The sequence below is a fragment of the Columba livia genome, chromosome 7 (assembly GCF_036013475.1).
Source record: "Columba livia isolate bColLiv1 breed racing homer chromosome 7, bColLiv1.pat.W.v2, whole genome shotgun sequence".
Taxonomy (NCBI): Eukaryota; Metazoa; Chordata; class Aves; order Columbiformes; family Columbidae; genus Columba; species Columba livia.
In genome coordinates this window covers 41,197,387-41,265,945 of record NC_088608.1, presented here as the reverse complement: position 1 = coordinate 41,265,945, position 68,559 = coordinate 41,197,387, and the positions used below count along the sequence as shown (strand labels likewise).

At 55.2% G+C, this 68,559-nt stretch overlaps 4 protein-coding genes across 4 annotated transcripts; 2 read left to right on the top strand and 2 right to left on the bottom strand.

Moving 5' to 3' along the window:
• Nucleotides 1-11,519: 11,519 nt before the first annotated feature.
• Nucleotides 11,520-13,013, bottom strand: LOC135579986 (olfactory receptor 14A16-like). Its single transcript, XM_065070037.1, has one exon. The coding sequence runs from the start codon at nt 12,814-12,816 to the stop codon at nt 11,881-11,883; it is 936 nt and encodes a 311-aa protein (XP_064926109.1). The 5' UTR covers nt 12,817-13,013; the 3' UTR covers nt 11,520-11,880.
• A 15,499-nt stretch (nt 13,014-28,512) lies between these two features.
• Nucleotides 28,513-32,985, top strand: LOC135579961 (ubiquitin carboxyl-terminal hydrolase 36-like). Its single transcript, XM_065070015.1, has 11 exons — nt 28,513-28,762; nt 28,836-29,057; nt 29,341-29,451; nt 29,746-29,848; nt 30,180-30,247; nt 30,618-30,688; nt 30,872-30,954; nt 31,280-31,391; nt 31,681-31,821; nt 32,093-32,193; nt 32,484-32,985. Exons 1-11 carry the CDS (start codon nt 28,513-28,515, stop codon nt 32,983-32,985), a joined length of 1,764 nt encoding a protein of 587 aa, XP_064926087.1.
• An 8,838-nt stretch (nt 32,986-41,823) lies between these two features.
• LOC135579960 (ubiquitin carboxyl-terminal hydrolase 36-like) lies at nt 41,824-47,052 on the top strand. Its single transcript, XM_065070014.1, has 11 exons — nt 41,824-42,338; nt 42,412-42,629; nt 43,376-43,486; nt 43,781-43,883; nt 44,215-44,282; nt 44,653-44,723; nt 44,908-44,990; nt 45,316-45,427; nt 45,717-45,857; nt 46,160-46,260; nt 46,551-47,052. The coding sequence occupies exons 1-11, from the start codon at nt 41,824-41,826 to the stop codon at nt 47,050-47,052; spliced, it is 2,025 nt and encodes a 674-aa protein (XP_064926086.1).
• A 7,094-nt stretch (nt 47,053-54,146) lies between these two features.
• On the bottom strand, nt 54,147-56,296 carry LOC135579985 (olfactory receptor 14I1-like). Its single transcript, XM_065070035.1, has one exon. The coding sequence runs from the start codon at nt 55,274-55,276 to the stop codon at nt 54,341-54,343; it is 936 nt and encodes a 311-aa protein (XP_064926107.1). The 5' UTR covers nt 55,277-56,296; the 3' UTR covers nt 54,147-54,340.
• Between the last annotated feature and the right edge of the window lie 12,263 nt (nt 56,297-68,559).

Sequence of the window (68,559 nt, the reverse complement as noted above, 5' to 3'; positions counted from 1 at the left end):
AGCAAGCCTTAGCACCGCACTGACACACGCAGGGCAGGCGAGGCAGAAGAAGATGCGCTGTCTGGGTTACCGGCTCAGGCCACTGAACAGCGGCACCGACTGTGATAGAGAAAGCAGCGACCGAGGGGAGCTGGAAGGGGCCTTGGCTGCAGGTAACCGTGCCCTGGGCTGAGAGTGGCTGGCGCTGGGTCTAATGAACGTGACTGAGTGTTGGGACATGGCTAATAGAGAAGGGGCATGGCTCTATTGATCCGTTGTATCAGGAGAATTCTGTTCTAAGTTAGCATGAGTAGGCCTCAGTTAGCATGAGTTTGGTGTAGCATAGTGGAAAAGTACTGAGCGGTTGCTCTCTGGTTCAGCTGAGCGTTTAGATAAACAAGCTGGGGAATTATCTCTAGCAGGGTGAGAAGGTTGCATTCCAGAGAAACCACAAGAAGGTTGAGCTCATTATGTATACTATCCAATCAATAGAAGACGAGTAGGCATAATTATTGTATACTATCCAATTAATAGAAGACGAGTAGGCATAATTACTGTATACTATCCAATTAATAGGTGACGAGTATGCATAATTATTGTAAGTCTTATATAAATCAGCTTAGTGCATCAATAAAGTTGAGGTATGCTTATCACTCATATTGGGTCGACCGCATTCCTTCCTCCGTCCGCTCGGGTCTGGAACTCTGATGGAATTTTTCTCTCGGCAATTGGCGCCCGAACCGGCGATCCGAAGCGGCGGATAGAAGCAAAAGGCACCGGGAGAGCAGCGACCGGCGGGCAAGATCGACCGAACACTTTGCTGCGGTGTGTCGTCTCCGAAGCCTGAACCGACTGAAGTTCGCCAGTGCTGGGCTACAGGAAACAAGGGCTGCAAGAGGTCTCTTAATTTAGCAAGAGGTACCGTACTATAATGATGAATAACGGGGAAATAGATTAAAAATGATGAATAACGGAGAGATAGATAACAGAGAAACGGATTAAAAGAGATAGATAACAGAGAAACGGGTTAAAAGCGATAAATAACAGAGAAACGGGTTAAAAGTGATAAATAACAGAGAAACGGATTAAAAGTGATGAATAACGGAGAAACGGGTTAAAATGATGAATAACAGAGAAATGGATTTAGAAGTAGCCCTAGATTTATTACAAAGCTTTTTAGAAAAGCGAGGTGTTGATCATAGTTACGTTAAACAGCTAGCTGGTCTAGTAACATTGGGAAAAACTAAAGGCTGTTTTCAGGATCCTGATTTATTATTTGATGAAGGAGAATGGAGGAAATTGGGGGATGTGTTGTGGGATATGATCATAGACGAGGATAAAACAGCTAAGAAACTGATGAAACCGTGGAGGGAAGTAATTAATAATATTAAGCGTCATAAACTGGAGAAGAATTTAGCCGCGGTAGCTTCACAAAAACTCGGCAAAATGGAGCCTTCCGCTCCGCCGATGGAAACAGGCATATCTGCGTTTTCAGGGGGGCCAACGCTGCCACCCTCAGGACAAGACGATTTGTTATTTAGTACATGTAAGGCTCCTGTTTCTCCGTGCTGGCAATCGGTGTGTGTAAAAAAGAAAGCAGAGTTGAGTTCTAGTTGGAATGTAGATCAAGTACAGCAGTCGCAGCAGCAGAAACAAAGTTGTGAGGAGTATAACGATCGGAAAGCTATAAGTGAGTCAGAGATGGAGAAAGTTGTAAAGGATACATCTAAGAGACCAGTCAGGTGTCCAGCACTAGTTAATTGGAAAAAGGTAATGGAGGATGCTGCAGACAATGGAGATTTTGGGCCAGATTCACCTTTTGCGTTCCCCGCACTATTTGAGCGAGATAGATATGGAGATATGCACGGGCACTATAATCCGATTAGTTGGAAATTATTGTCGCAGTTGAGAGCTACAGTTTCGGAATCAGGGTTGCATGGAGAGCCGACTAAACAGCTTTTAAATTATTTGTTTGGGAGTACGTTATTGTGTCCAGAAGATATTAAGGTAATAATGAGAATGATAATGACACAGTCACAGTTGTTATTGTGGCAAGCACATTGGCAGAGATTTTGTGAGGCTTCTGTACAGCAAGCGAGAAATCCTAATGATCCTTTAAGTGATGTAACGGTAGAACAGTTAATGGGGTTAGGACCATTCCTTCAAGTTCGAGCTCAATTAGAAATGGGCCCCGAAAAATGTGCTGAGGCTATGAGAACAGCTCGAGAAGCCATTGAGCATGTTAAAACATCACAGCCATCTCCGTCGTACATGAGTATTAAGCAAGAAAGGGATGAATCATTTGCACAATTTATAGACAGGATTACTTCAGCAATAGAACAATCAGATGTACCAGGCTGGATGAGGGCAGCTTTGTTAAGACAGTGTGCATTGCAGAATGCAAATTCAGTAACTAGAGGTATCTTAGTGACGTTACCTGCAGACGCTACCATAGAAGCTATGTTAGACAGAATGAGCAGAGTTCCGGTAGGGCCACAAGCCATGATGGTAGAGGCTATGGAGAAGCTAGGGAGAGACCTCCTGCAAGCCCAGCAACAGGCATTTGCTGCATTAGCCCCGCTACGTGCTACTCCTGTGGAAGTAGAAAGACGACCACGCCCGAATGAGGGAAGACAGAGTAATAAATGCTTCAGATGTGGAAAAGAAGGTCACTTTCGCCGTGACTGCCGGGTGCCTCGAGTTTGGTGTGAGAACTGTAAATCTAGCGGTCATAATACTGAAGCATGTTTCTCGGGAAACGGGAGAATGAGCGCGCCGAGCCGCCGCGCTCCGACAAAAGTGGCAGCTCCAGCAATCGAAACACCAGAGGATCTACAGAGAGAGCACCACATGACAGTGACAGCTGCTCCACTGGTACGCTCCAACCTGCAACAGCCGGGAGCCTCGGATTGGACTTGGCAACCTCAGTAGATATCAGTTTGATCGATCAGCGGCCACAAAAGATACCATCCACCTTTAAAGGACCTTTAATAATTAATGGACAATCACAAGGGGCATTGTTAATTGGTCGTTCGTCGAGTGGTATGAAAGGCCTTACGATTATCCCGGGACTTATTGATGCCGATTACAAAGGGATTGTACAAATTATGGTTCAGACACTGTTTCCTCCGATTTTCATTCCGAAGGGTAGTCAAATAGCACAATTGATACCACTTCCGCAATTAACAAAGGACATGACGCCAGCATTATCTTCAGAAAGAGGAGGTGGTGGATTTGGATCGACAGGACCTGCTGTGATGCTAACTATGTCAATGAGCCGGCGACCAACTGCGTCAGTTCGAATGGAATCTAGAGGACAATCTATTTTACTTACAATGTTACTGGACACTGGGGCTGATTTGACCATCGTAGATGAGGGCGCCTGGCCTCAGGATTGGCCAACAAAACCTATGGACGGGGGCGTTGAAGGAGTAGGAGGTCATTCATCAGTACGTCAAAGTATTGAACGTATTCTGTTCATCATAGACGGGAGAAAAGCCAATACATTTGTTACAGTAATGACTCTTCCTGCAGGTGTAAATGGACTAATAGGTCGAGATATACTGGATCAGCTAGGAGTCATTTTGACAACTGAAAGGGCTTTTCGCTAACGGTCACTGCAAAATGGGCTTTCCCGATCCCTCTTAAATGGACTTCAGATGACCCTGTATGGATCGAGCAGTGGCCGTTAAAGATGGAAAGTCTTGCAGCAGCACATCAGTTGGTACAAGAACAGTTTGATCAAGGACATTTGCAACTGTCAACAAGCCCATGGAATACGCCTATATTTGTGATTAAGAAAAAATCAGGAAAGTTCCGACTGCTTCATGATTTGAGAGCTGTAAATGCACAAATGCAACCGATGGGAGCATTACAACCTGGTCTTCCGAATCCGGCAATGCTTCCTGAACACTGGAAGTTGTTAATTGTGGATTTGAAGGATTGCTTTTTTACTATTTCTTTGCACCACCTTGACACACAGCGATTTGCCTTCACTTTGCCAGCGATTAATAGGGAAGCTCCTGCTCAGCGGTTTGAATGGACTGTGTTACCGCAAGGAATGAAAAATAGTCCGACATTGTGTCAATTGTTTGTGGACAATGCGTTGCGTCCTATTCGTGATGCCTGGCCTACAGCGATGGTGTATCACTACATGGATGATATTCTTATTGCACAAGAACAAGACTTTACTGAGCAACAATTGCAATTTTTACATTGTCAGTTGTATAAGGAGGGTTTAGTAATTGCTAAGCAAAAAATTCAGCGACAAGAACCGTGGTTGTACTTAGGGTGGAAAATTACTGACTCCCAAATTCGACCGCAAAAACCGCATATTACCACAGATATTAGGACACTTCATGATGTTCAGAAACTCATGGGGGATTTACAATGGTTAAGGCCTGTCGTGGGTATTACCAATACGCAGTTAGAGGTGTTACGACCATTGCTGCGTGGAACCGATCCCTCCACTCCGGTGGATCTCTCTATGGAGCAAAAACAAATGATCCAGAATTTAGCTCACTTAATCACATTGGGTTTTACAAGGAGACGTGACCCTGCAATACCTGTAGATTTTTCTGTTTTTCAAACAGATGGTCATTTAATTGGGGCTCTTACACAACATAAAGAGAAAAAGGGGGAGCGGGAGGAATTTGGGATACTTGAATGGGTATTTCCAAAGCTACAGCCAAGAAAGTCAATACAGCAAAAGGTCGAAACCTTAGCAGATTTAATAAGGAAGGGTAGGAAGCATGTAATTCAGATCACAGGGCAAGAGTTGCAGACAATATATGTTCCGATGAAAAAAGAAGCAATAGAGTGGTACCTTCAGAATAGCGAGGAGTTGTGTGAGTGTTTATTCTCATCAGCTACAACTATATCCTTGTCTCCTGTAAAGGCGGCAATAGTGCAGTTTATTGGTCACAATGAATGGATGCAGAAACCTCTCCGCAGTAAATCACCCCTAGAAGATGCCCAGACAGTGTTTACGGATGCAGGAAAAAGGTCCAGAAGAGCTGCAGTTACCTGGATCGCTTGTGGTGAGTGGCACCACCACTTGCTGGAAGCTGTTCCGGGAGATTCCTTGCAGACATTGGAGCTTGCTGCTGTTGTATGGGCCATGGGGAAGTGGAGAGAGGAAACAATTAATATTGTGACCGATTCGCTGTATGTCGCGGGTGTGTTACACAGGATAGAAGATTCTCAGATTAAGGATGTTAAGCAACTGCGTTTGGGAGAACTGTTTAGACAGTTGCGTACATTAATTCAAGGAAGAACAAAACCATATGCAGTGATTCACATCCGTAGTCATATGTGGGATTGTGGCCTTGGGGAAGGGAATGCTAGAGCAGATAGGTTGGTAGCATGTTCTGCCCCTGTTAGTGATTTTGCCAAGGCTAGAGAATCACATAGTGTGTTCCATCAGAACGCGAAAGGATTACATTCACAGTTTAAGATCACTGTAGAGGAAGCTAAGGGAATTGTACGGACTTGCCCTCAGTGTAGTCATCATGGTTCTGGTCTAGGCGTAGGGGTTAATCCTAGGGGGTTGGGTCCTAATGAGATCTGGCAAATGGACGTGACGCATGTGCCCTCAATGGGTAGGCTCAAATATGTACATATTACAGTTGATACATATAGTCATTTTGTATGGGCAACGCCACAGGCAGGGGAAAAAGCTAGTCATGTAATTCGTCACTTGACGGCGTGTTTTGCTGTAATGGGGGTACCAGCACAGATTAAAACGGATAATGGGCCAGCTTATTGTAGTGAGAAGATGCGTAAATTCTGTCAGTTATGGGGAGTACAACATGTTACAGGGATTCCACATTCCCCAACGGGACAAGCAATTGTAGAGAGAATGAATCAAACGCTGAAGCAATATTTGCAGAAATTTCAAAGTATCACGGACAGTCAAGAAAGGGTTATGAAAACATTGTTTGTTTTAAATTACCTCTGTATATTTGGATCAGATGAGGAGCCACCAGTAAAAGTGCATTCAGGTCTCTCAAAGAAAGTAACTGTTCAAATGAAGGTGTTTTATCGAGACCCAGAAACTGGACAGTGGAAAGGGCCTGCAGAAGTTCAATACATTGGCAGAGGGTACATGTGTGTACTTACTCCTACAGGGCCAAGATAGGTACCTGCAAAATGGACTCGGCCAGCATTAAAGGACTGATGGTGTTTATTTTGACTGCCATTGGTACAACCGCTGTCCCGCATTTGTTGATGAAGCAACAGAACATTTGGTTAACTTGGGCCAATAAGACGCACAATCCTAATTTCTGTCTGAGTCTCGCTTCAGCTCAAGAGCCATTCAAGATGTGTCTAATTGGAATACCTTTATCAGTCAATGAATCTATTGAGATGCTTACAGGACTGTATAATGTGTCTGTTTGGAACAACTGTAATTGTACGGGGGAACCTGATGCTTGTTTAGCTCATTTACCCTTTAATAATGCATCTTGTCGATTAGCTTTCCAATAGCTAGGTGGTGGGCCTCGCTAGGTTTTCCTTCATGGCTGTTGTCATTCTTTAAACCAGTATTGGTAGGAATTGCTTTTATTTTGCTTGTATTGCTTATTGGTATGTGTTGTCTTTCATGTATTAGGCAATTATGTTTAAAGATAATTGATGCTACTTTTAGCAAGGAAGTGTTATTAGCCCAAAGAGAAAAAGGGGGAATTGTTGAGACATGGCTAATAGAGAAGGGGCATGGCTCTATTGATCCGTTGTATCAGGAGAATTCTGTTCTAAGTTAGCATGAGTAGGCCTCAGTTAGCATGAGTTTGGTGTAGCATAGTGGAAAAGTACTGAGCGGTTGCTCTCTGGTTCAGCTGAGCGTTTAGATAAACAAGCTGGGGAATTATCTCTAGCAGGGTGAGAAGGTTGCATTCCAGAGAAACCACAAGAAGGTTGAGCTCATTATGTATACTATCCAATCAATAGAAGACGAGTAGGCATAATTATTGTATACTATCCAATTAATAGAAGACGAGTAGGCATAATTACTGTATACTATCCAATTAATAGGTGACGAGTATGCATAATTATTGTAAGTCTTATATAAATCAGCTTAGTGCATCAATAAAGTTGAGGTATGCTTATCACTCATATTGGGTCGACCGCATTCCTTCCTCCGTCCGCTCGGGTCTGGAACTCTGATGGAATTTTTCTCTCGGCAACTGAGCATCTTCCTTGTCTGTGTGCTGATCTTTTTCAATTGTGGTGTTTCACAAGGGAGAGAGAAAGAGAAAGGACATGAAAAGTAAATGTCGTGCTATTGGCATTTCAAAACTGCCTTTCTGTTGTTTTCAAACAGGCTCGGAATATCTCCTTTCGGAACCTGTGTCTTTGGAGATGTTGGAGGAGACAAAGGAGAAGGACACCCAGGAGGAAGACACGCGAGGAAGATGTGGAGTCTCTGCACAGCCTTCAGGAGAGTCTGAGGAACCAACCAAGGAAGACGAGGAGACTACACAGAGCATTCAAGAGGCAAGTCACTGGCGTACGGACCATTCTGTGTGACTAGGGGACATTTTAGAGACGGAGGGGAAAAACAAACAGCTCATAAAGAACCCAAACCCCAGCCTCCCCAAACCAGGATTTTGTTGCAGTGTCCTCAAAAGAAATCCTTTCTAATTTAGCTATTGCTGTGCTTAAGGCTGTGGTAGTTAAAAGCCCTGAAATTTTAATTGTTCAAGCGGTGTGTTCAAGTGCGGATTGGACTAGATGATCTTCTGAGGTCCCTTCCAATCCCAAACATACTGTGTGATACTGTGTGTGATGACCAAACATTAGGCAGTTGCAGGGGACCAGTATATGTATTTCTAAAGTTAATTGTTACCTCATTGTCTACTATTCTCTTTTTCTTTGCTCCTCCCTGCAAATCCAAACAGCGCTGAAAAGAAAGCTGTGGAGGAGAAGTCTGGTTTAATGGTGCCCACTTGGTGCTGTAGCTGGGCTGTGAGAGGGTCTTAAAATCCTTGTAGGATTTGGTGAAATCAGGTAGAATGAAGGTAGCATGAAAGAAAAACAAGAGACCCATAGATAAGCTGAATTCTTGCAACAATGCAATTATTTCCCTTTTAACCCTATGAAGAGAAGAAAAAAGAAGATAACATATTTTAGTCAGATTATTAAAGCCTGTATCTGCCTCAGCATACTCTAGATCACTTCAGTATTACACAGAAAACCTAAATGCACAGCCCAGCAGATCAGATCAGTTCACCCGTGGCAACACAGCTCAGTCTTGGTTTTGTAGCTCAAAGCGATGTTCTTGCTTTCATGTGCTCCCTCCTGTTCACAGCTGCAAGTTCCAACAGTCTCTGCACCAGCAGAGCTCCTGAGAGAACTGGTACTAACCCTTGTGGATCAAAATGTTCCTGCAGCGGCTGTTAGTGCTGGGTTCAGGAGATCTGGACACTCTGGTTCAGTTCTTACCTCTTTCATTGGTGTGCACAGTAACTTGTGCACTCAGGTCCTCTCTGCTTTCGTTTGAAGTCCAAAAAAACCCCAGGTAAGTCAAGGCAGCTAAAAGAGCCCGGGAGGGCTCTGCTCCCTGAACACAATATTCCAGGTGTGGTCTCCCCAGGGCAGAGTAGAGGGGCAGGAGAACCTCTCTGACCTACTGACCACCCCCTTCTAACCCACGCCAGGTACCATTGACCACCACTCTCTGGCTTCTTCCCTTCAGCCAGTTCACTGTTGAGTGCACCAGGTTGGGAGTGCCTTGGTGATATCCTTGATCTGGGCTGCAGGTAGACTACAAACTTCCCTTTGATGAGGGTCAACTCTGCATGTTGGGCGCTCTGTCCCTCTCAGAAGGGAATTACCTACTACAATTACCCTTCTTTCTTTCTTATCAGAGTCAGTCTTGAGGTGTGGGGTCAACTGCCTCTTTCTATGTGGCCTTGTAGGTGGGCCTTGCACCACATCCTCACCTACCTCTTCTTCAAGTTCCAGGGCCTCAAACTTATTACGGAGGGGCACCTGAGGAAGCAAAGCAGGTAAGGAGTGGGGGTTGCCCGTGACGCTGAACTGGAACTTGCTTCCAACCCTCATCATCTTTGTGGTCCCCTACCTCAGCCCAACAGCAACAGGGCAGGGGCTGTCTCGGGTCTTCCCCCTCTGCCTGACAGGGCAGGGGGTCCATCACCTTTTGGAGGGTATCCCCCTGGGACCTTTCTGACTGGTACATCAGGGAGTTACTCCACCAGTTAATCTCCTTTTCACACTCCCTGATGGACCTCGGTGTCTGGACCTTCTCCCTAAGATTTGCGATCATGCTGAGCAGATCTTGCACCAGCTCACACCTCACACATGTGGGATGCTGGCCATCCTCCCCAAGCAGCAGCAGGCTCTGGCAATCCCTGCAGCCAGAAACCTGAACAGCCACGGTTCGGGGCAAGGCCTCTGTCTGAGTTGCGACAGTCTTTTTGTGACAAGCTCTCTTTCTGGAGACCGTGGTCAGCAGCGCTCTGGGACACTGGCAATAGGTGAGAGGGTCTACCAAGCAAGGAGTGACACCCTCTGCACCCTACTACACGAGCTAACACACCTGCTGCTGCAGCAAAGTGTGGGTGGTACTCACCCACTTGACAAGCTGGTTGCTCCCCTCCCAGTGCCTGCTGAGCAGTGACAGTCGCTACCCTCTCGGAGGCTTTTTCAAGGCCAGGGGTCGGGGTGTGATCGCCGACACTGTGGTAACACCACGCCACGTCAGCCACTCTTGCAAGGGCTGCCGGGGGCTTCCAGGTCGAAAAATTGGGATCCGGGGAACCGCAAAACCCCGTGTACCTCAGGATCCGCTGAAACGACTCCAGCTGAGCTGGCGCCAATCAGCTGACCCCGGGGACTGAGATTTAGATTGCATATTAGAAAAATATTCTTCTCAGAAAGGGTTGTCAGGCGTTGGAACAGGCTGCCCAGCGCAGTGGTAGAATCACCATCCATGGAGGGGTTTAAAAGGCATTTAGACAAGGTTATTAGGGACATGGTTTAGTACCAGAGTTAGATTAGGTTATGGTTGCACTTGGTGATCCTGAGGGCCCCTTCGAACTGAAACGATCCTATAATTCTATGATTGTATGATTTATATCTGGTCTTCAGAACTTGTACACTTAATCAGATCAGTTTCAAAAGTGTGGCTGAAGAGGAAGGGATGTAAAGAGAAGAAGTGATAGAGGAATTCTCCAATTGATATTGATACAGAGTTCCTCCTAAAGAGGTGTGTATGGGAAGGAGAAGCCATCTCCTTGGGGTCCATCATTGCATGGACAGTGTTGTTCCTCACCTCCCCAGCCCAACTGTGTCTATTTGTATGTTTGGCTGTGTCAGTGGAAAATATACATCCATATGACACACATAAGGTTTAGAACCCTCCAAGAGCAGGTCTTAGATTTGGAATCTATTCAGAAGTTGACCTTGGGTCACCTCATCTCCCCAGTACCCCAGAGACAGACAAACAGACACACACACAGACAAACTCACTCACACACACACACAAATCAGTCAGGGAAGGACTAATCTGGAGTTTGAAAATCATAGAATAACTTGAGTTGAAAAGGACCCATAAGGATCATTGAATCCAAGTCTCTGCTCCTCACAGGACTACCTAAACTAAACCATAAAACTAAGAGCATCTGCCAGATGCTCCTTGAACTCTGACAGATGTGGTGTCATGACCACTTCCCTGAGGAGCCGGTTCCAGTGACTGACCACCCTCTCAGTGAAGAACCTTTTCCTAATGTCCAATCTGAACTTCCCCCGATGCAGTTTCACTCCATTTACATGTCCTATCACAGGTCATCAGGAAGAAGAGATCAGCGCATCCCCCTCCACTGCCCACCATGAGGAAGGTGCAGACTGCAATGACGTCCCATCCAGCCCCAGCCGTGTCCCATGCAGGGGCTGCTACAGCCCTGCTCTGGCTCTGCCAACCTCTGGGCAAGAAGGGAGGCCGGGCAGGGCTGGCTGTTCCCTGACACAGGCACCGAGTCCCACAGCAGGAAGAAGATGGACAGAGAGCAAACCTCACACGTGAACTTGGGGGAGTGGTCAGTGCTGTAAATGGCAGCGGGAGAGACAAATGTCCTGGGAACCTTCCCAGTCTGGCTGGAGCTGGACATGGCACGAGGACATGGAGACCAGTGCAAACCCAGGACTGCTGGTGTCAGCTCCAGGAGATCCCCAGCACAGACGGCCTGTGCCCCTCAGTGCCAGCCCCTCTCCCCAGCCCAGAACAGGAGTGCTGCTCCAGCAGCAGAGCAGCCGGCCCCAAATGAGTGTCTGCAGAAGGGGGTTTCTCTTCCTCCTGGATTCCTCCCTGCAGGCACAGCAATGCTCCCTTGCTCTTCTCCAGAGACGTCCCTTTCCCTGGGTGACTGTGTCCAGGCTGGGCTGGCCAGGCAGCCTTGGTTCCCACTCTGGGCTCTCCTCAGGGCCCTGAGCTGGCCCCGCTGCTCTGAAAAGACCATGAACTGCTCTTGTCCATGACCATGGCTCCAGGGAGCCCAATGCAAAAGTGGCAGAAAGGATCTGTCCAGTGAGGCGGTGAGGAGCAGCCCTGAGGTCCACAAGTGCCTGATCCTCCTCATGGCAGCTGGGCTCTTGGCTCCTTGACCCCTCCTGCGTGCCAGGACTGAACCCCCAGCTCCAGAGGACATGTACAAGATGAGACACAGACAAATAATTTCCTGCTGGTTTCTTTACTGTGTTTACCTGCACTGGGAGCAATGCTCCATTTGTATATGAGGACTTTACACCACAAAACACTGGTAGAGGGCAATAAATAATATTCTTTCAGTGGGAATATGATTTGAAGTATATTAAACAAAAAGAAAACCAAGACATATATGTTAAAAAAAGCCTCCAAGCTTTCTCCTGAGGATGATAGACTGCTTATTGATACTGCAGTATTCCTTGGTCAAATAATTTCCTCAGGGAATCCTTGATCTCTTTGTTCCTCATACTGTAAATGAGGGGGTTCACTGCTGGAGGCACCACCGAGTACAGAACGGACACCACCCGATCTAGGTTTGGGGAGAAGATGGAAGGGGGCTTCAGGTGAGCAAAAATACCAGTGCTGACAAACAGGGAGACCACGGCCAGGTGAGGGAGGCACGTGGAAAAGGCTTTGTGCCGTCCCTGCTCAGAGGGGATCCTCAGCACGGCCCTGAAGATCTGCACATAGGACACCACAATGAACACAAAACACCCAAAGACTAAACAGGAGCTAACAACAAGAAGCCACACTTCCCTGAGGTAGGAGTGTGAGCAGGAGAGCTTGAGGATATGAGGAATTTCGCAGAAGAACTGGTCCACAGCATTGCCCTTGCAGAGTGGCAGTGAAAATGTGTTGACCGTGTGTAGAAAAGTGTTGAGAAAGCCACTGGCCCAGGCAGCTGCTGCCATGTGGACACAAGCTCTGCTGCCCAGGAGGGTCCCGTAGTGCAGGGGTTTGCAGATGGCAACGTAGCGGTCATAGGCCATGATGGTGAGAAGGGAATACTCAACAGAGATCAAGGAGAGAAAAAAAAAGAGCTGTGTAGCACATCCTCGATAGGAGATAGTCCTGGTGTCCCAAAGGGAATTGGCCATGGATTTGGGGACAATGGTGGAGATGGAGCCCAAGTCAAGCATGGAGAGGTTGAGGAGGAAGAAGTACATGGGGGTGTGGAGGTGCTGGTCACAGGCTATGGTGGTGATGATGAGGCCGTTGCCCAGGAGGGCAGCCAGGTAGATGCCCAGGAAGAGCCAGAAGTGTAAGAGCTGCAGCTCCCGTGTGTCTGTGAATGCCAGGAGGAGGACCTGGGTGATGGAGCTGCTGTTGGACATTGGCTGTTTCTCTGTTCAAAAAAGGAAACAACAACTTAATATTAGGACAGACTCCACGGAGCAAAACTACTCTCTTTTTCATTAACATCACCCCAACTGAAATGCGTTTCCTTTCTCTGGTCTGTGCTGGCTGAGTGTGCTGTGAGCAGCAGAACCTCTGCCCGTGTGCTGCCAAGCAGCCAGCTCTGCTCTGCTGCACTGGGGACACGGGAGCTGGGTTGTGGCAGCTCCAACGTTCACAAGCGGTGTCCGATTTTATGCATTGTTAATGGAAATCGTCAGTATCTGCACTCTTGACGCTGAAAAGCACGGGAAGCAGAGCCGTGTTTTAACATGTCTTTGTAATGATTTTGTCTGTGTTTTTAGTTTTTCACCATCACATCCCGTGACTGGGTTTTTGTAGGGGTCAAAATCTTCATCTTTATGAGGTAAAATGTGAAGAGTCTTGAGAGAGGACAGGCGAAAGGGCTCATCTTTCTGTGGCTCAGTGCAGAGTCAGGACAGCAGAAGAGTCCATCAGTCTTCTTGCCATCGCTCCTGTGCCTTTGCTTGTGCTACTTTGAAGATGACTTCACACACAAATTACTCCTTAAAAAACCCCAAATATTTGGACTCATATGGGAGCGGGGGAGCATTGTTTGAAAGGGCAGATCTGCAAACTGTTCTCTGTTCCAGCCCACTGGCGGAGATGTGATGGAGAGAGCAGGACCCGACCTCTCACCGAGTGAAGCAAAGGACTCTGAGAGGACAGTGCGGACCCCAAGGAAAGGCTCAGCACTGCTGGGATCCTACAGCAGACCTGAGCCTTTCTGGGGGCAGCTCGTGAGCCCAGCAGGACAGGCAGAGCAGGGTCAGGCTCCTGAAAGCGACATGTCCTAAAGGGACAGTCAGATCATTGCCCAGCACACAACACCCAGCATCATCTGCAGACAAGGACCGAAAGAGCTCCTGAACACCCCCTGCTCTGCTGCCTGGAGCTGTCCCTGCCTGCAGCTGTGTCTGTGTCCCCAGGTCTCCTGCTGTCAGTGCCACAGATCCCATCCCACTCGCTGTGTGCTCAGCTCTGCCCTGCAGACCCCTCCCAGCAGCCGGCACTGCCCAGGGACAGCTCTGTGTGACTCCAGGAGCTACAGCTGAATTACCCTGCACCCAGAGACTTACCATGTCAAGGGCTGCAGAGATGTCTCCTCCAGTGAACTCTCGGTCACGCTCCCAGTCCTGAGCCACTTCCTCACTCCTCCCTCCTCAGCAGCTCCAGGCAGAGCCCTCATCCCTGCTGCGTGTGCAGAGGAGCTGCTCCTGGGCAGAGCTGTCTCTCTGCAGCGCTGCCGCTGCCATGAGCTCCCTCTGTGCCAGGAGCCCAGCCCAGCTCAGCAGCACAGGAGCAGCACAAGGGGGCACTTTAATGACCCCTCTGGTGGGTTTGCTGCTGAGTCCATGAACCTCAGGCCCTGAGAGGAAGTTGAAGAAACATCTCAAGAAGCCAATGTCAGATTCAAACTCCAAACTTCCTTGTAGTGCTAATGGGTCCCACCGAGGAACACTACTGAGAAACCAGGTGCAGGGTCTGGGTAGAGAAGAAAACTGGAAGCAGAGATGACATATCAGGAAAAGCAAAGTAAAGGTGGCTCTGATGGGCAGTGAACATGGATGTGCTGCATGAACGCTGCAGGCCGGGGAAGAGCGGCTGGAAAGTGCCTGGAGGAAAAGGCCCTAAGGGTGTTGGTGACAGCGTCTGAACATGAGCCAGTGTGTGCCCAGGTGGCCAAAAAGGCCACCAGCATCCTGGCTTGTATCAGGAATAGTGTGGCCAGCAGGACCAGGGAAGTGAGCGTTCCCTGTCAGTAGATGAAACACTCCCACCCAATTTGTTGTCATCTGCAAATTTACTAAGGGTGCACTCAATCCCTTCATCCAGATCATTGATAAAGAGGTTAAACAGAACTGCCCTTGACGCATCCAGCAGCAGGTACAGCGAGTGATGGCACCACCAGCTGAGGTGCCATCACAGGTGGAGGAACCATGGCACATGAAGCTATTGACACAAATACAGCTGAAGAGAAGGTTACAGAGAGCAGCACAGATGCCAATACAGGTGCTGTTACACCTACAGGTCCACCCCGCAGTGGACACCCTGCCCCTCCCAGCCTGGGTGATGCGTCACAGTGAGGCCCTTTGTGACCCGCTGTGTGACACCACACGGTGCCATATACAGGTGGCGTGACCGCAGCCCTGCACTGTCTGTCAAGACAGCGACGGGACAGGACAGGAGAGCGGAGCTGGCGAGGAGACCCCGAGCACAGCCCACGACTTTCATTGCCAGTCCCGGCACTTCAGAGCACAGAGGCCTTTGCCTGAAGTTCCCCCTTCCCCAATAGTACAGAGGACTTTCCCTTAAGTTCCCGTCCTTTCCCCCCGCTTCCCGGCATTTCACAGGATGGCAAAGAGACCGCCCCCCAGCACCCCAAGGGCGGCCTGGGAAGAGGTGGAGGCTTCCCAGGAGAGCAGTTCTCTGCTGGACGCCTGCAAGGTCCCCACGGTCCAGCTGATGCAGACCGGTGAGTGCAGGGCTGCCTCAGGGCTGGGCAAGGGTCCGGGCCAGTAAACAAATGGGCCAGTGAGAGCGACCAGCTCGATGCCAGGATCACGTTTCCTTGGCACAGCGGCAGTGCAGTCCTGCAGGTGGGGGACATGGCGGTGCTTGACCACCAGGGCTGCCCAGGAGCAGCTGGAAGCCGGCCCCAGCACAGCCGCCCTCCTCAGCCGTGCTGAGCTTCAAGCTCTTTTCATGGTTGCGGAAGCTTGTTGGCAAAGATGCTGTGTCCAACTGACTCCTCTGTGTTTCCCCTCCACGTAGGCGAGACACTGCCAGAGGAGAACCCAAAGCATCCAGAGCTCCAACCTGCATGGGATTCTGTGAGCATCTGGACAATTGCTTCACTCCACCACGGTATCAACATGGCCAAGGTAACGAGCTCCCACCTTGTGTCAGGAGACACCTGTGAGCAAAGCGACCCAGAATCAGCAGAGTTGGCATGGCCTCACTGTCCCTGGTGAGAGGGTTCCTGCTCTCCCCACGTAGGGACTGTCCGAGGGTGGTACAGCCGTCCTGGACACCAGGGAGCCCTGGTTCCCAGCAGGGCAAACACATAATGCCCATGCTCCCAACCCTCCTCCCTCCACCTGGGGAGCCTCTGCTCTAATCCTCCCCCCTGCAGTGACGGCAGACCCTGTTTCCAGCTTCCCTGCAGGCACTGCTGACAGCGCTGCCGGGCATCTCTGGCCAGAGCTGCTCATGGTGCTCAGCCAAGCAGCACCAGCAGGGTGGTCAGCACGACATGTCTTCCCCATCTTCCTTCCTCCTGTAGGAGTTTGGAGAAAACCGCCAGCCTGCCCAGATGACGGACATTCTCATGGTGGCCATTGAGGCCTTGACAGCAGAGGATATCTGTGACAGGCAGATGGGCAGCAGGGTCCTGGACACGGCCATGGGAGACCCGGCCTCCTGGATGACAGATGTAAGTGCCCTGTGGCTGGATTGTCCTGCCTGTGAGCCCTGTCAGGCCTTGTCCTTCCCTCCTTCCCTAAAGCAGCTCTCTCAGGCACCTGAAGCCATTTCAAGAGAGCGGAGAAGGACGGGGAGGGCAGCAGTTTCAGTGGCAGCTTGGGGAATGGCTGCAGCAGCACCAGGGGCTGCAGCATCCTCACCCGTCTCACATCCAGGTGCCAAAGCTCATGAGATACATCTACAAAAACATCGAGGGCGTCTCCACGGAGCCAGCCCGGCACAGCCTGCACTCACTCCTCCTCCTGCTGACAGAGCGGTGCTCCAGGGAAGTGGTGAGGAGCCTGTTGGAGATCTCTCCAACATGTGACAGGTATTGGCCCTGACAGCCCTGGGGGCTTGTTCCCTGTGGGGAGGAGGGCACAGGGATTCTCTGGCTGCCAGACCCACATCCCCAAGGAGAAGGGCTTCCATCCCACCACGTGTCCCAGCCCCACTGGGTCAGCCAGGCCCGCAGCAGCCCAAACTGGCCAATCTGGAGCCCAGCGCCACCACGCTCCTCCCTGCCCAAAGGGCAACACCACCTCAGGCCCGTCCAACCTGCCCGGGCAGGGCCCCCGGGCACCCCAAGCAAAAATGGTGGGCAGGGCCAGGGCTGCAGCACCGCCCGGCTCTGGAGGACCTGGCTTGGACATGCTGCCCTGGCCGAGGCAGCCCCGCTGACGGGCGCTCTGGCTCTGCAGCGCTGCCCTGGCCATGTGGGAGGTGATGATCTCCATGCCTGGGACTTTGTGGAGCGTCCTGACCGAGCTGCGCAGCGTGCTCCAGGACCTGCAACTGCACAAGGTGTTCAGCTGTGCCATGGAGGACGCCTGCATCAGTCTCTTGGCTGTGAGTGTCCACGCTCATCTTCAGGGCTGTGCCTGCCCCTGCGGGGAACCAGGCACAGCCCCCTCCCTGTCTGTCAGCTCCGAATGGCCAGCTCCCCCAGGACATACAGACACGGCCTCTCAGGGTCAGCATGGACCTGACCAGTACCACCAGACCCTGTGCCAGACGCCTGGGGCTGCCCCGTGCGGTTTCGGCCCTGGTGAAAACACACCACGTCTGCCCCTGCCCAGGCAGCACTGTGCTCACCCCCGCCTGCATTGCCCTGCCCGGCTCTGCCCCCTGGAAAGCTGGGGCAGGGACAGAGAAAGGGGCAGAAGCCAGAGACAGCCCAGTTGCTGGCCCTGGGGCAGAGGAACGGTCTCTGCACGGGCTGAGGGCCTTCAGCTCTGGGGAGAGGAGACACTTGCCACCGGCCTTGTCATGCCTCCTTCGTGCCAACACACTGGAGGGAGCCCCACCGGCTCTGCTGTTCTCTCACTGCTGCCTTCACTTTAGCTGCTGCTGCGCACTGACTTTGGATCAGAGAAGTTTGCTGTCCTCTACAAACCCGAGAGTTTCCTGAGGAATCCGAGTTGGATGATGCTCTCGGTGGTGCTCGAGAGCCTCATCACGCTTTCAAAGGCACATATGATGGTGAGTGAGGCACAGTCAGCTGGAGCCATGTTGGCAGCTGGGGGCTGCAGCAGTGGGTAATGCGTTGGCTTGGCCTTGGTGGGAGTCTGAATGTGGAGTGATGGCTCCAGTCCCCCTCTCTGCTATGGAGGGGGCTGGTGGGCGCCTGGGGAGCCCTCCAGGCACAGAGGGTTTCCCATCCTTCCGCCCCTTCAGGCTTCTCAGAAAAGGGGGTGGCTGAGCAGGGGACACTGCTCTCCTGCCCCCCCTTCCCTGCTCCATGCTCTCCCCACATCCCCATCAGTGGCCGCTGCCTGTCAGGAGGCTGCTGCCGCGACTCCTGTGCCACCTGCTGGGAAGATGAACGGGAGGCTGGTCCTCAGTGGCCAGAGCATTTTTGCCAGGGTGATCTTTCAGCGCTTCACAATAAGGAAACTGTGTTTCTTACAGGCAAGAAAAATACTGGTCCTGCTGCCAGACATCATGGAGACCATGCAGGACACCAACAGTGATGTCAAGAGGAAGGCCCTGCTACTCTTCAGGAACACGATGGGTCACCTGGACCGGGAGGAGGCGAGCCCCATCGCTCTGCAGCTGGCGGAGAAGCTCCTGCCCCTCTTTGATGATGTAAGGCTGCCCTGGGAGCCCCAGCCCGAGCCCTACAGATGGGCACTCGGCAAAGACAGCTGCCCCTCAGCCCAGCCCCGTGGGCAGCCCTCGGGCAGGGCTCCCCTCATGCTCCTCTTGCATGGCCTTTCAGGGCTCTGGGGCCATCCAGCCTCAGCTGTAGATCTGCCCCACGGCTCCTGTGCTCAGGATCCGACCCCTCACATCAGCCACGCTGACGCCCTTTGCTCACCGTGGGCTGGGAGTGCCTGTTGCTGAAGTTCCCCATCCTCCACCCTACCAGGAGTCCAGCCTGGTGCGGGAGTTCTCCATCAGCCTCTTCAGAGACGTGATGGACACTGTGGTGGGGAGAAACAAGAAGATGCTGAGGAAGACAGTGAAGAGGGTCCTGGTCCCACTGTTCCTCCGTATGAATGACCAGAGCAAGAGCGTGGCCAAGGTGCAGTGACCAGAGTTGTTGGGAAGGCTGTGCTGCAGCAGCAGCCCAAGGCCACCCCACACAAGTCCCTACAGGCTTCCCAACTGTTCCTGCACGTGTGGGAGGCCAGGGCTGTGAGTCCCCATCACTGCCCCCAGGTCTTTGAGCCCCCAGCTCTGTCCCCCAGGGCTGTGCCCAAGAGACCCCCAGGTGTTTGGGCCGGAGACAACCCCAGCCCCTGAGGGCAGGATGGCCTCAGGACAAAGTCCTGCTCACCCAGTTCCCCCTGCCTTGGGCCAGCTAACTCGGGCTGTGCAGGGGGCTGCAGCACTTACAAGGGCTGCAGAGCCAGCTTGTTCAGGTGTCCTGCTGGGGGACGCCCGTGGGAGCTGCTGCTGGCTCCGTCCTGCCCCGGGGTCTCTGGGACTCCAGCCCTCACTGCCTGCAGCCGTGGGCCCTCAGCTCCTCTGCCCCTCAGGCTGCCCCCAGCCCCGGTGGAAGCTCAGCAGCTCTTGAGGATCTCTGTTCTGCTGGCCAGCAGCAGGCTACACCTGAGGTGGCAGCTGCCCCGTGTCCCTGCCCTGGGCACTGAACCCACTTCAGACTCCATTCCCTGATGCCTCTTCCCACAAGGGGCTGGGAACAGCTCATGCTGGGCCAAGAGGAGGGAAGGTGCCAGGTGTCTTCCCCCGGGGTGCGGTGCCATCTCCCAACCTCTGCTTCTCTGCAGGCCTCTAGGGACGCCCTGCTGGACTGTGCAGGGTTCCTGGGATGGAGGAACCTCAGCACCCTGGTCCAGACACATCAGATACACCGCATCGGAGAGTGTTTGGTAAGAATTGGACGAGGGCTGCCCCAGGTGCCCCGTGGGGAGGGCTGTGCAGCTGAGCCTCACCTGCCCTGTTCCAGCCCGGAGCCCACAGCCTGGAGCCACATCCTCCTTCCCTGCCTTCAAGCACAGACCCCCCAAGGGCTCTTCTCCAGGCCCCTCTCCCCTCCCTGCCCCCAGGTGCTAAATAAGACCCTGGCACATGTTGGCCCTGGCCGTGGGACAGAGGGCTCTCAGCACTGCCAGGCCCCCTCTGCCCTCTGCTCTCTCTGAACCTCAGCCCCACAGGGCTCCTGTCTGGGAGGGAAGAGGCCACTGGTAGGAGGGACTGGTCCGGGTGGCTGGGCAATGTCTGTACCAGACCCATGCCCTTGTGTTCTCACCAGCTCCAGCAGGACAAGAGCAGGCTGGAAGAACAGCTGTGTCAGAGCCTGCTGTATGTGAAGGACGCTCAGGCCACCGTGCGACTGGAGGCCGTCAGGTTCACCGGTGAGCCACAGCCCCCGGGGACCCTCTGCTGGCAGCCTGGCCCCCGTCCCCACCGCTGCACGGGCAGCGGCCTTGGGTCCTGTCCTGCCCGGGGCCAGCCCTGCCCAGGGGTGCAGGGTGTGCAGCCGAGCCGGCCGGGCCGGGGCCGTGCTGCCGGGAGCGTGCTGGGGAGCAGAGGCCTGACAGGAGCTCTGTGCACAGGGCTTGGCGCGCGGTACCTGAAGAACCGCAGCAATAAGGTGGAGAAGCTGAATGAAATCACCAAAGGTGAGTGGGGGCCGTGCTGTGCTGGTGGGCAGGGGACAGGGCCTGGGCAGGGCGCTGCCATGCCTGGTCCTCCTCCAGGAAAGCGCTTCAGGGGCAGAGGATGTGGCAGGGGCACCTGGCACGTCCCGGAGCAGCAGCTTCCAGCTGGCCTGTTGCTCTCATCTGCTCCTCCCGGCCAGGGGAAGAGACGAGTGGGGCTGGCACAGTTCGGAGGGGACTCCTGGGGGTCTCTGCAGGCAGTGGGGGCTCATCTCTGCTCTGCGTCCCTCTCTTGCAGTCCTCCTGCCCTTGATGGAAGACCCTGATACCTGCGTCAAGCACTTGGCATTTCAGACACTCTACAACCTACTGATAGAGTTCCCAAGACCAAAACAGAGATGGTGGTTGCTGAGCTGCTGGATCTGTGGGAGCCAAAGAGAATAAATTCTCTCTCAAAAATGGCCATATTTGAATATCTTTTTTTCACTAAAGCTGGAAGACAAAGCCCAGTCCCATGGTGTCCTTCCCATGGGGACCACCCTGAGCGTTCCAAGCAGTGTCACTCCTGGCCTCTGCCGCTGCCCGCGGGACAACACAGCTGGACCCAGGGTGTCCTGGCAACAAAGCCCCAGTGACCCGTTGGTCCACATACTTCTGTATAACCTGTCCAAGGCCCTTTAGCTGGAGCCACACGTCCTGCCTTTCCCACATCGCAGAGCTCCAGCCTTGGGGATACATGAAGGTACTGAAAGAAAAGAGACAGGCAGTGTGTGTGGGGAGCAGGGCAGGGGATTGGAGAGGCTAGAGAATGGGAAAAGCTTTGCCTGGAGCAGTCCTAACTCATAAGTGTGCTTCCCTCCCATGGCAGTGCCTCATAAACAAAGGGTCGGATGTCCAACACAGCTTCATCACCCAGTTCCTCCTCCTGGCATTCACAGACACACGGGAGCTGCAGCTCTTGCACTTCTGGCTCTTCCTGGGCATCTACCTGGCTGCCCTCCCGGGCAACGGCTTCATCATCACCACCATAGCCTGTGACCAGCACCTCCACACCCCCATGTACTTCTTCCTCCTCAACCTCTCCCTCCTAGATGTTGGCTTCATCTCCATCAGTGTTCCCAATGCAATGGCCAATTCCCTCACGGACACCAGGGCCACCTCCTACTTGCGTTGCTATGCAAAGTTATTTCTGCTTCATTCTTGATCGTAACAGAGTATTTTCTCCTCGCCATCATGTCCTACGACCGCTATGTTGCCATCTGCAAACCCCTGCACTACGGGACCCTCCTGGGTAGCAGAGCTTGTGTGCACATGGCAGCAGCTGCCTGGGCCAGTGGGTTTCTCGTTGCTCTGCTGCACACGGCCAATACATTTTCACTGCCACTGTGCACGGGCAATGACCTGGAACAGCTGTTCTGTGAAATCCCCCAGATCCTCAAGCTCTCCTGCTTAAACTCCTACCTCAGGGAAGTCTGGCTTCCCTTGGTCAGTGCCTGTTTACAGTTTGGGTGTTTTGTGTTCATTGTGGTGTCCTATGTGCAGATCTTCAGGGCCGTGCTGAGGATCCCCTCTGAGCAGGGACGGCACAAAGCCTTTTCCACGTGCCTCCCTCACCTGGCCGTGGTCTCCCTGTTTGTTAGCACCCCTTTTTTTGCCTACCTGAGTCCCCCTTCCATGTCCTCTCAGTCCCTGGACCTGGTGGTGTCATTTCTGTACCTGGTGGTACCTCCAGCAGTGAACCCCCTCATCTACAGCATGAGGAACAGAGAGATCAAGGATTCCCTGAGGAAAGGATTTGAACACATACTATTTCAGCATCATTAAGGTACCCATACAACTTAGAAGACTTCCAGGGTATCTCAGGAAAAATCAGGACTATTTTTGGTTTTTTCTTTATTTTATATATTTGCCTTTATACCTATGATAACAAGAAGTGCCATGAAATAGTATTACTCATCCCACCTCTTGACACTGGTGAAACCCCAGTAGGCGGCTCAGCGTCACACAGCTCACTCCTCCAAAGTAGGATGGGGGAGAGAATTGGAACTCTAAAAGTGAGACAACTCAGGAGTTGAGACGAAGGCAATTTGATAGATAAATCTAAAGTTGTGTGCATAAACAAAGCAAAACAAGAACTGCATTTGCTCCTCCCTGTCAGCAGGTGGGTGCCCAGCCACCTCTAGCTAAGCTGGGCTCCAGCACACCTAGCAGTTACTTGGGAAGATAAGCACCATCACTCCAAGTGTCCTGCCCTCCCTTCTTCTGCTCCCGACTTTTACTGCTGAACATGACATCATATGGTGTGGAAGGTCCCTTTGGTCAGCTGTCCCAGCTGTGTCCCCTCCCAGCTCCTTGTGGACCCCCAGCCCACTTGCTGCTGTGGTGTGTGAGAAAAAGAAACGGCCTTGGCGCTGGGTAAGCTCTGCTCAACAGTGACTAAAACATGCGTGTGTTACTAACACTGTTCTCATCCCAAGGGCAATACATAGCGTCATACAAGCATGAAGAAATTGAACTCTATCCCAGATGAAACCAGCACATGTACATACAGAACCAGTCTTCTTGCATAAATAAAGAACCCTGAAGAAAACAATTTGTCTGAGCTCCCATCTCTTCCAATCTTCTCTGGAGCTGGGGATACAGAAAGGGTTAAGGACCCAAAATCCCAGCTGACACGTGGAGGAGCTGCCCATGGGACCCAGAGGCTGCATCCTGCTGACTCAGCAGGCGCTGCCCCTCTGCCGCCTGATTGTCATCACAGCTGCTGCTTCCCTGGAGCCACGGACATGGAGGATGTGGCCTCTTCAATGCTGGCCTCTCCTCACTTCCACTGTCCTCTTGTGCTCTTGCATTTGTGCTGCCGCTAAGGTCTTGTGTACCTTGTGACAGTCCTGGTGTATCTACAGTGGCATCCCTGTGGCTGTGGACAGGAGCAGGCCATGGGAACCACTGTGTGAGATCTGGCCTCACTGCTGGCACCACCAAGAGCACAGGGGCTCCTCAGGGCGGGGTACCCTTCCAAAGCTGGTGTCAGGAATATGCCCGACAAACTGCTCCCTCAAAGGGACTTTTGCTACCTTGGGATGCCTAATGGAGTCACAGCAACAAGCTCAGAGTGCCAGGATGATGTGTGAGGAACCAAAGGATGGGAAAAAAACTTCTCTTTGTGGTGACAAATGTCCATGCAGATAGCACCTGCCTTGGGTCCTATGGCAAATGCTATCCTGGAGAAGAACCACAAGCTGCCAAGTGATGTCAGGAGATTTCCAGGAACAGCATATGAGTCCCAACAGGCAGTGACTGGCACCTCCTAAAATAAGTGACCATCCAAGAAGGAGCCTCCCAGACAAAAAGGTGAAATCAGGAGATCATGGGCTAATGAGAGGAGAGGCTGTGAGGAGCCAGCAGGCAAAGTAACATAAGACTGGAGAGTGTTTCAGGACACCCTCTGGTGAAGGCCCTGGCTGGATCTAGTGCAGCCCTGTCCTGCCCTTTGTGCCATTAGAGACACCCCACGGTCCTGCCCTTGGCTACTGAGCCAGCTGGGAAGATGGAAAGGGCTCAGCAGTGGCGATGCTCATCCAGCTGGGTCTGCTTCCCACCCCGAACAGCGTGGCCAGTGCAAAGACACCCCACGGCCCCAGGGCAACACAGCCCCTGGCTCTGCAGAGCAGCATCGCCAGATCAGGGCCATGCGGGGAGCACGGAGAGGAAACCAGAGCCAGCCAGAGCAGCCTGGACACCTGGAGAAAGGGATGTCCCTGGAGAAGAGCAGGGGAGCATTTCTGTGCCTACAGGGGGGAATCCAGGAGGAAGAGAAACCCCTTTTTGAAGACGCTCATTTGGGGCCGGCTGCTCTGCTGCTGGAGCAGCACTCCTGTTCTGGCCTGGGGAGAGGGGCTGGCACTGAGGGGCACAGGCCGTCTGTGCTGGGGGTCTACTGGAGCTGACACCAGCAGTCCTGGGTTTGCACTGGTCTCCATGCCCTCGTGCCATGTCCAGCTCCAGCCCTGGGGCTGTGGGTGGGGCTGAGACCCGTCTGTGCCCCCAGCAGCTGCTGAGCCCTTCAGAGGGGCTGGGGCTGTGGGCTGAGTGCCCAGAGCTCTGCAGCCCCTGTGCCGGGCACGGCCGTGGGCCAGCCCAGCCTGGGCTGCTCTGCTGGGCTGGGCTGGAGAGAAAGCCGGGGCTGTGGGGAGAGCTGGGCAGGGGCTGGGCTGAGCTGGAAAGTGCTGGCAGAGGACACCCCGGTGCTGGCTGAGCTGTGTGGCCATGCAGGGGGAGGACTCACTCAGCGGGGTGAGCTGCAGAGCCAGGACACGCAGGGGCAGGAGAGAGGAGGCCGCTCTGTGCCCTCGGTGCAGGGACAGGATGGGAAGGTGCCCAGGACATTGGTCTCTCCCGTCGCCATTTCCAGCACTGCGCCACAGTTGCTGGGTCAGGTTTGCTCTCTGTCCATCTCCTTCCTCAGGCGCTGGTGCTCCCTGGCACTGCTGCCATTCCGGGACTGTTTTCCCCTCTACCCACACACAGGAACTGTCCCTGCAGCTCCAAAAAGGCCTTTGAGAAAGGATCTCAGGGAAAAAAATAGTCTCTGAAAGTCCTTTATTTCAGGTAAAGACCCAGAGAGCAGGGCTCCTCGTTTACCCAGCAATTAGGTATGAAAAGAAAAACAGACAGTGAATCAGTAAAGGATGAAAACATTCACACAATTTTAAAATCCCAGCATCACAACAAAATAAAGAAGACATGTCGAGCCTGCAGTGAGTTAAATTAAGACTGCCATGCAGCAGATAAGGGGCAGTTATTGCTTCAGAAAAACATCCAGTCATCAGTTTCCACATGGCGTCCTTGAGATAGGGGGAAATATGGAATTGGTGAAGCTGTGGGGGATAACTGTGTTGTGTTGCTTCAGAAAATATTTGACATGCATATCATAATAATAGTAATAACAACAATAACAACAATAATGAAACAAGCAGGCAAACAAATAAACCCAACAACAACAAAACAAAACAAGCGAAGGTGAATAACCATGAAAGAAAGAGGAAGACTGCCCCGTCCATGGAGCTCTGCAGAAGGAGCGTGGAGCCGTACATCGTATGAGGCGATATAGTTGGCATCAGCACGTAGAGAAGACTTTTGTAGGGAAGACTTTGAAGGGAGCGGCCTGACTCCATGCAGCTGAAAACCTGAGAGCTGGCAGTGTGCTGAAGGGATGGGGAGAAGTGTCCTGGGCTGAACAGAAACCTGTGGATGACACAAGGTTGGAGAGATGTGCTTTGCAGAGACTGGCAGGAGTCCTTCCCAGGGATGAGCGGGATGAGCTTTGGACACACGGAAAAATAAATTGGCTCTCAAGCGTGGTTTGGAATTAGTGCCACTGTCACTAGTAGCAGAAAGAGGACCGTGCCGTAAGGGAACTCCTTGTTCTTCAGGAGAAAAACTGAAGCTTTTTCACGTCCTTCCTTGTCAAAGAAGGTGTAATTTTTCAGTAGTTAGCCTCTGGCACCACAGAATCCCAGAATGTCGGGGTTGGAAGGGACCTGGAAAGCTCATCCAGTGCAATCCCCCCATGGAGCAGGAACACCCAGATGAGGTTACACAGGAAGGTGTCCAGGCGGGTTGGAATGTCTGCAGAGAAGGAGACTCCACAACCTCCCAAGACTCTACACTTGCCCTTGTTATATTTATTAAATTTTTCCCCGCCCAACTCTCCAGCCTGTCCAGGTCTCTGGATGGCAGCACAGCCTCTGGCGTGTCAGCCACTGCTCCCAGCTCGGTGTCATCAGCAAACTTGCTGACAGTCACTCTATTCCCTCGTCCAAATTGTTGATGAATATATTAAATAATACAGGCCCCAGCACTGACCCCTGAGGCACTGCACTAGATACAGGCCTCAACTGGACTCCGCCCCGTTGACCACGATTCTCTTGCTTCTTCCCTTCAGCCAGTTCACAGTCACCTCACTACCTGGTCATCTAGACCGCACTCCCTCAGTTTAGCTGTGAGGATGCTGTGTGAAATGCTTTATTTAAATCACGGTAGACCACATCCACCACTCTGCCATCATCCATCCATCTTGTTATGTCCTCATAAAAGTCAATGAGGTTGGTCAAGCATGACTTACCTTTGGTAAAGCCATGTTGACTGCCCCTAATGACCCTCTTATCCCTGATATGACTTGAGATGGTACCAAGCATGAGTCGTTCCAGCAGTTTCCAGGGGATGGAGGTGAGGCTGACCGGCCTACAGTTGCCCGGGTCCTCCTTCTTGCCCTTTTTGAAGACTACAGTGACATTTGCTTTCCTCCAGTCCTGAGGCACCTTTCCTGTTTCTCAAGACTTGACAAAGATGATGGAGAGCAGTCCAGCAATGACCTCAGCCAGCTCCCTCAGCACCTGCGGGCGCATCCCATCCGGACCCATGGATTTATGGATCTCCAGATTGCCTAACTGCTCCCTAACCCAGTCCTCATCAACCCAGGCAAACTCCTCCATTGTCCTGCCTTCCTCTGGGGCCTCAGCAGTACGGGGCTCCCCAGGACAGCCTCCGGCAGAGCAGACAGAGACAAAGAAGCATTCAGTAACTCTGCCTTCTCTGTATCTTCTGTCACCAGGGCACCCGTCTCATTCATCAGTGGGCCTACATTGCCTCTGCTGTTAGTTTTATCTGCCACATATTTGAAAAAGGTTTTCCTGTTGTTCTTGACCCCTCTCGCCAGGTTTAATTCTAGGGAGGCCTTAGCTTTCCTAGTTGCCTCCCTACACTCTCTGACAACAGCCTTACATTCTCCCCAAGTGGCCAGCCCCTCCTTCCATGATCTATAAAACCTCCTCTTCCACTTGAGCTTACCCAGCATCTCCTGTTTGACCACGCAGGTCTCCTGGTTTTGCTCTCAGGGCTATTCCTTTGTTTAAGTTATATTTAAATGATATTTAAAGATTACACCTCTTAGACAGAATTGCCTTTTTATGATGCCTGATCAATGTATTTTCTCCCTGGTTTTGGTAGGTGGCTGAGGGGTAGAATATGGTGGTTGTTTCTCTTTTAGGGTATCAGCCACCCCAGGGTGAGGCTGGGTGACATTTTGGTGAGCTGAAAACCTCCAAAGGCGGGGATCACCGAGAGTCCCCGGGTGTCCTGCTGCAGGGCAGCACCACCCGCCTGCTCAGTTTTTCCTAATGCTCCGTTCAAAGCTCCCTGGAGGGTGTTGGTGGCTGCTGCCTCTGTCCCACCAGCCGCCACTGCAGAAGGGTTTGCCTCCCCCATCATCTCCCCAAGCAGGAGTCGCTGCTTTTCCAGTGCCCTGTGTCCCCTTCAGCAGACTGAAGAGGCCCAATTGACTGAGCTGCTCCACAAAGCTCAAGTGCCCATGACCCCACCATGACAGATGTTCCTCTGGACCTTCACCCGTGTCGTGGTTTAACCCGAGCTGGCAACACAACCGCGGCAGCTGATCACTCACCCCCAACCCCTTCCCCTCCCAATAGGGGAGAGAATCGAAAGTGAAGGGAGAAATTTGGACTGAGAGAAACGCAGTTTAATAAAATGACAAAATGCTAAGAGACTTCTAGTAAATATAGATAAACCCATCATAACTCCCACGCCCTTCTCCTCAGGACTGCTCAGCCGGTCACATCCCAGCCTGTCCCGGGACACCAGGTTTGCTCCGCCCCCAGCGCACACGTTGCACCCTGGCCTTGTAAGACTTGCAGAGGCTTTTGTCGGCCAAATCCACCACGGTGTCCAGGTTCCCCTGCACTGAAACCACAGTGTGTGACCATTTAATGATTCTGGGGCGTGGCCGGAGCGCGATGGTGTCACAAACAAGCCCCGCCCCCGGCAGGCTCCGCCCCTGGCGTTGCCGGGACGCGCAGGCGCAGCTCAGTCCTGTTCTGGACGCGGAGCGGAGCGGACGGCGAAGGCGAGGGGAGGAGTCAGTGGGCCGAGCCGAGCGCGAGCGACCGCAGCGAAGGGCGGGACTTGAGGAGGAGGCGCGGGAAGCGTGTGTGGTGGTGGAGAGGGAGAGGCCGAGAGACCGGCGCGACCTCGAGGCGGTGGCACGTGCGGCGACACGCCATGGCGGGCACGGCGAAGCCGAGGGAGCTGCTGAAAGCGCGGCGGGACGCGGGCAAGGCCGGGGCGCTGGGCCGGCTGCTGAGCACCTCGGCCACGAAGGTGCTGCTGCACAAGATCGAGTTCCAGCCCGCCAGCCACGGCTTCTCCGGCCAGCCGGAGCTGCTGCGGGCCAAGTACCTGCTGCTCAACCCCCGCACCGAGCCCGCCGAGCACCCCCGCGGCGCTGAGGAGGGACAGCCGGGCAAGCAGGGTGGGTGCAGAGGGCCGGGGGGCTCTCCCTGCGCTGCGCAGCCCGCGGCTCACCCGCCTCTCTCTCCCCGCAGGCAGCGACCGGACCCCGGGGCGCCTCGGGGACGGCGTCCCTGCGCCCCAGAAGGGGCTGTTCCCTGCAGGGCGCCTCGCCATGCAGTGGCAGCGTGTCCAGCGCATCGGCGCCGGGCTGCTCAACCTGGGAAACACCTGTTTCCTCAACGCCACCCTGCAGTGCCTCACGTACACGCCACCGCTCGCCAACTACCTGCTGTCCAGGGAGCACAGCCGCACCTGTGAGTGGGGAGGGGAGCGCCCGCCTGTCCCGGGGCTGCGCTCAGCACCCTGCGCACGGCTCTGCCGGGGCTGTGCGGCTGCCGGGATGTGCCTTCTCTGCTCCCTCCTGCCCGTTTCTCCGTGGAGAGGACATTCCTGCATACGGGAGCATCCACTTTTCCTGGCCGTAGCAGTGTTCCCGAGCTCTGCATCCTGCGTCTGAGAGGCTCTGTCTGTGCTGGACACAGCCAGGACTAAGATGAGTTTGTCCTCAACGTTCTGTCTTCTCCTCTCCCACTCCAGGTCACCAAAGCGGCTTCTGCATGATGTGCGTCATGCAGAACCACGTCACGCAGGCGTTCGCGAACAGCGGCAGCGTGATAAAGCCAGTGTCCCTTGTCCGAGACCTCAAGAGTAAGGATGGCTGCCCTCGCGTCCCCTCCTGTAGCCGTGCAGGAGGGCAGAGACTATTGCAGGAGCAGAACCTTTGAGATCAGGGCAGGTCTTGGCAGAAGTTCTTCCGAGACGACTCACTGAGCCTGCCAGGGCCTTCACGGGCCTTGTGGGGCTTCCCCCACGGCCCACATGAGTCTGACGTCTGGTTTGGGCCGAGGGAGCTCAAACCCCGCAGTCGCTGTCCTGAGGGAGGGCGGGAGGACCTGCCTCTGTTGCAGCGCGTGCTGCGGCTGATCCCTCCCTCTCCTGCAGAGATCGCCCCGCACATCCGCTTGGGCAGGCAAGAGGACGCACACGAGTTCCTCCGTTTCACCATCGATGCCATGCAGAAGGCCTGCCTGCCCGACTGCACCGAGTATGTGGGGCCTCTGGTGGTGACAACTGCCCTTGTCTGCTGGTCCCCTGTGCCCGTGGGAGGGGACTGTGGGGTGAACGTGTCCCCCGGGCTGGGCTCATGGAGGGAGGTGCTGACTCCAGGGTCTGGGGTGGATGGCCCAGCTCTCTGCCCCTCTGTGACACAGCCCTGGGCTGCTGTCTGCCTTCTCCTGACACCTCCACCCCAGCACAGCTGCGGTTCTGTCCCCAAATCCTGTGACTGGGCTGGGTTTGGATCCTGAGGACACAGCGCTGGCCCGTGGGGGTGGCTCTTGGGACGGGCGCTGTGTGATCCCAGCTGCCGTCTCTAGGTTGGATCGCCAGACCCAAGCCACCACCCTGATCCACCAGATCTTTGGCGGTTCCCTGCGGTCCCGTGGTGAGTGCTGGCTGCCAGGGCCTGGGCCTGTGACTCTCAGGGCTGCTGTTTCCCCGAGAGCCTTGCAATAACTTGGGAAAGTCACTAAGCATGTGCAAATTATGCAGAGCTGCAGCTGGTCAGTGTTTTGGTATCTGTGGGCCACGAAGCTGCTGGCTGTGGGTCCCCAGCTCATTGCCACCAGCAAAGGAACCCACGTTGCCAGCTGTCCCGCAACACTTGTTGTCCCAGCACGTACAGGCTGCGAATGCTGGTGCTGCCGTCCCAGAGCCCAAACGCGGAAAAGGGCAACACGGCAGCCGCCTGCGCTGTGCTGGGGGTGGTGGTGCCGCGTTGTGCCAGGGGGTGCTCACTGCTCGTTCTCTTGCAGTGAAGTGCTCGATGTGCAAAGCAGTCTCGGACACCTTTGACCCCTGTCTGGACCTGCCGGTGGAGATCACGGTACCGGGGCAGGGTCAGGTGGGGAGGAGCTCTGCTCTGCAGGGGATGTTCCTGCAGCTGCACCGCTACTGCTCGAGGCTGTTTAACCTGCCAGTGTCAGGCACGGTGCAGGCAAGAGGGAATCAGCTTCTGTTGTTGCGCTGCCTCCTCTGCCTGGCCCTGACCTCTCCTCTGTCCTGGCAGCAAGCCGCAAACGTAGAGCAGGCACTGGAGCTGTTTGTGAAGCCAGACCTGCTGGGCGGAGAGAACGCCTACCTGTGTGACAAGTGAGTGTGCGGGGCTGGGGCGGGAAGGGGCCGCGGGTGTGCTGGTGGGAAGCAGGAGGGCAGCTGCAGTACAGGAGGGCTTCTCTACCTGCTCCACCGCTAAACCGTGAGGTGCGTGGCTGTGAAGCCTGCGATGAAGCCTGTCACTCCTCATCTCCCTCGTCTTGAGACGGGGACCTGAGCCAGCAGACCTGGCCGTGAGCAGGTGCCCTGGAGCAGAACCCGCTCTCAGCAGGGTCATTTCCGTGGGGTTTGTGGCTTGGCCAGGGCTGGCAAGCACCTGGGTGGTGGAACAGCGTGAACAGCTCAAGCTCTCCCTGTGCAGATGCAAGAAGAAAGTGTCGGCAACCAAACGCTTCACCATCCACCGAGCGCCCAGGGTTCTCACGCTTGCTCTGAAGCGTTTTGCCGACTTCACCGGAGGCAAGATCACAAAGGTGAGTGCTCAGCAATCCAGAGCGGGGCTGTGTCCTGTCCCGAGGCCCTGCTGCCCCGAGCAGGGTGGGAGGTGGTTCTGTGCGCGGTGCGAGCTCTACCGCAGTCCTGCAGCCCTTCCCCAGCTGTGCTGTGCTGTGGTGGGAGTTTGGCTCATCCCGGCATCTTCCTCACCGTGGGCTCTGCCTGTGGACAGCGGGTTCCCCCTCCCTCGCGAGACGGGACTCGTAGGACAGCTGAGCTGCTCTTGCCATCTGCTGTGCAGGCTTCTGAGACATCCTCTCTCTGCAGGACGTGGGCTACCCTGAGCTCCTGAACATCCGCCCGTACATGTCCCAGACCAGCGGGGATCCGGTCATGTACGGGCTCTACGCGGTGCTGGTGCACTCGGGGTACAGCAGCCACGCAGGACACTACTACTGCTACGTGAAGGTGAGCCCAGGGCGCTCTCTTGGCACCTCTCTGTGCTGGGGGTCGGCAGGAGGATGCTCAGCAGAGGTGCGTGGTGTGGAGCACTGTGGGGTACGGGCTGTGCTCCATCACAGGAAGCGTGGAGTTCTGCTCTTGCAGAGACCCCTCACCTGCCCGGGGTCACCTGCGGGTTTTGGGGAGCGGAGCTCTGCCGACGGGCGCTGTTCCTGCTGCTTCTCAGGCCAGGAGCGTCCCTGGACACAGCCCAACCCCGTTCTCTCTCCCTCCGCAGGCCAGCGACGGGCAGTGGTACCAAATGAATGACAACGTGGTCCGCCCCAGTAACATCAAGGTGGTCCTTAACCAGCAGGCGTATGTGCTGTTCTACCTCAGGTGAGCGTGCCCTGTGTCCCCGGCCCCTCTGTCCCTGCTCAGAGTGTGGGACAGGGCTGGGGGCACATGCCTGGATGTGGGAAGGAGCTTGGCCCAAGTAGCCCCAGTGCCCACGTGCGTGTGCTGGCTCAGGGGAGGGCGGCAGCCGTTTGTTGTGGTTTTGCGGCAGCTCAAGAGCTCCTCACCTCCTCGGAGCTTCTGGCTCCTGGTTCTCGTGCGCAGCTATGACGAGAGTGTTGCAGTCGCTCCGACACTGGCAGTTAACACGCGCCCTGCTCTGCCTTCCCCAGGATCCCCAGCCCGGGGAAGAGCTCAGAGGGTCCCGTTTCCAAAGCTGCCTCCAGCCTGCCTGGCCGTGTCAAGCTGCCTTCTGGGTCACCGTCACCCAAGCTGGCCCTGAAAGCCAAACGCGCGGCTGCAGCGTTTCCCGGTGACGCAGCCCAGAGGCCCAAGAAGCCGCGCTCCTCGCAGCCGCCACCCGCGCCCAGAGCGGCTCCAGGACTTTGTGGCCCCAGTCACACCAGTGGGGCCAAAGCGCAGGTTCCCCGGAAGCGCTGCTGGGAGCCCGGGCCCCTGCCCGCCTCCCCTGGGCTGCCGGAGCCCATCCCTGGCCAGGAGCCGTGGAGCAGCGGGGAGAACACCGGGACACCGGCAAGGGACCCTCGCAGCAGGGCTTCTCCGAGCCTGGTGCTGGCAAATCTGAAAGCCTTCTTGTCGGCCAGGGCTGCTCCGCAGCCCAGCAGCACCATGTCACCACCACCGGCCAAGAAGCTGGCGCTTTCCGACACATAGGTGAGTCTGAGCTTCTGCCCAGAGACTTTAGTAGGTGCCTCGTGCCTCCGGAGCCGGGGCTTGTGTTGGGGAGTGCAGGAATGATGCTGGTACCTTGCTAAGCAGGAGGCGGGCGGGGAGAGCGCCTAAACCCCAGGGCTCTGCCCTCCCTCTGGGCTGGGGTGCGGAGCCAGGCCCCCGCTCTTGTTCCCATCCCTGCAGAGGCTGGAGAATTGGCTGCTGCCTCCTTGCTCAGGACGGCGGGGTGGCTGCGCCAGTCATTGGAGCAGGGCAGCCTTGCCAGCCTTGTCAGGGCAGCGTGTCCCCGGGGGCGATGGGAGCTGGAGACACCACAGCTGGAGGCTGCAGAGTCGCCTCCTCCCCAGGCAGCGGCTGCACCGGCTCTCTGGGCGCCGCTGTGCAGCTGGGGCTGGGGACGGATCTGGGGGTTCTGTTCTTAAAGTTTCCTTCCTTTTTTCCTTTCTGCTTCTAAGGGAAAACCCTTCTGATTCTTCTACTCCCCCACTTCCCTCTCCCTGTCTGTGTCTTTTCCCCTCCCCTTTCTCTGGGCTCCCCTTTTTGTTTTCTCCTCTTAGCTCACAGCAGCCTCTTTTATTTAGACCACCAAGTTGTTCTTTATGTCAATAACTGCAGGGCGGCCCCCCAGGGAAGGAGAGCAGAGGGGACCACCGTGCACGTCCTCACCTGCTGCTGCCGGTTCCTGTGCCCGCCCCAGCCCCGCGCTGGGTCCCTGTGGGGCCGGGGCGCTGCCACCGGGACACCGGGCAAGAAACTGGAGCGTTCCCTCGGGAACCGGCTGGGCTGGCGGGACAGCGGGAGCGGCCAGAGGAGCCACAGGGAGGATCCGAGGCTGGAACAGCTCTGCTGGGAGGAACGGCTGAGAGACAGTCCTCAGCACTCGGACAACTCCTGGGAGAGCTTTCCGTCAGATACCTCATGGTGAAGATTTCAAACATGATCTCATAAAAGAGGGGTTTTTCTTTCCGAGTTGTTTTCTATCATTTTTCATCGTATACAAGAAGTGATAGCAGCATTCTACAATGGGTATTGATCCAGGGGGTCTCCTGGAGACATCTGGATGGGCAGGAGAGCAGCCCTGTGAGGCTGGACATTGTATGGATGAATTTGCCCCTCACCCCTCCCCAATCCCACCTGTTCCCTCACCGGCCACCTGGGACTTGGCCTCACCAAGCTGGAGCACATGTCTGATGAGGAGCGGCTGAGGGACCTGGAGGTTCATCTGGAGAACAGGAGCTGAGGGGAGACCTTCTGATCTCTGAACTGCCTGAAAGGAGCTTGGAGCCAGGGGGGTCGGGCTCTGCTCCCCAGGAACAAGCGCCAGGAGCAGAGGAAACGGCCTCAAGTTGCGCCAGGGGAGGTTGAGGTTGGATGTGGGGAACAATTTCTCCCCCAAAGGGCTGTGGGGCATTGGAACAGGCTGCCCAGGGCAGTGCTGGAGTCACCATCCCTGGAGGGTTGGACAGACCTGAGATGAGGGTCTCAGGACACGGGTCAGTGCCGGGGGTGGGGAACGGTTGGACTCCATGATCTTAGAGGTGTTTTTCAACCAAAATGATTCTATCGCACAGTCTATCTTTGCATTGTAATAGTGCCTCAAGGTCACAGCCAGGGTTTATATTTTCTTGTCCTGGTATTTTTGCAAACGGGTAGAAGTCTGTCTCAAAGGATGTAATGAAAACAAAACAAAAGAGCGTGGGTAGAGCGAACAATGGGAAGGAGGGAGGGCCAAGTATTAAGGTGAATCCCAGTGAGAGCAAGGATTTATAGATCACAAGTGATACGCATCACTTGCAGGCTGTAAATCATTGACACTCTTTTTGTTAGTAATGGAAATGTTTCCTGTGTCCCACAGGATCCTTGTGTCACTGTTGTGAACTGCAGATGCATTTTTGGCATCAAAACGAAGGTGCATCTCAAAGCTGGGTGGGTCAGATTGGAATTGTTACCGACAGTAACAATGGTAGCATAGGAAAGAAAAAGCCTCGCAGTGATCTTTAGCACTGGGAGCTTCTGGCAGGTGTTGATCTGCGAGAAGCAGCCTCAGCAGAGGTGAGAAGATTCTAAAAGATGGAAATAAGGAGAGTCAGAGAGAGAGAAGATTCTGAGGGATCTTAAGAGTGAACATGAAATAACTGAATGCAAAAGCAAGTGTTAATGCTGCGTTCTGACTGAGCTGGAGGGTAGGAGTCTGGGCTTTGGAAAGCTCGGAGTTTGCACAGGCTGGAAGACAAGAGTCATAACAGCAAAAAGGGAGAAGGGCTGGAGCTGACTTCTGCTGGGAAAAGCATTTTTGCCTCCCGTAGAAAAACAGGTGGCTTCCAGAAACATGTTCAGTACCCATTTTCTCAATCTGGAAGTGTCCTGGTGGAGGAAGCCTTAGCACCGCACTGACACACGCAGGGCAGGCGAGGCAGAAGAAGATGCGCTGTCTGGGTTACCGGCTCAGGCCACTGAACAGCGGCACCGACTGTGATAGAGAAAGCAGCGACCGAGGGGAGCTGGAAGGGGCCTTGGCTGCAGGTAACCGTGCCCTGGGCTGAGAGGGGCTGGCGCTGCACCTAATGAACGTGACTGAGCATCTTCCTTGTCTGTGTGCTGATCTTTTTCAATTGTTGTGTTTCACAAGGGAGAGAGAAAGAGAAAGGACATGAAAAGTAAATGTTGTGCTATCGGCATTTCAAAACTGCCTTTCTGTTGTTTTCAAACAGGCTCAGAATTTCTCTTTTCGGAACCTGTGTCTTTGGAGATGTTGGAGGAGACAAAGGAGGAGGACACCCAGGAGGAAGACACGCGAGGAAGATGTGGAGTCCCTGCACAGCCTTCAGGAGAGTCTGAGGAACCAACCAAGGAAGACGTGGAGACTCCACAGAGCATTCAAGAGGCAAGTCACTGGCGTACGGACCATTCTGTGTGACTAGGGGATATTTTAGAGACGGAGGAGGTAAAAACAAACAGCTCATAAAGAACCCAAACCCCAGCCTCCCCAAACCAGGATTTTGTTGCAGTGTCCTCGAAAGAAATCCTCTCTAATTTAGCTATTGCTGTGCTTAACGCTGTGGTACTTAAAAGCCCTGATATTTTAATTGTTCAAGCGCTGTGTATGATGACAAACATTATGCGGTTGCAGGGGGACCAGTATACGTATTTCAAAAGTTAATTGGTACCTCATTGTCTACTATTCTCTTGTTCTTTGCTCCTCCCTGCAAATCCAAACAGCGCTGAAAAGCAAGCTGTGAAGGAGGAGTCTGGTTTAATGATGCCCACTTGGCACTGTAGCAGGGCTGTGAGAGGGTCATAAAACCCTTGTAGGATTTAGTGAAATCAGATAGAATGAATGCAGCATGAAAGAAAAACAAGAGACCCACAGATAAGCTGAATTCTTGCAAGACTGCAATTATTTCCCTTTTAACCCAATGAAGAGAAGAAAAAAGAAGACAACACATTTTAGTCAGATTATTCAAGCCTGTATCTGCCTCAGCCTACTCTAGATCACTTCAGTATTACACAGAAAACCTAAATGCACAGCCCAGCAGATCAGATCAGTTCACCCGTGGCAACACAGCTCAGTCTTGGTTTTGTAGCTCAAAGCGATGTTCTTGCTTTCATGTGCTCCCTCCTGTTCACAGCTGCAAGTTCCAACAGTCTCTGCACCAGCAGAGCTCCTGAGAGAACTGGTACTAACCCTTGTGGATCAAAATGTTCATGCAGCGGCCGTCAGTGCTGGGTGTTAGTGCCCCTTCTCCTGGCAGGGCACAATTCAGGATGGGGTGAAGAAGCAAAAGAAGGAGCTGTTTACCGTGTCACTCTGAAAAGAGTGCAGATCCAGCAAGCTGCCGACGAAGGAGCAGGATGGCTCCGGGTAAATAAAGCTGGCGCGGTGGCATTTAGGACGGCTGCTAATGGACTCTGACACCCAGACCCCGGCTCCCTCCAGACCGCGGCGCCAGCTGCGTGCTGGGCACCATGGGTGTCTGGGCAGGGGAAGGCAGGCGAGGCCAGTCCTGGGCGTCGGGGGAGGCTTTGCGACAGCCCTGTCCCCTGGTGCTCTCACCAGCTCAGGGAGGACAGCAGCAGAGTGGAGGACTACCTGCGCCAGAGCCTGCCGTACCTGCAGAGCCCGCAGGAGCCCTTGCGTGAGGAGGACGTCATGTTCCTGGGTGAGCCACAGCCCTGCCGAGGGACCCTCCCTGCCCCACGGCAGCTTAGCTCCAGCCACGGCTGCTGCCAAATCTGCCGGGAAGCTGCAGAGCCCTGCCTGCCCCATGTGGGGCCCACGGGGATTCCTGCTGCCCTTTTGAACCTGGGCTCGCACACGGGCTCCCCGTGGGAGCTTTGCTGGGTCTCTCGCAGCCTTCTTGGGCTTCCCATTCGGGGCACCGCCCTGGGCTCAGCCTTGCCCAGGGGCAGGAAGGAGCGTGGCCAGGCCCATGGGGCTGGTGGCAGGAAGCTGGGTCTCTGGGCAGGCAGGCTAGCGGGCTGCGTGACAGGCTGTGTGTGCCTGGGGCTCATCGGGCGCCAGCAGGCAGACGTGTGCCAGGAGAAGCTCCGGGTCATCTACGAGGAACAGTGAGGACAGTGGGGTGTCTGTGGAGGCTGGCAGGAAGGAGCAAACATCCCAACTCCTGTCCCAGGCCGGGAGGGCTCTGCTCCCTGCGCAGGTGAGGGTCAGTGTGGGCAGAGCAGACAGAGACTTCAGGGGCACGTTGGACACTGGTGGCCAGCACCCTTGGGCTGATCCCGACACCCCTGCCTCCCTCCTGGCCCTGGGAAGAGCTGGGAGGGTAGGGGTGACCCTGGCCGGAGGAGCTGCAGAGGTCCCCACAGAACAAATAAACCTGACAACAACAAAACAAAACAAGCAAAGGTGAATAACCATGAAAGAAAGAGGAAGACTGCCCCGTCCATGGAGCTCTGCAGAAGGAGCGTGGAGCCGTACATCATATGAGGCGATATAGTTGGCATCAGCAAGTAGAGAAGACTTTTGTAGGGAAGACTTTGAAGGGAGCGGCCTGACTCCATGCAGCTGAAAACCTGAGAGCTGGCAGTGTGCTGAAGGGATGGGGAGAAGTGTCCTGGGCTGAACAGAAACCTGTGGATGACACAAGGTTGGAGAGATGTGCTTTGCAGAGACTGGCAGGAGTCCTTCCCAGGGATGAGCGGGATGAGCTTTGGACACAAGGAAAAATAAAGCGGCTCTCAAGCGTGGCTTGGAATTAGTGCCACTGTCACTAATAGGAGAAAGAGGACCGTGCCGTAAGGGAACTCCTTGTTCTTCAGGAGAAAAACTGAAGCTTTTTCACGTCCTTACTTGTCAAAGCAGGTGTAATTCTTGAGTAGTTAGCCTGTGGCATCACAGAATCCCAGAATGTCAGGGGTTGGAAGGGACCTGGAAAGCTCATCCAGTGCAATCCCCCCATGGAGCAGGAACACCCAGATGAGGTTACACAGGAAGGTGTCCAGGCGGGTTGGAATGTCTGCACAGAAGGAGACTCCACAACCCCCCTGGGCAGCTTGGTCCAGTGTTCTGTCACCCTTCCCATGAAGAAGTTTCTTCTCAAATGTAAGTGGAATCTCTTGTGTTCCAGTTTGAAGGCATTTCCCCTGTCCTACCGTTGGTTCTCACCGAGAAGAGCCTGGCTCCATCTCCTGACACTCACCCTTTATATATTTGTAAACATTAATAAGGTCACCGCTCAGTCTCCTCTTCTCTAGTTCCAGAGCCCCAGCTCCCTCAGCCTTTCCTCACACGGGAGATGCTCCACTCCCTTCAGCATCTTTGTTGCCCTGCGCTGGACTCTCTCCAGCAGTTCCCTGTCCTGCTGGAACTGAGGGGCCACAACTGGACACAGTATTCCAGGTGTGGTCTCCCCAGGGCAGAGCAGAGGGGCAGGAGAACCTCTCTGACCTACTGACCACCCGCCTTCTCATCCACCCCAGGTACCTTCCTGGCCACAAGGGCCCAGTGCTGGCTCGTGCTCATCCTGCTGTCCCCAGGACCCCCAGGTCCCTTTCTTCTATGCTGCTCTCTAATAGGTCATTCCCCAACTGTGGCAGAAAGCAAACCCCCTTATCTCCCCCTCCCTCCTTCATCATGGAAGGAGTAGACACATCTCCCTCTCTCTTTGCTACAGTTTCTTTCGTTTGGCCCCAGAGCCCCCTGGCCAGGGCTGTTAGGAGAAGGGAGTGACGAGGTGCCAGGGAGCCGCTGGACGACCGTGGCCAGTGTGGGGGATGTTTGGAGGCTTCAGGGGCACCCCCACAGGCAGTGTGGTGGTGCAGAGAAGCTTCTGGAATGCCCACAGTCAGATCTGATCACCCAATAAAAAAACGGGACTCTCGTCGAGAGTCCGCCCATTGTTGCGGGTCTCTTGGAGCACGAGCTGAGCCACTGACACCAGGAGCCACGGCGCCCCCTGCCCGGGACAAAGACTCCGCTTGCCTTGCCGCCACGGGTGTGAGTAAAATTAACCCTCGCAGGATTGTGAGTGCATCTACTTTCCGTGCACATTTTGCACATGTGTTTATACTTTCCGTGCACATTTGCATGTGTCCTCCCGTGCTTCCACATAAGCACGTGTAATATTCCGTGCACATTTGCACGTGTATTTAAAAATAATCCCACGCCGTGTTCAGGCAAGTGTGGACTCTTCCCGGACTCAGGGGTGGCTCCGGCATTGTTTTGGGTGAAGCCACGTGCATGCACACTGTGGACCTCCTGTTGTATTAGTTGCTGGCCCTTAATAATTTACTCAACTGATATCTGAACCTGTATTCAAGTCACTTTGAAGGGCTAAAACCCTACTTCTCACTTCTTCACCCTCTTGTCCCTCAAACTAACTCCGGGGTGCCTCCGTGACACCAACTTATAAACTTATACTGGAACCTGGGGTTGTTCCTGCCCAGATTCAAGACTCTGCACTTGCCCTTGTTATATTTCATTTAATTTTTCCCCGCCCAACTCTCCAGCCTGTCCAGGTCTCTGGATGGCAGCACAGCCTCTGGCGTGTCAGCCACTCCTCCCAGCTCGGTGTCATCAGCAAACTTGCTGGAAGTCGCTCTATTCCCTCGTCTAAATCGTTAATTAATGTATTGAATAATACAGGCCCCAGTACTGACCCCTGAGGCACTGCACTAGATACAGTCCTCCAACTGGACTCTGCCCCATTGACCACGACTCTCTGGCTTCTTCCCTTCAGCCAGTTCGCAGTCACCTCACTACCCGCTCATCCAGACCGCACTCCCTCAGTTTAGCTGTGAGGATGCTGTGGGAGACTGTGTCAAATGCCTTACTCAAGTCAAGGTAGATCACGTCCACCGCTCTGCCATCATCCATCCATCTTGTTATGTCCTCAAAAAAGTCAATGAGGTTGGTCAAGCACGACTTCCCCTTGGGAGGTCATGTTGACTGCCCCTAATGACCCTCTTATCCTTGATATGCCTTGAGATGGCACCAAGCATAAGTCATTCCAGCCGTTTCCCAGGGATGGAGGTGAGCCTGACTGGTCTATAGTTACCCAGGTCCTCCTTCTTGTCCTTTTTGAAGACTACAGTGACATTTGCTTTCCTCCAGTCCTCAGGCACCTCTCCCGTTTCCCAAGACTTGGCAAAGATGATGAAGAGTGGTCCAGCAATGACCTCAGCCAGCTCCCTCAGCATCCGTGTGTGGAGGGGTTTCTGTTAGATGGAGATTTATTGTTGAATTAGTCAGGCCCAAAGGAATCTCAAGGCCACTCCGAAAAGCTGAAAACAGGACCTGCTCTGGGAGAGAGGCATTTCTACAATAACAAGGCCTCAACGTGACGTAAATCAACGGACCTGTCATCAGTGGGACTCCAGCGTGTGGACAGCTCGGGAACATAGATGATATCCAATGAGTGAATACATGCTTGGAGCGTGGACGTGCGATCGGAGAATAGTTGCATATATAAGGAAGCTTGTTTCTGTAGTAAATGGCTTTGCGTGATTCACATTAAATTGGAATGCTGAGTCCTTTATCGTTCCAACAGCACGGAAGGGGTTTTGGGAAAGGGACCGATGGGGCAGTCTCTGGTAGGGTATCAGACACCCCAGGGTGAGGCTGGGTGACATTTTCGTGAGCTGAAACCTCCAAAGGCGGGGATCACCGAGAGTCCCCGGGTGTCCTGCTGCAGGGCAGCACCACCCGCCTGCTCAGTTTTTCCTAATGCTCCGTTCAAAGCTCCCTGGAGGGTGTTGGTGGCTGCTGCCTCTGTCCCACCAGCCGCCACTGCAGAAGGGTTTGCCTCCCCCATCATCTCCCCAAGCAGGAGTCGCTGCTTTTCCAGTGCCCTGTGTCCCCTTCAGCAGACTGAAGAGGCCCAATTGACTGAGCTGCTCCACAAAGCTCAAGTGCCCCTGACCCCACCACGACAGATGTTCCTCTGGACCTTCACCCGTGTCGTGGTTTAACCCGAGCTGGCAACACAACCGCGGCAGCTGATCACTCACCCCCAACCCCTTCCCCTCCCAATAGGGGAGAGAATCGAAAGTGAAGGGAGAAATTTGGACTGAGAGAAACGCAGTTTAGTAAAATAACAAAATGCTAAGAGACTTCTAGTAAATATAGATAAACCCATCATAACTCCCACGCCCTTCTCCTCAGGACTGCTCAGCCGGTCACATCCCAGCCTGTCCCGGGACACCAGGTTTGCTCCGCCCCCAGCGCACACCTTGCGCCTTGGCCTTGTAAGACTTGCAGAGGCTTTTGTTGGCAAATCCACCACGGTGTCCAGGTTCCCCTGCACTGAAACCACAGTGTGTGACCATTTAATGATTCTGGGGCGTGGCCGGAGCGCGATGATGTCACAACAAGCCCGGCCCCCGGCAGGCTCCGCCCCTGCCGTTGCCGGGACGCGCAGGCGCAGCTCAGTCCTGTTCTGGACGCGGAGCGGAGCGGACGGCGAAGGCGAGGGGAGGAGTCAGTGGGCCGAGCCGAGCGCGAGCGACCGCAGCGAAGGGCGGGACTTGAGGAGGAGGCGCGGGAAGCGTGTGTGGTGGTGGAGAGGGAGAGGCCGAGAGACCGGCGCGACCTCGAGGCGGTGGCACGTGCGGCGACACGCCATGGCGGGCACGGCGAAGCCGAGGGAGCTGCTGAAAGCGCGGCGGGACGCGGGCAAGGCCGGGGCGCTGGGCCGGCTGCTGAGCACCTCGGCCACGAAGGTGCTGCTGCACAAGATCGAGTTCCAGCCCGCCAGCCACGGCTTCTCCGGCCAGCCGGAGCTGCTGCGGGCCAAGTACCTGCTGCTCAACCCCCGCACCGAGCCCGCCGAGCACCCCCGCGGCGCTGAGGAGGGACAGCCGGGCAAGCAGGGTGGGTGCAGAGGGCCGGGGGGCTCTCCCTGCGCTGCGCAGCCCGCGGCTCACCCGCCTCTCTCTCCCCGCAGGCAGCGACCGGACCCCGGGGCGCCTCGGGGACGGCGTCCCTGCGCCCCAGAAGGGGCTGTTCCCTGCAGGGCGCCTCGCCATGCAGTGGCAGCGTGTCCAGCGCATCGGCGCCGGGCTGCTCAACCTGGGAAACACCTGTTTCCTCAACGCCACCCTGCAGTGCCTCACGTACACGCCACCGCTCGCCAACTACCTGCTGTCCAGGGAGCACAGCCGCACCTGTGAGTGGGGAGGGGAGCACCCGCCTGTCCCGGGGCTGCGCTCAGCACCCTGCGCACGGCTCTGCCGGGGCTGTGCAGCTGCCGGGATGTGCCTTCTCTGCTCCCTCCTGCCCATTTCTCCATGGAGAGGACATTCCTGCATATGGGAGCATCCACTTTTCCTGGCCGTAGCAGTGTTCCCGAGCTCTGCATCCTGCGTCTGAGAGGCTCTGTCTGTGCTGGACACAGCCAGGACTAAGATGGGTCCATGAGGGTCTGAGCAGGGGTCCCAAACAGCCGCAGCCTGTGGGGACCGTGTGAGCGCAGGGCACAAGGCTGCGTACAGGCTGCAGGTGGTGTTCACAGGCGGCTTTGAACGGGAATCTGGTGGGCTCTGCTCCGAGCCGTGACCGAGGGGAGCACGTGGGGCTCACAGCCCTGTCCGTAGGGCTCCGGTGGGATCGACCCCTCAGGGCTGACCCGTGGGCTCATCAGCGAGTCCCTGTGCCCTGTTTCCCCTCCACGTGGATGCTGTCTCATCTGGAGGGTTGCAGCGACTGGTGCTGTGACTGGGGCTGTTCCAGCCGGGGTGGTGTGTGCTGGTCCCTGTGACCCCGGGATGCCCCAGAGCTCTGCTGCAGCACAGAGCTCATAGGAAAACTGAGCGTGGATGAGCCGTGCTGGACCAGAGATTCCCTGTCCCCTGTACTGCCTCCATCTCTCCTGGGTTTGTCCTCAACGTTCTGTCTTCTCCTCTCCCACTCCAGGTCACCAAAGCGGCTTCTGCATGACATGCGTCATGCAGAACCACGTCACGCAGGCGTTCGCGAACAGCGGCAGCGTGATAAAGCCAGTGTCCTTTGTCCGAGACCTCAAGAGTAAGGATGGCTGCCCTCGCGTCCCCTCCTGTAGCCGTGCAGGAGGGCAGAGACTATTGCAGGAGCAGAACCTTTGAGATCAGGGCAGGTCTTGGCAGAGGTTCTTCCGAGACGACTCACTGAGCCTGCCAGGGCCTTCACGGGCCTTGTGGGGCTTCCCCCATGGCCCACATGAGTCTGACGTCTGGTTTGGGCCGAGGGAGCTCAAACCCCGCAGTCGCTGCCCCGAGGAAGGGCGGGAGGACCTGCCTCTGTTGCAGCGCGTGCTGCGGCTGATCCCTCCCTCTCCTGCAGAGATCGCCCCGCACATCCGCTTGGGCAGGCAAGAGGACGCATACGAGTTCCTCCGTTTCACCATCGATGCCATGCAGAAGGCCTGCCTGCCCAACTGCACCGAGTATGTGGGGCCTCTGGTGGTGACAGCTGCCCTTGTCTGCTGGTCCCCTGTGCCCGCGGGAGGGGACTGTGGGGTGAACGTGTCCCCCGGGCTGGGCTCATGGAGGGAGGTGCTGACTCCAGGGTCTGGGGTGGATGGCCCAGCTCTCTGCCCCTCTGTGACACAGCCCTGGGCTGCTGTCTGCCTTCTCCTGACACCTCCACCCCAGCACAGCTGCGGTTCTGTCCCCAAATCCTGTGACTGGGCTGGGTTTGGATCCTGAGGACACAGCGCTGGCCCGTGGGGGTGGCTCTTGGGGCGGGCGCTGTGTGATCCCAGCTGCCGTCTCTAGGTTGGATCGCCAGACCCAAGCCACCACCCTGATCCACCAGATCTTTGGCGGTTCCCTGCGGTCCCGTGGTGAGTGCTGGCTGCCAGGGCCTGGGCCTGTGACTCTCAGGGCTGCTGTTACCCCGAGAGCCTTGCAGTAACTTGGGAAAGTCACTAAGCATGTGCAAATTATGCAGAGCTGCAGCTGGTCAATGTTTTGGTATCTGTGGGTCACGAAGCTGCTGGCTGTGGGTCCCCAGCTCATTGCCACCAGCAAAGGAACCCACGTTGCCAGCTGTCCCGCAACACTTGTTGTCCCAGCACGTACAGACTGCGAATGCTGGTGCTGCCGTCCCAGAGCCCAAACGCGGAAAAGGGCAACACGGCAGCCGCCTGCGCTGTGCTGGGGGTGGTGGTGCCGTGTTGTGCCAGGGGGTGCTCACTGCTCGTTCTCTTGCAGTGAAGTGCTCGATGTACAAAGCAGTCTCGGACACCTTTGACCCCTGTCTGGACCTGCCGGTGGAGATCACGGTACCGGGGCAGGGTCAGGTGGGGAGGAGCTCTGCTCTGCAGGGGATGTTCCTGCAGCTGCACCGCTACTGCTCGAGACTGTTTAACCTGCCAGTGTCAGGCACGGTGCAGGCAAGAGGGAATCAGCTTCTGTTGTTGCGCTGCCTCCTCTTGCCTGGCCCTGACCTCTCCTCTGTCCTGGCAGCAAGCCGCAAACGTAGAGCAGGCACTGGAGCTGTTTGTGAAGCCAGACCTGCTGGGCGGAGAGAACGCCTACCTGTGTGACAAGTGAGTGTGCGGGGCTGGGGCGGGAAGGGGCCGCCGGTGTGCTGGTGGGAAGCAGGAGGGCAGCTGCAGTACAGGAGGGCTTCTCTACCTGCTCCACCGCTAAACTGTGAGGTGCGTGGCTGTGAAGCCTGCGATGAAGCCTGTCACTCCTCATCTCCCCCGTCTTGAGACGGGGACCTGAGCCAGCAGACCTGGCCGTGAGCAGGTGCCCTGGAGCAGAACCCGCTCTCAGCAGGGTCATTTCCGTGGGGTTTGTGGCTTGGCCAGGGCTGGCAAGCACCTGGGTGGTGGAACAGCATGAACAGCTCAAGCTCTCCCTGTGCAGATGCAAGAAGAAAGTGTTGGCAACCAAACGCTTCACCATCCACCGAGCGCCCAGGGTTCTCACGCTTGCTTTGAAGCGTTTTGCCGACTTCACCGGAGGCAAGATCACAAAGGTGAGTGCTCAGCAATCCAGAGCGGGGCTGTGTCCTGTCCCGAGGCCCTGCTGCCCCGAGCAGGGTGGGAGGTGGTTCTGTGCGCAGTGCGAGCTCTACCGCAGTCCTGCAGCCCTTCCCCAGCTGTGCTGTGCTGTGGTGGGAGTTTGGCTCATCCCGGCATCTTCCTCACCGTGGGCTCTGCCTGGGGAGAGTGGGTTCCCCCTCCCTCGCGAGACGGGACTCGTAGTACAGCTGAGCTGCTCTTGCCATCTGCTGCGCAGGCTTCTGAGACATCCTCTCTCTGCAGGACGTGGGCTACCCTGAGCTCCTGAACATCCGCCCGTACATGTCCCAGACCAGCGGGGATCCGGTCATGTACGGGCTCTACGCGGTGCTGGTGCACTCGGGGTACAGCAGCCACTCAGGACACTACTACTGCTACGTGAAGGTGAGCCCAGGGCGCTCTCTTTGCACCTCTCTGTGCTGGGGGTCGGCGGGTGCTCAAGGGTCCGTGTAATGCGCAGACAGGAGGGTGCTCAGCAGAGGTGCGTGGTGTGGAGCACTGTGGGGTACGGGCTGTGCTCCGTCACAGGAAGTGTGGAGTTCTCCTCTTGCAGAGACCCCTCACCTGCCCGGGGTCACCTGCGGGTTTTGGGGAGCGGAGCTCTGCCGACGGGCGCTGTTCCTGCTGCTCCTCAGGCCAGGAGTGTCCCTGGACACAGCCCAACCCCGTTCTCTCTCCCTCCGCAGGCCAGCGACGGGCAGTGGTACCAAATGAATGACAACGTGGTCCGCCCCAGTAACATCAAGGTGGTCCTTAAACAGCAGGCGTATGTGCTGTTCTACCTCAGGTGAGCGTGCCCTGTGTCCCCGGTCCCTCTGCCCCTGCTCAGCGTGTGGGACAGGGCTGGGGGCACATGCCTGGATGTGGGAAGGAGCTTGGCCCAAGTAGCCCCAGTGCCCACGTGCGTGTGCTGGCTCAGGGGAGGGCGGCAGCCGTTTGTTGTGGTTTTGCGGCAGATCAAGAGCTCCTCACCTCCTCGGAGCTTCTGGCTCCTGGTTCTCGTGCGCAGCTATGACGAGAGTGTTGCAGTCGCTCTGACACTGGCAGTTAACATGTGCCCTGCTCTGCCTTCCCCAGGATCCCCAGCCCCGGGAAGAGCTCAGAGGGTCCCGTTTCCAAAGCTGCCTCCAGCCTGCCTGGCCGTGTCAAGCTGCCTTCTGGGTCACCGTCACCCAAGCTGGCCCTGAAAGCCAAACGCGCGGCTGCAGCGTTTCCCGGTGACGCAGCCCCGAGGCCAAAGAAGCCGCGCTCCTTGCAGCCGCCACCCGCGCCCAGAGCGGCTCCAGGACTTTGCAGCCCCAGTCACACCAGTGGGGCCAAAGCGCAGGTTCCCCGGAAGCGCTGCTGGGAGCCCGGGCCCCTGCCCGCCTCCCCTGGGCTGCCGGAGCCCATCCCCAGCCAGGAGCCGTGGGGCAGCGGGGAGAACACCGGGACACCGGCAAGGGACCCTCGCAGCAGGGCTTCTGCCAGCCTGGTGCTGGCAAAGCTGAAAGCCTTCTTGTCGGCCAGGGCTGCTCCGCAGCCCAGCAGCACCATGTCACCACCACCGGCCAAGAAGCTGGCGCTTTCCGACACATAGGTGAGTCTGAGCTTCTGCCCAGAGACTTTAGTAGGTGCCTCGTGCCTCTGGATCCGGCGCTTGTGTTGGGGAGTGCAGGAATGATGCTGGTACCTTGCTAAGCAGGAGGCGGGCGGGGAGAGCCCCTAAACCCCAGGGCTCTGCCCTCCCTCTGGGTTGGGGTGCAGGGCCAGGCCCCCGCTCTTGTTCCCATCCCTGCAGAGGCTGGAGAATTGGCTGCTGCCTCCTTGCTCAGGACGGCGGGGTGGCTGCGCCAGTCCCTGGAGCGGGGCGGCCTTGCCAGCCTTGTCAGGGCAGCGTGTCCGCGGGGGCGATGGGAGCTGGTGACACCACAGTTGGAGGCTGCAGAGTCGCCTCCTCCCCAGGCAGTGGCTGCACCGGCTCTCTGGGCGCCGCTGTGCAGCCGGGACTGGGGACGGCGCTGGGGGTTCTGTTCTTAAAGTTTCCTTCCTTTTTTCCTTTCTGCTTCTAAGGGAAAACACTTCTGATTCTTCTACTCCCCCACTTCCCTCTCCCTGTCTGTGTCTTTTCCCCTCCCCTTTCTCTGGGCTCCCCTTTTTGTTTTCTCCTCTTGGCTCACAGCAACCTCTTTTATTTAGACCACCAAGTTGTTCTTTATGTCAATAACTGCAGGGCGGCCCCCCAGGGGAGGAGAGCAGAGGGGACCACCGTGCACGTCCTCACCTGCTGCTGCCGGTTCCTGTGCCCGCCCCAGCCCCGCGCTGGGTCCCTGTGGGGCCGGGGCGCTGCCACCGGGACACCGGGCAAGAAACTGGAGCGTTCCCTCGGGAACCGGCTGGGCTGGCGGGACAGCGGGAGCGGCCAGAGGAGCCACAGGGAGGATCCGAGGCTGGAACAGCTCTGCTGGGAGGAACGGCTGAGAGACAGTCCTCAGCACTCGGACAACTCCTGGGAGAGCTTTCCGTCAGATACTTCATGGTGAAGATTTCAAACACGATTTCATAAAAGAGGGGTTTTTCTTTCCGAGTTGTTTTCTATCATTTTTTGGTTTATACAAGATGTGATAGCAGCATTCTACAATGGGTATTGATCCAGGGGGTCTCCTGGAGACATCTGGACAGGCAGGAGAATAGTCCTGTGAGGCTGGACATTATATGGATTACTTTGCCCCTCACCCCTCCCCAATCCCACCTGCTCCCTCACTGACCACCTGGGACTTGGCCTCACCAAGCTGGAGCACAAGTGTGATGGGAGCAGCTGAGGGACCTGGGGGTTCAGCTGGAGAACAGGAGCTGAGGGGAGACCTTCTGATCTCTGAACTGCCTGAAAAGAGCTTGGAGCCAGGGAGGTCGGGCTCTGCTCCCCAGGAATAAGTGCCAGGAGCAGAGGAAACGGCCTCAAGTTGCGCCAGGGGAGGTTGAGGTTGGATGTGGGGAACAATTTCTTCCCCAAAGGGCTGTGGGGCATTGGAACAGGCTGCCCAGGGCAGTGCTGGAGTCACCATCCCTGGAGGGTTGAACAGACCTGAGATGAGGGTCTCAGGACACGGGTCAGTGCTGGGGGTGGGGGAGCAGTTGGACTCCATGATCTTAGGGGTGTTTTTCAACCAAACCTTTGCATTGTAATAGTGCCTAAAGGTCACAGCCAGGGTTTCTATTGTCTTGTCCTGGTATTTTTGCAAATGGGTAGAAGTCTGTCTCAAAGCATGTAATGAAAACGAAAAAAAAGAGCATGGGTAGAGCAAACCATGGGAAGGAGGGAGGGCCAAGTATGAAGGTAAATCTCAGCAAGAACAAGTATTTACACATCACTAGTGATACGCAAAACTTGCAGGCTGTAAATCATTGACACTTTTTTTGTTACTCATGGAAACATTTCCTGTGTCCCACAGGATCCTTGTGTCACTGTTGCGAACTGCAGATGCATTTTTGGCATCAAAACAAAGGTGCATCTCAAAGCTGGGTGGGTCAGTTTGAAATGGTTACCGGGTGTATATTGGTAGCATATGAAAGAAAAAGCCTCGCAGTGATTTTTACCATTGGGAGCTTCTGGCAGGTGTTGATCTGCGAGAAGCAGCCTTGGCAGAGGTGAGAAGATTCTAAAAGATGGAAATAAGGAGAGTCAGAAGAGAGATTAGATTCTGAGGGATCTTAAGAGTGAACATGAAATAACCGAATGCAAAAGCAAGTGTTAATGCTGCATTTTGACTGAGCTGGAGGGTAGAAGTCTGGGCTTTGGAAAGCTCGGAGTTTGCACAGGGTGGAAGGCAAGAGTCATAACAGCAAAAAGGGAGAAGGGCTGGAGCTGACTTCTGCTGGGAAAAGCATTTTTGCCTCCCCTAGAAAAACAGGTGGCTTCCAGAAACACGTTCAGTACCCATTTTCTCAATCTGGAGGTGTCCTGGTGGAGGAAGCCTTAGCACCGCACTGACACACGCAGGGCAGGCGAGGCAGAAGAAGATGCGCTGTCTGGGTTACCGGCTCAGGCCACTGAACAGCGGCACCGACTGTGATAGAGAAAGCAGCGACTGAGGGGAGCTGGAAGGGGCCTTGGCTACAGGTAACCGTGCCCTGGGCTGAGAGGGGCTGGCGCTGCGTCTAATGAACGTGACTGAGCATCTTCCTTGTCTGTGTGCTGATCTTATTCAATTGTGGTGTTTCACAAGGGAGAGAGAAAGAGAAAGGACATGAAAAGTAAATGTCGTGCTATTGGCATTTCAAAACTGCCTTTCTGTTGTTTTCAAACAGGCTCGGAATATCTCCTTTCGGAACCTGTGTCTTTGGAGATGTTGGAGGAGACAAAGGAGGAGGACACCCAGGAGGAAGACACACGAGGAAGATGTGGAGTCCCTGCACAGCCTTCCTGAGAGTCTGAGGAACCAACCAAGGAAGACGAGGAGACTCCACAGAGCGTTCAAGAGGCAAGTCACTGGTGTACGGACCGTTCTGTGTGACTAGGGGACATTTTAGAGACGGAGGGGAAAAACAAACAGCTTATAAAGAACCCAAACCCCAGCCTCCCCAAACCAGGATTTTGTTGCAGTGTCCTCAAAAGAAATCCTTTCTAATTTAGCTATTGCTGTGCTTAAGGCTGTGGTAGTTAAAAGCCCTGAAATTTTAATTGTTCAAGCGGTGTGTTCAAGTGCGGATTGGACTAGATGATCTTCTGAGGTCCCTTCCAATCCCAAACATACTGTGTGATACTGTGTGTGATGACCAAACATTAGGCAGTTGCAGGGGACCAGTATATGTATTTCTAAAGTTAATTGTTACCTCATTGTCTACTATTCTCTTGTTCTTTGCTCCTCCCTGCAAATCCAAACAGCGCTGAAAAGAAAGCTGTGGAGGAGAAGTCTGGTTTAATGGTGCCCACTTGGTGCTGTAGCTGGGCTGTGAGAGGGTCTTAAAATCCTTGTAGGATTTGGTGAAATCAGGTAGAATGAAGGTAGCATGAAAGAAAAACAAGAGACCCATAGATAAGCTGAATTCTTGCAACAATGCAATTATTTCCCTTTTAACCCTATGAAGAGAAGAAAAAAGAAGATAACATATTTTAGTCAGATTATTAAAGCCTGTATCTGCCTCAGCATACTCTAGATCACTTCAGTATTACACAGAAAACCTAAATGCACAGCCCAGCAGATCAGATCAGTTCACCTGTGACAACACAGCCCAGTCTTGGTTTTGTAGCTCAAAGCGATGTTCTTGCTTTCATGTGCTCCCTCCTGTTCACAGCTGCAAGTTCCAACAGTCTCTGCACCAGCAGAGCTCCTGAGAGAACTGGTACTAACCCTTGTGGATCAAAATGTTCCTGCAGCGGCTGTTAGTGCTGTGTTCAGGAGATCTGGACACTCTGGTTCAGTTCTTACCTCTTTCATTGGTGTGCACAGTAACTTGTGCACTCAGGTCCTCTCTGCTTTCGTTTGAAGTCCAAAAAAACCCCAGGTAAGTCAAGGCAGCTAAAAGAGCCCGGGAGGGCTCTGCTCCCTGAACACAATATTCCAGGTGTGGTCTCCCCAGGGCAGAGTAGAGGGGCAGGAGAACCTCTCTGACCTACTGACCACCCCCTTCTAACCCACGCCAGGTACCATTGACCACCACTCTCTGGCTTCTTCCCTTCAGCCAGTTCACTGTTGAGTGCACCAGGTTGGGAGTGCCTTGGTGATATCCTTGATCTGGGCTGCAGGTAGACTACAAACTTCCCTTTGATGAGGGTCAACTCTGCATGTTGGGCGCTCTGTCCCTCTCAGAAGGGAATTACCTACTACAATTACCCTTCTTTCTTTCTTATCAGAGTCAGTCTTGAGGTGTGGGGTCAACTGCCTCTTTCTATGTGGCCTTGTAGGTGGGCCTTGCACCACATCCTCACCTACCTCTTCTTCAAGTTCCAGGGCCTCAAACTTATTACGGAGGGGCACCTGAGGAAGCAAAGCAGGCAAGGAGTGGGGGTTGCCCGTGACGCTGAACTGGAACTTGCTTCCAACCCTCATCATCTTTGTGGTCCCCTACCTCAGCCCAACAGCAACAGGGCAGGGGCTGTCTCGGGTCTTCCCCCTCTGCCTGACAGGGCAGGGGGTCCATCACCTTTTGGAGGGTATCCCCCTGGGACCTTTCTGACTGGTACATCAGGGAGTTACTCCACCAGTTAATCTCCTTTTCACACTCCCTGATGGACCTCGGTGTCTGGACCTTCTCCCTAAGATTTGCGATCATGCTGAGCAGATCTTGCACCAGCTCACACCTCACACATGTGGGATGCTGGCCATCCTCCCCAAGCAGCAGCAGGCTCTGGCAATCCCTGCAGCCAGAAACCTGAACAGCCACGGTTCGGGGCAAGGCCTCTGTCTGAGTTGCGACAGTCTTTTTGTGACAAGCTCTCTTTCTGGAGACCGTGGTCAGCAGCGCTCTGGGACACTGGCAATAGGTGAGAGGGTCTACCAAGCAAGGAGTGACACCCTCTGCACCCTACTACACGAGCTAACACACCTGCTGCTGCAGCAAAGTGTGGGTGGTACTCACCCACTTGACTAGCTGGTTGCTCCCCTCCCAGTGCCTGCTGAGCAGTGACAGTCGCTACCCTCTCGGAGGCTTTTTCAAGGCCAGGGGTCGGGGTGTGATCGCCGACACTGTGGTAACACCACGCCACGTCAGCCACTCTTGCAAGGGCTGCCGGGGGCTTCCAGGTCGAAAAATTGGGATCCGGGGAACCGCAAAACCCCGTGTACCTCAGGATCCGCTGAAACGACTCCAGCTGAGCTGGCGCCAATCAGCTGACCCCGGGGACTGAGATTTAGATTGCATATTAGAAAAATATTATTCTCAGAAAGGGTTGTCAGGCGTTGGAACAGGCTGCCCAGCGCAGTGGTAGAATCACCATCCATGGAGGGGTTTAAAAGGCATTTAGACAAGGTTATTAGGGACATGGTTTAGTACCAGAGTTAGATTAGGTTATGGTTGCACTTGGTGATCCTGAGGGCCCCTTCGAACTGAAACGATCCTATAATTCTATGATTGTATGATTTATATCTGGTCTTCAGAACTTGTACACTTAATCAGATCAGTTTCAAAAGTGTGGTTGAAGAGGAAGGGATGTAAAGAGAAGAAGTGATAGAGGAATTCTCCAATTGATATTGATACAGAGTTCCTCCTAAAGAGGTGTGTATGGGAAGGAGAAGCCATCTCCTTGGGGTCCATCATTGCATGGACAGTGTTGTTCCTCACCTCCCCAGCCCAACTGTGTCTATTTGTATGTTTGGCTGTGTCAGTGGAAAATATACATCCATATGACACACATAAGGTTTAGAACCCTCCAAGAGCAGGTCTTAGATTTGGAATCTATTCAGAAGTTGACCTTGGGTCACCTCATCTCCCCAGTACCCCAGAGACAGACAAACAGACACACACACAGACAAACTCACTCACACACACACACAAATCAGTCAGGGAAGGACTAATCTGGAGTTTGAAAATCATAGAATAACTTGAGTTGAAAAGGACCCATAAGGATCATTGAATCCAAGTCTCTGCTCCTCACAGGACTACCTAAACTAAACCATAAAACTAAGAGCATCTGCCAGATGCTCCTTGAACTCTGACAGATGTGGTGTCATGACCACTTCCCTGAGGAGCCGGTTCCAGTGACTGACCACCCTCTCAGTGAAGAACCTTTTCCTAATGTCCAATCTGAACTTCCCCCGATGCAGTTTCACTCCATTTACATGTCCTATCACAGGTCATCAGGAAGAAGAGATCAGCGCATCCCCCTCCACTGCCCACCATGAGGAAGGTGCAGACTGCAATGACGTCCCATCCAGCCCCAGCCGTGTCCCATGCAGGGGCTGCTACAGCCCTGCTCTGGCTCTGCCAACCTCTGGGCAAGAAGGGAGGCCGGGCAGGGCTGGCTGTTCCCTGACACAGGCACCGAGTCCCACAGCAGGAAGAAGATGGACAGAGAGCAAACCTCACACGTGAACTTGGGGGAGTGGTCAGTGCTGTAAATGGCAGCGGGAGAGACAAATGTCCTGGGAACCTTCCCAGTCTGGCTGGAGCTGGACATGGCACGAGGACATGGAGACCAGTGCAAACCCAGCACTGCTGGTGTCAGCTCCAGGAGATCCCCAGCACAGACGGCCTGTGCCCCTCAGTGCCAGCCCCTCTCCCCAGCCCAGAACAGGAGTGCTGCTCCAGCAGCAGAGCAGCCGGCCCCAAATGAGTGTCTGCAGAAGGGGGTTTCTCTTCCTCCTGGATTCCTCCCTGCAGGCACAGCAATGCTCCCCTGCTCTTCTCCAGAGACGTCCCTTTCCCTGGGTGACTGTGTCCAGGCTGGGCTGGCCAGGCAGCCTTGGTTCCCACTCTGGGCTCTCCTCAGGGCCCTGAGCTGGCCCCGCTGCTCTGAAAAGACCATGAACTGCTCTTGTCCATGACCATGGCTCCAGGGAGCCCAATGCAAAAGTGGCAGAAAGGATCTGTCCAGTGAGGCGGTGAGGAGCAGCCCTGAGGTCCACAAGTGCCTGATCCTCCTCATGGCAGCTGGGCTCTTGGCTCCTTGACCCCTCCTGCGTGCCAGGACTGAACCCCCAGCTCCAGAAGACATGTACAAGATGAGACACAGACAAATAATTTCCTGCTGGTTTCTTTACTGTGTTTACCTGCACTGGGAGCAATGCTCCATTTGTATATGAGGACTTTACACCACAAAACACTGGTAGAGGGCAATAAATAATATTCTTTCAGTGGGAATATGATTTGAAGTATATTAAACAAAAAGAAAACCAAGACATATATGTTAAAAAAAGCCTCCAAGCTTTCTCCTGAGGATGATAGACTGCTTATTGATACTGCAGTATTCCTTGGTCAAATAATTTCCTCAGGGAATCCTTGATCTCTTTGTTCCTCATACTGTAAATGAGGGGGTTCACTGCTGGAGGCACCACCGAGTACAGAACGGACACCACCCGATCTAGGTTTGGGGAGAAGATGGAAGGGGGCTTCAGGTGAGCAAAAATACCAGTGCTGACAAACAGGGAGACCACGGCCAGGTGAGGGAGGCACGTGGAAAAGGCTTTGTGCCGTCCCTGCTCAGAGGGGATCCTCAGCACGGCCCTGAAGATCTGCACATAGGACACCACAATGAACACAAAACACCCAAAGACTAAACAGGAGCTAACAACAAGAAGCCACACTTCCCTGAGGTAGGAGTGTGAGCAGGAGAGCTTGAGGATATGAGGAATTTCGCAGAAGAACTGGTCCACAGCATTGCCCTTGCAGAGTGGCAGTGAAAATGTGTTGACCGTGTGTAGAAAAGTGTTGAGAAAGCCACTGGCCCAGGCAGCTGCTGCCATGTGCACACAAGCTCTGCTGCCCAGGAGGGTCCCGTAGTGCAGGGGTTTGCAGATGGCAACGTAGCGGTCATAGGCCATGATGGTGAGAAGGGAATACTCAACAGAGATCAAGGAGAGAAAAAAAAAGAGCTGTGTAGCACATCCTCGATAGGAGATAGTCCTGGTGTCCCAAAGGGAATTGGCCATGGATTTGGGGACAATGGTGGAGATGGAGCCCAAGTCAAGGAGGGAGAGGTTGAGGAGGAAGAAGTACATGGGGGTGTGGAGGTGCTGGTCACAGGCTATGGTGGTGATGATGAGGCCGTTGCCCAGGAGGGCAGCCAGGTAGATGCCCAGGAAGAGCCAGAAGTGCAAGAGCTGCAGCTCCCGTGTGTCTGTGAATGGCAAGAGGAGGAACTGGGTGATGGAGCTGCTGTTGGACATTGGCTGTTTCTCTGTTCAAAAAAGGAAACAACAACTTAATATTAGGACAGACTCCACGGAGCAAAACTACTCTCTTTTTCATTAACATCACCCCAACTGAAATGCGTTTCCTTTCTCTGGTCTGTGCTGGCTGAGTGTGCTGTGAGCAGCAGAACCTCTGCCCGTGTGCTGCCAAGCAGCCAGCTCTGCTCTGCTGCACTGGGGACACGGGAGCTGGGTTGTGGCAGCTCCAACGTTCACAAGCGGTGTCCGATTTTATGCATTGTTAATGGAAATCGTCAGTATCTGCACTCTTGACACTGAAAAGCACGGGAAGCAGAGCCGTGTTTTAACATGTCTTTGTAATGATTTTGTCTGTGTTTTTAGTTTTTCACCATCACATCCCGTGACTGGGTTTTTGTAGGGGTCAAAATCTTCATCTTTATGAGGTAAAATGTGAAGAGTCTTGAGAGAGGACAGGCGAAAGGGCTCATCTTTCTGTGGCTCAGTGCAGAGTCAGGACAGCAGAAGAGTCCATCAGTCTTCTTGCCATCGCTCCTGTGCCTTTGCTTGTGCTACTTTGAAGATGACTTCACACACAAATTACTCCTTAAAAAACCCCAAATATTTGGACTCATATGGGAGCGGGGGAGCATTGTTTGAAAGGGCAGATCTGCAAACTGTTCTCTGTTCCAGCCCACTGGCGGAGATGTGATGGAGAGAGCAGGACCCGACCTCTCACCGAGTGAAGCAAAGGACTCTGAGAGGACAGTGCGGACCCCAAGGAAAGGCTCAGCACTGCTGGGATCCTACAGCAGACCTGAGCCTTTCTGGGGGCAGCTCGTGAGCCCAGCAGGACAGGCAGAGCAGGGTCAGGCTCCTGAAAGCGACATGTCCTAAAGGGACAGTCAGATCATTGCCCAGCACACAACACCCAGCATCATCTGCAGACAAGGACCGAAAGAGCTCCTGAACACCCCCTGCTCTGCTGCCTGGAGCTGTCCCTGCCTGCAGCTGTGTCTGTGTCCCCAGGTGTCCTGCTGTCAGTGCCACAGATCCCATCCCACTCGCTGTGTGCTCAGCTCTGCCCTGCAGACCCCTCCCAGCAGCCGGCACTGCCCAGGGACAGCTCTGTGTGACTCCAGGAGCTACAGCTGAATTACCCTGCACCCAGAGACTTACCATGTTAAGGGCTGCAGAGATGTCTCCTCCAGTGAACTCTCGGTCACGCTCCCAGTCCTGAGCCACTTCCTCACTCCTCCCTCCTCAGCAGCTCCAGGCAGAGCCCTCATCCCTGCTGCGTGTGCAGAGGAGCTGCTCCTGGGCAGAGCTGTCTCTCTGCAGCGCTGCCGCTTCCATGAGCTCCCTCTGTGCCAGGAGCCCAGCCCAGCTCAGCAGCACAGGAGCAGCACAAGGCACTTTAATGACCCCTCTGGTGGGTTTGCTGCTGAGTCCATGAACCTCAGGCCCTGAGAGGAAGTTGAAGAAACATCTCAAGAAGTCAATGTCAGATTCAAACTCCAAACTTCCTTGTAGTGCTAATGGGTCCCACCGAGGAACACTACTGAGAAACCAGGTGCAGGGTCTGGGTAGAGAAGAAAACTGGAAGCAGAGATGACATATCAGGAAAAGCAAAGTAAAGGTGGCTCTGATGGGCAGTGAACATGGATGTGCTGCATGAACGCTGCAGGCCGGGGAAGAGCGGCTGGAAAGTGCCTGGAGGAAAAGGCCCTAAGGGTGTTGGTGACAGCGTCTGAACATGAGCCAGTGTGTGCCCAGGTGGCCAAAAAGGCCACCAGCATCCTGGCTTGTATCAGGAATAGTGTGGCCAGCAGGACCAGGGAAGTGAGCGTTCCCTGTCAGTAGATGAAACACTCCCACCCAATTTGTTGTCATCTGCAAATTTACTAAGGGTGCACTCAATCCCTTCATCCAGATCATTGATAAAGAGGTTAAACAGAACTGCCCTTGACGCATCCAGCAGCAGGTACAGCGAGTGATGGCACCACCAGCTGAGGTGCCATCACAGGTGGAGGAACCATGGCACATGAAGCTATTGACACAAATACAGCTGAAGAGAAGGTTACAGAGAGCAGCACAGATGCCAATACAGGTGCTGTTACACCTACAGGTCCACCCCGCAGTGGACACCCTGCCCCTCCCAGCCTGGGTGATGCGTCACAGTGAGGCCCTTTGTGACCCGCTGTGTGACACCACACGGTGCCATATACAGGTGGCGTGACCGCAGCCCTGCACTGTCTGTCAAGACAGCGACGGGACAGGACAGGAGAGCGGAGCTGGCGAGGAGACCTCGAGCACAGCCCACGACTTTCATTGCCAGTCCCGGCACTTCAGAGCACAGAGGCCTTTGCCTGAAGTTCCCCCTTCCCCAATAGTACAGAGGACTTTCCCTTAAGTTCCCGTCCTTTCCCCCCGCTTCCCGGCATTTCACAGGATGGCAAAGAGACCGCCCCCCAGCACCCCAAGGGCGGCCTGGGAAGAGGTGGAGGCTTCCCAGGAGAGCAGTTCTCTGCTGGACGCCTGCAAGGTCCCCACGGTCCAGCTGATGCAGACCGGTGAGTGCAGGGCTGCCTCAGGGCTGGGCAAGGGTCCGGGCCAGTAAACAAATGGGCCAGTGAGAGCGACCAGCTCGATGCCAGGATCACGTTTCCTTGGCACAGCGGCAGTGCAGTCCTGCAGGTGGGGGACATGGCGGTGCTTGACCACCAGGGCTGCCCAGGAGCAGCTGGAAGCCGGCCCCAGCACAGCCGCCCTCCTCAGCCGTGCTGAGCTTCAAGCTCTTTTCATGGTTGCGGAAGCTTGTTGGCAAAGATGCTGTGTCCAACTGACTCCTCTGTGTTTCCCCTCCACGTAGGCGAGACACTGCCAGAGGAGAACCCAAAGCATCCAGAGCTCCAACCTGCATGGGATTCTGTGAGCATCTGGACAATTGCTTCACTCCACCACGGTATCAACATGGCCAAGGTAACGAGCTCCCACCTTGTGTCAGGAGACACCTGTGAGCAAAGCGACCCAGAATCAGCAGAGTTGGCATGGCCTCACTGTCCCTGGTGAGAGGGTTCCTGCTCTCCCCACGTAGGGACTGTCCGAGGGTGGTACAGCCGTCCTGGACACCAGGGAGCCCTGGTTCCCAGCAGGGCAAACACATAATGCCCATGCTCCCAACCCTCCTCCCTCCACCTGGGGAGCCTCTGCTCTAATCCTCCCCCCTGCAGTGACGGCAGACCCTGTTTCCAGCTTCCCTGCAGGCACTGCTGACAGCGCTGCCGGGCATCTCTGGCCAGAGCTGCTCATGGTGCTCAGCCAAGCAGCACCAGCAGGGTGGTCAGCACGACATGTCTTCCCCATCTTCCTTCCTCCTGTAGGAGTTTGGAGAAAACCGCCAGCCTGCCCAGATGACGGACATTCTCATGGTGGCCATTGAGGCCTTGACAGCAGAGGATATCTGTGACAGGCAGATGGGCAGCAGGGTCCTGGACACGGCCATGGGAGACCCGGCCTCCTGGATGACAGATGTAAGTGCCCTGTGGCTGGATTGTCCTGCCTGTGAGCCCTGTCAGGCCTTGTCCTTCCCTCCTTCCCTAAAGCAGCTCTCTCAGGCACCTGAAGCCATTTCAAGAGAGCGGAGAAGGACGGGGAGGGCAGCAGTTTCAGTGGCAGCTTGGGGAATGGCTGCAGCAGCACCAGGGGCTGCAGCATCCTCACCCGTCTCACATCCAGGTGCCAAAGCTCATGAGATACATCTACAAAAACATCAAGGGCGTCTCCACGGAGCCAGCCCGGCACAGCCTGCACTCACTCCTCCTCCTGCTGACGGAGCGGTGCTCCAGGGAAGTGGTGAGGAGCCTGTTGGAGATCTCTCCAACATGTGACAGGTATTGGCCCTGACAGCCCTGGGGGCTTGTTCCCTGTGGGGAGGAGGGCACAGGGATTCTCTGGCTGCCAGACCCACATCCCCAAGGAGAAGGGCTTCCATCCCACCACGTGTCCCAGCCCCACTGGGTCAGCCAGGCCCGCAGCAGCCCAAACTGGCCAATCTGGAGCCCAGCGCCACCACGCTCCTCCCTGCCCAAAGGGCAACACCACCTCAGGCCCGTCCAACCTGCCCGGGCAGGGCCCCCGGGCACCCCAAGCAAAAATGGTGGGCAGGGCCAGGGCTGCAGCACCGCCCGGCTCTGGAGGACCTGGCTTGGACATGCTGCCCTGGCCGAGGCAGCCCCGCTGACGGGCGCTCTGGCTCTGCAGCGCTGCCCTGGCCATGTGGGAGGTGATGATCTCCATGCCTGGGACTTTGTGGAGCGTCCTGACCGAGCTGCGCAGCGTGCTCCAGGACCTGCAACTGCACAAGGTGTTCAGCTGTGCCATGGAGGACGCCTGCATCAGTCTCTTGGCTGTGAGTGTCCGCGCTCATCTTCAGGGCTGTGCCTGCCCCTGCGGGGAACCAGGCACAGCCCCCTCCCTGTCTGTCAGCTCCGAATGGCCAGCTCCCCCAGGACATACAGACACGGCCTCTCAGGGTCAGCATGGACCTGACCAGTACCACCAGACCCTGTGCCAGACGCCTGGGGCTGCCCCGTGCCGTTTCGGCCCTGGTGAAAACACACCACGTCTGCCCCTGCCCAGGCAGCACTGTGCTCACCCCCGCCTGCATTGCCCTGCCCGGCTCTGCCCCCTGGAAAGCTGGGGCAGGGACAGAGAAAGGGGCAGAAGCCAGAGACAGCCCAGTTGCTGGCCCTGGGGCAGAGGAACGGTCTCTGCACGGGCTGAGGGCCTTCAGCTCTGGGGAGAGGAGACACTTGCCACCGGCCTTGTCATGCCTCCTTCGTGCCAACACACTGGAGGGAGCCCCACCGGCTCTGCTGTTCTCTCACTGCTGCCTTCACTTTAGCTGCTGCTGCGCACTGACTTTGGATCAGAGAAGTTTGCTGTCCTCTACAAACCCGAGAGTTTCCTGAGGAATCCGAGTTGGATGATGCTCTCGGTGGTGCTCGAGAGCCTCATCACGCTTTCAAAGGCACATATGATGGTGAGTGAGGCACAGTCAGCTGGAGCCATGTTGGCAGCTGGGGGCTGCAGCAGTGGGTAATGCGTTGGCTTGGCCTTGGTGGGAGTCTGAATGTGGAGTGATGGCTCCAGTCCCCCTCTCTGCTATGGAGGGGGCTGGTGGGCGCCTGGGGAGCCCTCCAGGCACAGAGGGTTTCCCATCCTTCCGCCCCTTCAGGCTTCTCAGAAAAGGGGGTGGCTGAGCAGGGGACACTGCTCTCCTGCCCCCCCTTCCCTGCTCCATGCTCTCCCCACATCCCCATCAGTGGCCGCTGCCTGTCAGGAGGCTGCTGCCGCGACTCCTGTGCCACCTGCTGGGAAGATGAACGGGAGGCTGGTCCTCAGTGGCCAGAGCATTTTTGCCAGGGTGATCTTTCAGCGCTTCACAATAAGGAAACTGTGTTTCTTACAGGCAAGAAAAATACTGGTCCTGCTGCCAGACATCATGGAGACCATGCAGGACACCAACAGTGATGTCAAGAGGAAGGCCCTGCTACTCTTCAGGAACACGATGGGTCACCTGGACCGGGAGGAGGCGAGCCCCATCGCTCTGCAGCTGGCGGAGAAGCTCCTGCCCCTCTTTGATGATGTAAGGCTGCCCTGGGAGCCCCAGCCCGAGCCCTACAGATGGGCACTCGGCAAAGACAGCTGCCCCTCAGCCCAGCCCCGTGGGCAGCCCTCGGGCAGGGCTCCCCTCATGCTCCTCTTGCATGGCCTTTCAGGGCTCTGGGGCCATCCAGCCTCAGCTGTAGATCTGCCCCACGGCTCCTGTGCTCAGGATCCGACCCCTCACATCAGCCACGCTGACGCCCTTTGCTCACCGTGGGCTGGGAGTGCCTGTTGCTGAAGTTCCCCATCCTCCACCCTACCAGGAGTCCAGCCTGGTGCGGGAGTTCTCCATCAGCCTCTTCAGAGATGTGATGGACACTGTGGTGGGGAGAAACAAGAAGATGCTGAGGAAGACAGTGAAGAGGGTCCTGGTCCCACTGTTCCTCCGTATGAATGACCAGAGCAAGAGCGTGGCCAAGGTGCAGTGACCAGAGTTGTTGGGAAGGCTGTGCTGCAGCAGCAGCCCAAGGCCACCCCACACAAGTCCCTACAGGCTTCCCAACTGTTCCTGCACGTGTGGGAGGCCAGGGCTGTGAGTCCCCATCACTGCCCCCAGGTCTTTGAGCCCCCAGCTCTGTCCCCCAGGGCTGTGCCCAAGAGACCCCCAGGTGTTTGGGCCGGAGACAACCCCAGCCCCTGAGGGCAGGATGGCCTCAGGACAAAGTCCTGCTCACCCAGTTCCCCCTGCCTTGGGCCAGCTAACTCGGGCTGTGCAGGGGGCTGCAGCACTTACAAGGGCTGCAGAGCCAGCTTGTTCAGGTGTCCTGCTGGGGGACGCCCGTGGGAGCTGCTGCTGGCTCCGTCCTGCCCCGGGGTCTCTGGGACTCCAGCCCTCACTGCCTGCAGCCGTGGGCCCTCAGCTCCTCTGCCCCTCAGGCTGCCCCCAGCCCCGGTGGAAGCTCAGCAGCTCTTGAGGATCTCTGTTCTGCTGGCCAGCAGCAGGCTACACCTGAGGTGGCAGCTGCCCCGTGTCCCTGCCCTGGGCACTGAACCCACTTCAGACTCCATTCCCTGATGCCTCTTCCCACAAGGGGCTGGGAACAGCTCATGCTGGGCCAAGAGGAGGGAAGGTGCCAGGTGTCTTCCCCCGGGGTGCGGTGCCATCTCCCAACCTCTGCTTCTCTGCAGGCCTCTAGGGACGCCCTGCTGGACTGTGCAGGGTTCCTGGGATGGAGGAACCTCAGCACCCTGGTCCAGACACATCAGATACACCGCATCGGAGAGTGTTTGGTAAGAATTGGACGAGGGCTGCCCCAGGTGCCCCGTGGGGAGGGCTGTGCAGCTGAGCCTCACCTGCCCTGTTCCAGCCCGGAGCCCACAGCCTGGAGCCACATCCTCCTTCCCTGCCTTCAAGCACAGACCCCCCAAGGGCTCTTCTCCAGGCCCCTCTCCCCTCCCTGCCCCCAGGTGCTAAATAAGACCCTGGCACATGTTGGCCCTGGCCGTGGGACAGAGGGCTCTCAGCACTGCCAGGCCCCCTCTGCCCTCTGCTCTCTCTGAACCTCAGCCCCACAGGGCTCCTGTCTGGGAGGGAAGAGGCCACTGGTAGGAGGGACTGGTCCGGGTGGCTGGGCAATGTCTGTACCAGACCCATGCCCTTGTGTTCTCACCAGCTCCAGCAGGACAAGAGCAGGCTGGAAGAACAGCTGTGTCAGAGCCTGCTGTATGTGAAGGACGCTCAGGCCACCGTGCGACTGGAGGCCGTCAGGTTCACCGGTGAGCCACAGCCCCCGGGGACCCTCTGCTGGCAGCCTGGCCCCCGTCCCCACCGCTGCACGGGCAGCGGCCTTGGGTCCTGTCCTGCCCGGGGCCAGCCCTGCCCAGGGGTGCAGGGTGTGCAGCCGAGCCGGCCGGGCCGGGGCCGTGCTGCCGGGAGCGTGCTGGGGAGCAGAGGCCTGACAGGAGCTCTGTGCACAGGGCTTGGCGCGCGGTACCTGAAGAACCGCAGCAATAAGGTGGAGAAGCTGAATGAAATCACCAAAGGTGAGTGGGGGCCGTGCTGTGCTGGTGGGCAGGGGACAGGGCCTGGGCAGGGCGCTGCCATGCCTGGTCCTCCTCCAGGAAAGCGCTTCAGGGGCAGAGGATGTGGCAGGGGCACCTGGCACGTCCCGGAGCAGCAGCTTCCAGCTGGCCTGTTGCTCTCATCTGCTCCTCCCGGCCAGGGGAAGAGACGAGTGGGGCTGGCACAGTTCGGAGGGGACTCCTGGGGGTCTCTGCAGGCAGTGGGGGCTCATCTCTGCTCTGCGTCCCTCTCTTGCAGTCCTCCTGCCCTTGATGGAAGACCCTGATACCTGCGTCAAGCACTTGGCATTTCAGACACTCTACAACCTACTGATAGAGTTCCCAAGACCAAAACAGAGATGGTGGTTGCTGAGCTGCTGGATCTGTGGGAGCCAAAGAGAATAAATTCTCTCTCAAAAATGGCCATATTTGAATATCTTTTTTTCACTAAAGCTGGAAGACAAAGCCCAGTCCCATGGTGTCCTTCCCATGGGGACCACCCTGAGCGTTCCAAGCAGTGTCACTCCTGGCCTCTGCCGCTGCCCGCGGGACAACACAGCTGGACCCAGGGTGTCCTGGCAACAAAGCCCCAGTGACCCGTTGGTCCACATACTTCTGTATAACCTGTCCAAGGCCCTTTAGCTGGAGCCACACGTCCTGCCTTTCCCACATCGCAGAGCTCCAGCCTTGGGGATACATGAAGGTACTGAAAGAAAAGAGACAGGCAGTGTGTGTGGGGAGCAGGGCAGGGGATTGGAGAGGCTAGAGAATGGGAAAAGCTTTGCCTGGAGCAGTCCTAACTCATAAGTGTGCTTCCCTCCCATGGCAGTGCCTCATAAACAAAGGGTCGGATGTCCAACACAGCTTCATCACCCAGTTCCTCCTCCTGGCATTCACAGACACACGGGAGCTGCAGCTCTTGCACTTCTGGCTCTTCCTGGGCATCTACCTGGCTGCCCTCCCGGGCAACGGCTTCATCATCACCACCATAGCCTGTGACCAGCACCTCCACACCCCCATGTACTTCTTCCTCCTCAACCTCTCCCTCCTAGATGTTGGCTTCATCTCCATCAGTGTTCCCAATGCAATGGCCAATTCCCTCACGGACACCAGGGCCACCTCCTACTTGCGTTGCTATGCAAAGTTATTTCTGCTTCATTCTTGATCGTAACAGAGTATTTTCTCCTCGCCATCATGTCCTACGACCGCTATGTTGCCATCTGCAAACCCCTGCACTACGGGACCCTCCTGGGTAGCAGAGCTTGTGTGCACATGGCAGCAGCTGCCTGGGCCAGTGGGTTTCTCGTTGCTCTGCTGCACACGGCCAATACATTTTCACTGCCACTGTGCACGGGCAATGACCTGGAACAGCTGTTCTGTGAAATCCCCCAGATCCTCAAGCTCTCCTGCTTAAACTCCTACCTCAGGGAAGTCTGGCTTCCCTTGGTCAGTGCCTGTTTACAGTTTGGGTGTTTTGTGTTCATTGTGGTGTCCTATGTGCAGATCTTCAGGGCCGTGCTGAGGATCCCCTCTGAGCAGGGACGGCACAAAGCCTTTTCCACGTGCCTCCCTCACCTGGCCGTGGTCTCCCTGTTTGTTAGCACCCCTTTTTTTGCCTACCTGAGTCCCCCTTCCATGTCCTCTCAGTCCCTGGACCTGGTGGTGTCATTTCTGTACCTGGTGGTACCTCCAGCAGTGAACCCCCTCATCTACAGCATGAGGAACAGAGAGATCAAGGATTCCCTGAGGAAAGGATTTGAACACATACTATTTCAGCATCATTAAGGTACCCATACAACTTAGAAGACTTCCAGGGTATCTCAGGAAAAATCAGGACTATTTTTGGTTTTTTCTTTATTTTATATATTTGCCTTTATACCTATGATAACAAGAAGTGCCATGAAATAGTATTACTCATCCCACCTCTTGACACTGGTGAAACCCCAGTAGGCGGCTCAGCGTCACACAGCTCACTCCTCCAAAGTAGGATGGGGGAGAGAATTGGAACTCTAAAAGTGAGACAACTCAGGAGTTGAGACGAAGGCAATTTGATAGATAAATCTAAAGTTGTGTGCATAAACAAAGCAAAACAAGAACTGCATTTGCTCCTCCCTGTCAGCAGGTGGGTGCCCAGCCACCTCTAGCTAAGCTGGGCTCCAGCACACCTAGCAGTTACTTGGGAAGATAAGCACCATCACTCCAAGTGTCCTGCCCTCCCTTCTTCTGCTCCCGACTTTTACTGCTGAACATGACATCATATGGTGTGGAAGGTCCCTTTGGTCAGCTGTCCCAGCTGTGTCCCCTCCCAGCTCCTTGTGGACCCCCAGCCCACTTGCTGCTGTGGTGTGTGAGAAAAAGAAACGGCCTTGGCGCTGGGTAAGCTCTGCTCAACAGTGACTAAAACATGCGTGTGTTACTAACACTGTTCTCATCCCAAGGGCAATACATAGCGTCATACAAGCATGAAGAAATTGAACTCTATCCCAGATGAAACCAGCACATGTACATACAGAACCAGTCTTCTTGCATAAATAAAGAACCCTGAAGAAAACAATTTGTCTGAGCTCCCATCTCTTCCAATCTTCTCTGGAGCTGGGGATACAGAAAGGGTTAAGGACCCAAAATCCCAGCTGACACGTGGAGGAGCTGCCCATGGGACCCAGAGGCTGCATCCTGCTGACTCAGCAGGCGCTGCCCCTCTGCCGCCTGATTGTCATCACAGCTGCTGCTTCCCTGGAGCCACGGACATGGAGGATGTGGCCTCTTCAATGCTGGCCTCTCCTCACTTCCACTGTCCTCTTGTGCTCTTGCATTTGTGCTGCCGCTAAGGTCTTGTGTACCTTGTGACAGTCCTGGTGTATCTACAGTGGCATCCCTGTGGCTGTGGACAGGAGCAGGCCATGGGAACCACTGTGTGAGATCTGGCCTCACTGCTGGCACCACCAAGAGCACAGGGGCTCCTCAGGGCGGGGTACCCTTCCAAAGCTGGTGTCAGGAATATGCCCGACAAACTGCTCCCTCAAAGGGACTTTTGCTACCTTGGGATGCCTAATGGAGTCACAGCAACAAGCTCAGAGTGCCAGGATGATGTGTGAGGAACCAAAGGATGGGAAAAAAACTTCTCTTTGTGGTGACAAATGTCCATGCAGATAGCACCTGCCTTGGGTCCTATGGCAAATGCTATCCTGGAGAAGAACCACAAGCTGCCAAGTGATGTCAGGAGATTTCCAGGAACAGCATATGAGTCCCAACAGGCAGTGACTGGCACCTCCTAAAATAAGTGACCATCCAAGAAGGAGCCTCCCAGACAAAAAGGTGAAATCAGGAGATCATGGGCTAATGAGAGGAGAGGCTGTGAGGAGCCAGCAGGCAAAGTAACATAAGACTGGAGAGTGTTTCAGGACACCCTCTGGTGAAGGCCCTGGCTGGATCTAGTGCAGCCCTGTCCTGCCCTTTGTGCCATTAGAGACACCCCACGGTCCTGCCCTTGGCTACTGAGCCAGCTGGGAAGATGGAAAGGGCTCAGCAGTGGCGATGCTCATCCAGCTGGGTCTGCTTCCCACCCCGAACAGCGTGGCCAGTGCAAAGACACCCCACGGCCCCAGGGCAACACAGCCCCTGGCTCTGCAGAGCAGCATCGCCAGATCAGGGCCATGCGGGGAGCACGGAGAGGAAACCAGAGCCAGCCAGAGCAGCCTGGACACCTGGAGAAAGGGATGTCCCTGGAGAAGAGCAGGGGAGCATTTCTGTGCCTACAGGGGGGAATCCAGGAGGAAGAGAAACCCCTTTTTGCAGACGCTCATTTGGGGCCGGCTGCTCTGCTGCTGGAGCAGCACTCCTGTTCTGGCCTGGGGAGAGGGGCTGGCACTGAGGGGCACAGGCCGTCTGTGCTGGGGGTCTACTGGAGCTGACACCAGCAGTCCTGGGTTTGCACTGGTCTCCATGCCCTCGTGCCATGTCCAGCTCCAGCCCTGGGGCTGTGGGTGGGGCTGAGACCCGTCTGTGCCCCCAGCAGCTGCTGAGCCCTTCAGAGGGGCTGGGGCTGTGGGCTGAGTGCCCAGAGCTCTGCAGCCCCTGTGCCGGGCACGGCCGTGGGCCAGCCCAGCCTGGGCTGCTCTGCTGGGCTGGGCTGGAGAGAAAGCCGGGGCTGTGGGGAGAGCTGGGCAGGGGCTGGGCTGAGCTGGAAAGTGCTGGCAGAGGACACCCCGGTGCTGGCTGAGCTGTGTGGCCATGCAGGGGGAGGACTCACTCAGCGGGGTGAGCTGCAGAGCCAGGACACGCAGGGGCAGGAGAGAGGAGGCCGCTCTGTGCCCTCGGTGCAGGGACAGGATGGGAAGGTGCCCAGGACATTGGTCTCTCCCGTCGCCATTTCCAGCACTGCGCCACAGTTGCTGGGTCAGGTTTGCTCTCTGTCCATCTCCTTCCTCAGGCGCTGGTGCTCCCTGGCACTGCTGCCATTCCGGGACTGTTTTCCCCTCTACCCACACACAGGAACTGTCCCTGCAGCTCCAAAAAGGCCTTTGAGAAAGGATCTCAGGGAAAAAAATAGTCTCTGAAAGTCCTTTATTTCAGGTAAAGACCCAGAGAGCAGGGCTCCTCGTTTACCCAGCAATTAGGTATGAAAAGAAAAACAGACAGTGAATCAGTAAAGGATGAAAACATTCACACAATTTTAAAATCCCAGCATCACAACAAAATAAAGAAGACATGTCGAGCCTGCAGTGAGTTAAATTAAGACTGCCATGCAGCAGATAAGGGGCAGTTATTGCTTCAGAAAAACATCCAGTCATCAGTTTCCACATGGCGTCCTTGAGATAGGGGGAAATATGGAATTGGTGAAGCTGTGGGGGATAACTGTGTTGTGTTGCTTCAGAAAATATTTGACATGCATATCATAATAATAGTAATAACAACAATAACAACAATAATGAAACAAGCAGGCAAACAAATAAACCCAACAACAACAAAACAAAACAAGCGAAGGTGAATAACCATGAAAGAAAGAGGAAGACTGCCCCGTCCATGGAGCTCTGCAGAAGGAGCGTGGAGCCGTACATCGTATGAGGCGATATAGTTGGCATCAGCACGTAGAGAAGACTTTTGTAGGGAAGACTTTGAAGGGAGCGGCCTGACTCCATGCAGCTGAAAACCTGAGAGCTGGCAGTGTGCTGAAGGGATGGGGAGAAGTGTCCTGGGCTGAACAGAAACCTGTGGATGACACAAGGTTGGAGAGATGTGCTTTGCAGAGACTGGCAGGAGTCCTTCCCAGGGATGAGCGGGATGAGCTTTGGACACACGGAAAAATAAATTGGCTCTCAAGCGTGGTTTGGAATTAGTGCCACTGTCACTAGTAGCAGAAAGAGGACCGTGCCGTAAGGGAACTCCTTGTTCTTCAGGAGAAAAACTGAAGCTTTTTCACGTCCTTCCTTGTCAAAGAAGGTGTAATTTTTCAGTAGTTAGCCTCTGGCACCACAGAATCCCAGAATGTCGGGGTTGGAAGGGACCTGGAAAGCTCATCCAGTGCAATCCCCCCATGGAGCAGGAACACCCAGATGAGGTTACACAGGAAGGTGTCCAGGCGGGTTGGAATGTCTGCAGAGAAGGAGACTCCACAACCTCCCAAGACTCTA

Coding starts and splice junctions, on each gene's coding strand:
- LOC135579961 (XM_065070015.1), top strand. CDS start 28,513: ATGGCGGGCACGGCGAAGCCGAGGGAGCTGCTGAAAGCGCGGCGGGAC. Junction 30,248..30,617: donor CGGTTCCCTGCGGTCCCGTG/GTGAGTGCTGGC, acceptor GTTCTCTTGCAG/TGAAGTGCTCGATGTGCAAA. Junction 31,392..31,680: donor CCGGAGGCAAGATCACAAAG/GTGAGTGCTCAG, acceptor CTCTCTCTGCAG/GACGTGGGCTACCCTGAGCT.
- LOC135579960 (XM_065070014.1), top strand. CDS start 41,824: ATGTCACAACAAGCCCGGCCCCCGGCAGGCTCCGCCCCTGCCGTTGCC. Junction 42,630..43,375: donor CAGGGAGCACAGCCGCACCT/GTGAGTGGGGAG, acceptor CTCCCACTCCAG/GTCACCAAAGCGGCTTCTGC. Junction 44,991..45,315: donor AACGCCTACCTGTGTGACAA/GTGAGTGTGCGG, acceptor CTCCCTGTGCAG/ATGCAAGAAGAAAGTGTTGG.
- LOC135579986 (XM_065070037.1), bottom strand. CDS start 12,816: ATGTCCAACAGCAGCTCCATCACCCAGGTCCTCCTCCTGGCATTCACA.
- LOC135579985 (XM_065070035.1), bottom strand. CDS start 55,276: ATGTCCAACAGCAGCTCCATCACCCAGTTCCTCCTCTTGCCATTCACA.